The sequence below is a fragment of the Camellia sinensis genome, chromosome 10 (assembly GCF_055761805.1).
Source record: "Camellia sinensis isolate YWXY chromosome 10, ASM5576180v1, whole genome shotgun sequence".
Taxonomy (NCBI): Eukaryota; Viridiplantae; Streptophyta; class Magnoliopsida; order Ericales; family Theaceae; genus Camellia; species Camellia sinensis.
In genome coordinates this window covers 165,871,758-165,943,846 of record NC_138970.1, presented here as the reverse complement: position 1 = coordinate 165,943,846, position 72,089 = coordinate 165,871,758, and the positions used below count along the sequence as shown (strand labels likewise).

Here is a 72,089-nt window from a genome sequence, read left to right as displayed (position 1 = left end):
ATCCGTAACTTTTCAATTGTGACACATTTAACTCTGAATTTTGAATCTTATTCTAAATAAGAGCAATTGAAGATACTATTACTTAATTTCAAGGGTAAAATTATCAATTTGATAAAATACAAACTAATTTGACAAAAATAAATGTCAAAAAAATATTTAAAAATTTTTTAAAATTATTTATACCCACCAAAGATAAAATTATGTAAAATTAATAAATCTTTTAGACAATTTTTTTTTACCAAATTAAATTTTATTATGTGTTTGGATGATGATTAAAGCGACACAATCTTCAAACTATAGGGGGCCATTAGTGTAATTCTCCCCTCTAAAAAAAAATAAAAAAATAAAAACTTGAATTTTTGGGACTTGGAAGATATGTATGTTCCATATTCGTACTTATATTCCACCAAGGATCCTCTAGAGTGTTTTTTTCCTAAAGTTTCCTAAAGTGGTGTATTGTGTGGTTGAGATTTAATGTTGAAAAATTGATGTGACTTGTCATTGAATCTCAACCACACAATGCACCACTCTAGGAAACTTTAGAAAAAAAAAAACTCTAGAGGATCCTTGCTCCTTATATTCATACTCAATAAACATTCTTTGCTTGTTAGATTCTTCCTCCACCAATCAATAAATCAGGATCAGTAAAAAAAAATTAAATCTATCAATAAATTAGGTCGGATACTGAATTATAAAATAAATAAAAAATAAGACCAATAAAAAAAGTCTACAAATACAATAACTAGTCATAGAATCGGACATAGAATGTATAAGAATTCATAAGATTTTACATTCATTTTTTTTAAAAAAAAAACTTATGTGTAGGGCTATGAACAAGCCGTGTATTAGGTTGTACAACTTTATTTGAAAATTTAACAAGTTTGAAAATGTGTTTAAATTTAGTTTATTTTTACCTAACAAGCCAATCTTGAATTATATTTTAATGAGCTGAACACAAATTGAGCTCAAATAACTTGATTTTTTTTTATAATGCATATAAGTTTATTGAGCCGAATAATAAGTTGTTCAAATTTAATTTAAAACTTAACAAATTTTAAAATATGTTTATATTTGATTTATTTACATAATAAACTAATCTTGTACGAATTTTTAAAAAGCCAAATACATGTTGAGTAGTTTGGTTCATTCAACCGTCCTACTTATGTGTTCATATTGATTTTGCATGATTTGTAGCATAATTTTAAAAGAAATAAAAAATTACAAATTAAAAAAAAGTAAGGCCCAATGATGTGGGCCTAACAGTACCGTTTTATTTTATTTTGTTTTTGTTTTATTTTTTTTGAACTGGCCTAACAGTACCTTAAAACACTGATGTATAGTCTATATAGTGACTAGGTTACAGCTTACACGAAAAACATGATACGCAGAGTACTTTATAGCGTGTGGTACCCCAGACACAAACTTATCAGGTTAGGCCAGTTTTAAGAGTTGGCCCACTAGTTTGGCCATATTTAGTGGGCCACACAACTGATGTCTCACCACCATGTGGCTCTTCAATGGACCTCTCTCAGTTTGGGCCTTCATTGTGCCATAACCCTCAAAGCTTTAAGCATGAAGTTTAAAGTCTTTTCTGGTAGTTTTTTTTTTTTTTTTCTTCTTCCTTCCTCCTCCTCCTTCACCTTCTTCTTCTCCTTCTCCTTCTTCTTCTCTCTCTATTGGTCAACATTGGAACAGGGTAAGAATCATGTTTGGATTGTGTTATTTTGGATTCATGTCAAAATTGTTGAAACACTAATAGAATTATCATTTTTTATTTTGGATCTAGAAGACTTGTCAATTCAAATAGAACATAAAACAAATAATACCACTAACACACATTACTCATATTTTATATGGAAGAAAGGCTTTAATCAATGATTTTGATTAAATTAGAAAAAAAATTAAATATATATATATAAATAAAACAAAAATGGACAAATTGTGTGTGCATGTTTGTGTATGTAATGACCGTACATAATATTATTAGATGAAATAAGGTTAGTATATATGTAGGAATTAAATTAAATGGATTAGTCGTGTCAAATTTATATTATAACACTAATTTCATTGATTAATTTTTGTATATTATTGGCTTGTGTCAAGAAATAGCCAACTATAGCTTGCAAACTTCATATATGATTTAACACGTTTCCACCTTCTGTTGAATGTTAATACTCACGCAAATCATGATCATGTAGATGTGATTTGTAAAATTAGTTAAAAGTTGATTTTTTAGAGAAATTCTATTTCTGAACACCATTTACTCTCTATCAATACACTTAATGAATTTTTTTTATTATATTTTTGTCCTAAAATGAAACTACCAAAATACCCTTTTCTCCTTCAATCAAAACCCTAACCCTCAATCAAAAACCCTAGCCACTGCCTACTACCAGTAGCCATCGCCGACCCCCACTCGCCACCAACCATCACCTCTAAACCCTAACCCTAAACATGATAGTATCTTCATCCCATCGCCATCTCACCATCACACCACCCTCACGCAACCTTCTCTACCGTTGCAGGATCGTGGAACCTAGATTTGGGAAGAAGACTCATTTTCTTACCATTCGGACTACCGGTATTGAACGAATCACATCCATTCGAAAATCAACCATCGAACCAATGAATTTGGTTCGACTATCAACATCCGAACAAAACATATTGGTTCGACCTTCAATATCCGAACACATTGGTTCAACAATGTACTTTCGAACCTTATATATTAGTTCGATACTGTACTTTCGAATGAAACAAAAAAATATGTGTTTATTAATTTTTTGTAGGAAACAAAAAAAAACCAGTGACGAATTTCAAAATGGAGGTCTTCTAAGAAGGTCCTTCAATGGAAGTATACTGGAATTTCAAAATATGAAACCCAATTTCAATGGAAGTTCAAATTTGGTGTATACGTTGGGTGAGTTTGTAGGTGGGGATGGCGACTGGAAGTGAAAGGGAGGTAGTAACGGTGGTGTTGCCTCGCTGCCGGTGTGGTGGTTGCTGGTTAGGGTTAGAGTTTGGAAGATGAAGAAGATAAGGGTGTGCATACATTTTTTATTAAATGGGTATATTTGGAATGTGGGGTGTGTGGACTGAGATGAATACCTAAAAATCAAATTACTAAGTGAGTAGAGTGAGAAAGGATATGCACAGAGACAATGTGGTGTGTGGAAATAGAATTTTTTCATTTTTTGGCTTTTTTTTTTATACTTTTTTTGTCCTTTTGTGTGTAAAAAATATGAGAAATGATGTGACCCAAAATGAGTTAAAAATTAAAAACTAACTTTTAACTAGTTTGTCAAATTGCCTTGTAATAAAATAGTAAAGATACTTATTCAAAAAATTTGTTAAGAATTTTACTCAGAATAAAAAAGTGTAATTAAGATTCAATAATTGTATTGTGGTGTCTGTGCATACAATAATGACAGAATTAGAATTTCATCGAAAGGTCAAAATTTGAATAACAAAATTTCATTATATACACACACATATATATAATAGGGTGTTTTGGGAAGTGGGTTAAAAGCGGGTTAAAAGTCACTTCCCAGCTTGTAACCAACTTCCCTCTCTTACAAAAAAATTAAAAAAAATCAAAAAGTAACTTTTAACAATCTTTCCAAAACATCCTAATATCATATGTAAGTTATATATATACATAAAATAATAATAATAATAATAATAATAATAATGTCTTTTCCTAATTCAGTCCTTCCCACATAAAACTAATCACATAAAATAATAATAATTATATATATTAAAAGGTGAGACTTATCATAAAAAAATGTAGTTTCACTTAGATTATTTCATCTAAAATTTATTATGTAGTTGATTCTTGTATCAGACTTATTGTTGAAGTTGGAGGCCCCACGTAATACCAAACAGGTAAATAGACCTGTGAGTGTCTCAGAGCAAAGCAAAGGCCCCAAAAACCCACCGACTTGTTCTTTGTTCACCACCGTCCAACCGTACTTCTGACCCTTTCTTCATATGTTCGAGTCAGTTTTAGGGAGAGAGCAAGTAGGTGCTTTGTAGAGCTGACCAGAAAAATCAAAACTATTGTAAACTAAACCTTCATTTGAGTGTGGGTGAATTTTTTAATTTTTTACATATTTTAGTATAGAATTAAAAAGTCTCGTTTGAGATTAATTTTTTAAATTTTTTTTGACTTTTATAAAAATAAAATTAAATAATTATAGTTCAAATGTGATATTTTGTCTTATTAATTTTTTAATCTATTTTATCTTTTTATGATTATTTTAGCCCAACCCCTTTATGCTAAACGAAGTCTAAACTAATATGATTTAGATTAATTCCCACAGTTTGATTTGATTTACGGAATATACAGTTCGATTTTGATTCTTAAAGAGATAAATCATACTTTATTGTTCGATTCGTAATTTTATAATTACGAACCCAACTTAAAATCGAATTAGATCATTTAAATATATACATATATATAATTTGTCATTTATAGGAGTAACTCATATATTTTATTAATATTAAATATATGTACATAAATTGTAATTTTATTTTAACTTTTGCAAGTTTATTCTTGTAGTGATGGAATTAGTCGTAAATAATTAGTTAAACAATTCTTAGGTTTGTGAACTATATTTTGTAATAAAAAAAAAAGAAAGAAAAGAACAATATTTTGTGGTCATATTATTAAGGGAAAATTAGTGAAACATCTTTCTTTAACTTATATAGTATGAGAGGTCTTTTTATTAGCTAATGTCTCTTAACATTTTCATAAAGAAAATTTGACTAAAAAATTTTTTGTTCGACTCAGAGAAATTTCACCAGACTCAAAGAAATTTTAAAATTTTTCTTTGAGTCAAATTTTCTCTATGAAAATGTTAAGGGACTTTAACTACTATGAAAATATGAATAAATTACACTTAGCCCTCCTAAAGTTTCACCCATTTTTCATTTTGACCCTTTAAGTTTAATTTTTCTCACTTTGGTCCTTCATATTTGCAATCCTTCCCACTTCGGCCCTTTAAGTTTAATTTTTTTTCATTTTGGCCATTCATGTTTGCAATACATCCCACTTTAGCCCTTTAAGTTTAATTTTTCCCACTTTAGCCCTTTAAGTTTAATTTTTCCCACTTTGGCCTTTCATGTTTGCAATCCATCGCACTTTGGCTCTTCATATTTACAATCCTTCTTACTTTATTCCTAGACTAACTTCTATTAAAAAAATTAACATAATCTATCATATCACTAACACATCAATTCCATGTGTGATGTAAAAAATTAACTAAAGATGCAAAAAATAAAAAATAGAAAACAAAAAAATTGGAATTTTTTTTTTTAGTTTTTAGTTAGCCTTTTTTTCAAATTTATTCATAAATATTATTACATTATAAATGCATCTACATTAGATGCAGCTAAAAAAATAAAAACAAATTTAACTAAAAAAAGAATTTTTTTTATTAAAGACGATAAAAAATGAAAATATACTGACTCTAACATCTGTATTGTTAATTTTGAAATGAAAAATTTACTCTCATTTTTTTTCGTCTTTAGTGAACTTTTTTCTTTTTTTAGTTAAGTTTGTTTTTGGTTTTTTAGCGGCATCTAATTTAGATGCATCTATAATGTAATAATGTTTATGAATAAATTTGAAAAAAAAGTTCATTAAAGACTAAAAAAAATTTCAATTTTTTTGTTTTTTATTTATTTTTTATTTTTTGTATCTTTAGTAAATTTTTTACATCACATATGGAATTGATGGGTTAGTGATGTGACAAATTCTGTTACTTTTTTAGATGAAAGTTAGTTTAGGAGTAAAGTGAAAAGGATTACAAACATGAAAGGCTAAAGTAGAAATGATTACAAACATGACGGGCCAAAGTGGGCAAAATCAAAATTAAAGGGCCAAAGTGGGAAGGATTGCAAACATGAAAGACCAAAATGGAAAGGATTGTAAATATAAAAGGCTAAAATGAGAAAAATCAAACTTAAAGAGCCAAAGTGAAAAATAAGTGAAACTTTAGGAGGGCAAAGTGTAATTTACTCAAAAAAATATTGTATGTCATTTATCTTATAAAATCTTAATATCAAGAATCTTAAAAAAAAAATTCTCCTACTATTGATGTTAATAATAATTTTAAAAATCATAATTATAAATCCAACCGAACCCCAATTTATTAATTTGGTATTGTTTTGTTTCAAAATTTTTATTATTTAATTTGATTTCAGATTTCATAACCTGTGAATAATAATTTAATCCTCATTTATTTTTAAATTGAACAATGCTATCCTTTGTTTATTTGGTACATGCTAGAGCTACGAATGGCAACGGGTTGGGACAGGGCCGGGGATCATACTTTCCGTCCTCAATTCTCGATGGTGAAAATTTCTTCGTCTCTGGCCCTGATCCCTGACGGGGAACCTATCACCGTTTCTGTTCTCGTCCCCGTCCCCTAATGAGATTGGGTTTCCCCGACCCCGAATATTCCTTAGCCAAAAAAAAAAATCATCAACACAGATTTGAGATCTTATCATCAACAACATCATCAACAAAATCATTAACATCAAGAGATCTCAGATCATCAAAATCATTAACAACAACAGATCTCAGATCTGTGTACCTGAGTGTGTCACAGAGAGAGAGAGAAAGAGAGAGAGAGAGGACGATGGAGGCGACAGTGACTGTGACGAACGATAGAGGAGATCGGTGGAGATAGATGACGGCGGAGGTGGAAAGAGGTGAATGAGAGGTGTAAGAATGACGAGGTGGATAAAAGTGCAGAGTAAACGGAAGTGAAGCGGCAATACGAGCTGGACAGTGACCCGGCGTCGCGAACAGTGGTTGTGGCGGCAAGGAGGATGAGAGGAGAGAGAGAGAGAGAGAAAGAGATGAGGGGTCATAAAGCCTAGATATATATATATATATATATATATATATGAATGGAGGATAGAGGGGTATAATAGTAATTTTACTTCAGGGGAAACGGGGACAGGGATGTGGTCAAGGTGGGGGCCAGGGCTAGGGACGAGCCGGGATTGGAAAACGTATCACGGTCCCCCGTCCAAAAATCATCGGGGATTCATTTTTGAACGCCATCTCCGATCCGTTGAGGGTATTTTTTGAAAAAAAACTGTTCTAATCGGGGTCGGGGAAACGGGTCCCCGTTGGGCCAATTTCAAATTGCCATCCCTAACTAGAGCCAATAAGTTACACCGAATAGTCTCTCTCTCTCTCTCCACAGTTAATGACTCCAAAGAGTGGTAGATCAAAGAATAGTTCGTGGTTAGCCAAAGAAAAAATAAATAAAAAAATAAAATAAAAATAAATTATCAATATATTCTAACCAGCATATATGAACCCGTGCGATGCACGGCCAAATAAATAATTAAAAATAATTTTAAAATTAAATAATAATATAAGATTTATTTAAAAAGTATAAAAAATTAATTTAGAATTAATTAAATTTTAAACATTTTATTGGAATATATATATATATATATATTGCGGTTGTTATGTCATTAATTATATATTGTAAATTCACAATAAGAAATAGATGTCATAAAATAAAAATAATTGGTAAAGATGAAAAAAATAGAATAAATTACAAAAAAATTATATTTATGACAAAATAAAAATAAATTTCATTTTATAAATTTTTTAGTTTTAGTTTATTGTATATTAAAGTTTGTCATAAAACTTTAACATACTTTTTAGAAATAAAACAATACACACACACATATATTGATAAAATCGTTAAAACTGGTCAAAAGGCTAACCAAATTACATAAAAATTAATTAATTAAACTTTTAAATTTTATTTTATTTTAAAATTTAAATTGTTTTTAACTGAAACATGCACAATACTACAATATTAAATGGAAACATATGTTTACTTTATATAACTGAAACAATTTACTTTTTTTTTTCTTTTCCCGATGTGGGAATGTGTAAAATAAAATTTAACAATTGTTCAAGTAGAAAGTTTATTTTGAATCAAACAATATCAGTTATTTAATCTTTAATTTGGTTAATTTTAGTTTATTTCGAATCACACAAATCGAACCAATATTTTTGATAAAACCGCTAAGATCGCGGTTAAACCAGCGAATTAGTCAAACCAAAATGGTTCAGCCTAATGGCTAGGTCAAAAGACCAATCAACTTATACAAAAATTAATTAATTAATTAAAACTTTCTTGAATTGAAGCATGTACAAAACTATAATATTAAATATGAGTATAAGGTTCATTTTATATAGGTGAAATAACTCATTTTTTTCTTCTTTTCCCAATGTAGGATTGTAAAATAAAAGTTAACAATTGTTTTGACGGAAAATTTATTTCTAATCAAGTAATTAGCCGTTTAATCTTTAATCATGTCAATCTTTAGTTTATTTTAAATCAAACAAATCTAACCAATATATTTTGATAAATCACTAAAATTGCTATTAAACCAGCGAATTAGTCAAACCTTAAGTGATTCAACCTAATCGATTAGGTCAAAAGATCAACCAACTTACACAAAATTAATTAATTAATTAAAACTTTCAAATTTTATTTTAAAATTTAAACTGTCTTGAATTGAAACATGTACAACACTACAATATTAAATGGAAGTATAATATTCACTTTATATAAGTAAAACAATTTACTTTTTCTTTCTTCTTCCAATATGTGATTATAAAATAAATTATATCATAGACTCGTTAGAGTTTTTATTTTAAAATTTAAACTGTCTTGAATTGAACTATGCACAACATTATAATATTAAATGGGAATATAAGATTTAATTTATATAAGTGAAACAACTCACTTTTTTCTTCTTCTCCCGATGTGGAATTATAAAATAAATCATAAACTAATAAGAATTTTATTTTTATATGGTTAAATGAAAGCTAGCCAATGTAAAAAAAATTATTTGTTTAAAATTAAGAAAATCAATATGAGAAATCATTGTTAAACCAGCTAATCAGTCAAATCAAAAACGGTTCAGCCTAATCGATTAGGTCAATGACCAACCAACTTATACAAAAATTAATTAATTAACACTTTTAATTGTTATTTTAATTTTAAAATTTAAACTGACTTGAATTGGAGCATGCACAATACTACAATATTAAGGTTCCTTTATATAAGTAAAATAACTCACTTTTCCCCCCCGATGTGGGATTATAAAATAATAGTTAACAATTATTTAGATAAGAAGTTTATTTCTAATTAAGCAATCTCAGTTGTTCAATTTTTAATCAGATCAATCTTTAGTTTATTTCAAATCAAGCATATCTAATTAATATATTTTGATAAAACTGCTAAAATAAAATTGTTAAAATTGTAGTTAAACTAACGAATTAGTCAAATCAAAATGATTAAGCCTAATCGGCTAAGTCAAAAGAAACCAACTTACACAAAAATTAAAAATTTTATTTTTAAATTTAAAATATATTAAATTAAAATATGCACAATACTATAATATTAAATGGGAGTATAAGATTCACTTTATATGAGTAAAACAATTCATTTTTTTCTTCTTCTCCCGATGTGAGGTTATCAAATAAATCATGGACTAATTAGCTAGCTAATGGAGATTTTCTTAGTTGTTTAAAATTAAGAGAATTAAGAAAATTAGTATGAGATGTTGAAGCTCTCATAATGCTCCTAACTGAAACGGTTAGGTCAAATGACCAACCAACTTATACAAAAATTAATTAATTAAAACTTTTAAATGTTATTTCAAGGGACACTTTTTCATAAATCTCTTTTCACCTACTTATGTTTCATTTAGTCCACATTATTTTCTTATATTCCAATAAGTCCTATGAGTGATATAGTTATCAAAATACCCCTAATAATATTCACATTTACAGTGCGAATGCCCCGTGATGTGAATGTTCACACCGTTAATGTGAATGTGTGAACATTCACACGTCAATGTGAATATTCACATTGTAAAATATGAATGTTCATATCACCAAATTGCTAACCATTCAAAAAATATTTGTGAGAGTAAAAATGTCCATAAAATATTTTAAATATGAGAATCCAAATTTGGTAAATCAAATGTTCAAATAATATACTTATTGGAATACAAAAATATATCTTATGGACTAATTGAGAAACAACCACTTGAAAAAAGATTTCTAATAAATCTCCCATATTTTGATTTTAAAATTTAAATTGGCTTGAATTGAAGTATAAACAACAGTACAACATTAAGGTTCACTCTATATAAGTAAAACAACTCAATTTTTATTTATTTATCTATTTTTTCCGATGTGAGATTATAAAATAAAAGTTAACAATTATATGGACGGGAACTTTATTTCTAATCAAGCAATCTTATTTGTTCAATTTTTCATTAGATCAATCTTTAATTTATTTTAAATCAAACAAATCTAATCAATATATTTTTGATAAAACTATTAAAATCGCGGTTAAACCAACAAATCAGTCAAATAAAAAATGATTCAGCTTAATTGGGTAGGTCAAAAGACCAATCAACTTACACAAAAATTAATTAATTAAAACTTTTAAATTTTATTTTAAAAATTAAATTGAAACATGTACAACACTACAATATTAAATGGGAGTATAAGATTCACTTTATATAAGTAAAACAATTCACTTTTTCCTTCTTCTTCCGATGTGGATTATCAAACACATCATAGACTAATTAGCTAGTTAATGGAGATTTTATTAATTGTTTAAAATTAAGAAAATTAAGAAAATTAGTATAAAATATTAAAACTCTCACAATGCTCCTTACTAAAAAAATCTTTTTTTCCTTATATAATATATAGATAAATGGACTTAATTCCTATCAAATTCTATTAAAACTAAGAAATAATAAAATTATCGTTCAAAATAATTTTTTGTAACGATTTTTTATATATGTCATTAAAAATTGATAATTAGTCAATTTTTTTGTCACGATTTTTATAAATTGTCGCTAAAACTTATAATTAGTAACATTTTTATGTGATGGATTTTTCAAACTGTTACTAGAAGTGACTTTTTTTGTGATAATTTTTGGATAAATTACAAATACACCCCCTGAGATTTACTTAAAGTACAAATTGCTCCTTATAGTTTGAAAAATTGTAAATACCTCTTTGTTAGTATTTTTTATTTAACAGAATTAACTAAAAAAATAAAATTCATAATTGCTCTCTTATACAATAATAAAATTACCTAAATTATTAATTGAAACATATTTCTAATGTCATTAAAAACTATTAATTCATTTGATGATTTATTAATAAAAGAGGCGATTTGTTATGAAATTAGAAACCTCAGGGAGTGGAATATAATTTCCAAAATCACAGGGAGTGATTTGTATTTTAATCAAACCTCAAGGGGTGTATTTGTAATTTATCCATAATTTTTTTAAATTATTGTTAAAACTTATAATTAGTGACATTTTTTATGACAAAATTTTAAAAATATTGCTAAAAATTAACAATTAGTCATTTTTTTAAATAGTATTTAATGAAAAACGCCATTAATTATCATTGAATAATAAATCCACATATTAAAAAAAAATACAATCCATGGCCCCTCCTTTCTGCACTTGACATCACCAGGGATGAGCATGGTCCGAATTGGTCCGGATTGGGATAAAATCAGAACCAATCCGTTATCTACAGTTTCTGAAAAATTGGAACCAATCCAATCTGCTTAAATCGTAGAACCAATCCGCTTAAATACGGATTGGATCGAACTAGAACCACAGATTCCTATAATTAAATAACAAAAGAGATATGTCCTATATAATTTTTTTTTTTTTACTTACAAATAGATTTATTAACAATGATACAAGTATGGTAGATTGATTACTTATGGATAGATTGATAAAAAAAAATTACTTACAAATAGATTGATTAACAATGATATAGGTATTTCTTACTTAAAAATAGATAAAAACAAAAAGAGATGGATGATCTAAGGAGATGGAATCACAAGAAGAACAGTTTAGTCTGAGAGAGAGAGTGGAGAGAGACTACCAAAAGAGAAAGAGAAGAGAGGAAGCTGACCGAGAGAGAGAGAGAGAGAGAACCAGCTACAATTATCGATCTGAGATGGATGATCTGAGGAGATGGAGTCACAAGAACAATTCAGTCTGAGAGAGAGAGAGAGTAGAGAAAGAGTATATCGAGAGAGAGATGAGTATGAGAGTGAGCGGTGTGAGAGGTTCAATTAGGGTTAGGGTATACCTTTTATATGAAACAGGAAATGATATTATGTAGGAGGGTATATAGTATAATTATAGATTTTCTATATGGTTCAAATCGGTTTCAATCCGAAATCATGGGATTCAATTCGGAACCGATCCGTGGCCTTCGGATTTATGATTTTTCAATCCGGAACCGAACCACAGATTAAAAAAACAATTCAAATCTATCGGATTGGACTGGACTGGATTGGATTACGGATTATACGGATTCCCTGCTCAGCCTTAGATATCACACTGTTTATTCCTTACTCCATTGGCTCAACCTTCACGTGTTTCATGTCTTTTTATCCCACGCGTCTACATCACAAGTGTTAAGAGTAAGGTAGTATTTGGGTTTTGCATTCGTATTGTGTTGCCATAATTTTTAGGATTTGGTATTTTTTAATTTAATTTAATTTTTTATTTTAATTTTTCATGTTTCAAGAATTTTTTAATTAATTTTTATTTCAAATTAGAGAGAAAATAATAAATTGACAACCATGTAGTATAAAAAAAAAATATATTAGTATATAATTCACACCTCTTACGCAAACTCAAATTTCAATATAATAATATATTTTTATATTATATGATAGTTATCATGACATTTTCTGCTTAATTTTGAACAGAATTTAAATTTAAGAGTAAATTAGAAAAAATTTGAAATATGAAAGGGTAAAATGAAAAAAAATAAATTTTAAAAGCCAAAGTGAAAAGATAGTCAAATATAAAGATGACAAAGCATAATTTGCTCTATCTTTTATGTACCATTGTTTTTTTTTTTTTTTTTATTTTTTTAACAGTAAGGATTGTATAGAAGAAACACTAAAGATGGGTAGAAATGGCAACGGAGCGAGGCGGGGCCGGGGATCACCCTCCCCGTCCCCGATCCCCGATGGTGGAAACCCCCCCGTCCCCGGTCCCGACCCTGACGGGGAGCTCATCACTGCCCCTGCCCCCACCCTTTAACGGGGATCGGGTTTCCCCGACCCCGAAAGTCCCCAACCAAAAGAAAAAAAGAAAAAAAAATTCAGTTCCATAATTTCTTCAACAACAACAACAATCACATCTAACATCAACAACAATCTAATGAGCTTAAAAAAAAAAAATCAGATCTAACATCAACAACAACAACAATCTGATGAGCTAAAAAAAAAAAAAATCAGATCTAACATATATATATAACAAATCTAATATATATATATAGCAAATCGATCGAGAGAAAGAGAGAGAGGAAAACAATGGTGGAGTTGGCGGACTGCCGCAAACAGTGGTGGAGTTGTGGTGGCTCAATCGGCGGAGGAGGGAGAGGAGGGCGATCGACTGAGGAGAGGGAGGGCGATCGGCGGAGGGGGGAGATGAGGGCGATCGGAGAGGAGGGTTTGAGAGAGAGAGATAAGAGACAGTGCAGTGATGAGTGTGTGAGGAGGTGCACAGTGTTGTAAGGGAAAGGGGGGGTTTATATGTCTATATAAAGAGGGGGTAAAATAGTTATTTTACTTCGGGAAATTTCCGGGCCGGGGACGGGGATGGGGATGGGGATGGGGACGGGCTAGGGCTTGAACACTGATCACCGTCCCCAGCCCGAAACTGGTCGGGGATTTAATTTCGATTACCATCCCCGTCCCCACAGGGGTATTTTTCGGGAAAAAACCATCATAATCGGGGTTGGGGGATCAGGTCCCCGTCGGGTCGGGTTCAAATTGCCATCCCTAAAGATGGGCAGGTACATCATGGGAAAGAACAGAAACTAAATCCAGGGGCACACAGGTTAACCAACTTGCAGGGAGTGTTGATCTAGGTTGAGCAACAGCCACCTAATGAGCAATAAAGTTGTTGGACCTTCGTGTCCATAAGAACTTCCAAGATCTGTCCTTTGCAAAGCTACGAATATCAGCCACAATTGCCATGATCTCCCATGGAAGGACTATTTCAGATATACACAGTCTGATGAGCTCTTGATTATCATTCTCAATTTCAACTATAGAAAGCCCATTCATCTAGGCTAAACGGCATGCTAGATGCACCGCAAACGTTTCAGCTTACAAAACTAATGCCGAGAATAAGGAGGTGACAACCCCATCGATAAAATGGCCCTTTAAATCCCTCATGATAACTGCTACACAAGCTTTTGACGATGACCGGTTAAAAGATACATCACAATTTACTTTAAAAGTCCCCACCCGAGGAGGTATCCATTCAGACTCTTCGCCGGATTCCCTGGAATTATCAACAATAGCCACTATGGTCTCTTCCCCATCCTGACTAATAAATTCATTCCACACATGGTGTATTTTTTGAAGTGTGTCAGATGGATTTACAGGCACAGAGTTAAAAGTGGAATAATTTCGTGCCTTCTATATATACCAGCCAATCAAAGCAATTTTGCTTATGATTTCCTTTCCAGAGTCTTTAAATACCCCTATCATCTCCCCATTGAGCTGTTCATTGTGCCACATTTGTAATAGCTCCAGGTTCCATCCGAAAATTCAACATGCTCCCAACCAGACTGCCTTTGTCCATTCACAGTCAAAAAACATATGCTCCATGGTTTCCACTTCTTTATGGTAAACTGGACATATATTGGAAGCTGCACATCGGCGTTTAGCCAAATTTGCCTTTGTTGCCAATACATTCTTGCAAGATCTCCACCAAAAATGGCAGATTTTGAGGGGGATTTTCAGGTTCCAAATTTGTCTCCAAAAACACCTAGGAAAAAAGAATGAGGATGAAGGTTGAGTTGAGAGGTGATTATCCAAAAGCTTGCGGGCTAAATGGTACCTAGACTTAACAGAGTATGTCCCCGACTAGGTTAGGTACCAAACGAAAGTATCTGTCTTATCTACAAAAGGCAATGGGATGGACCGAATGGCCTGAAACTCCTCAAATGAGACAAGAGTGTGCAGGTCAGGTACTTTTCATTGCTTATTCACAGGGTCTATAGCATCCGAAACATACAAAATACCACTTCTTGGGGGCTGATTGGATGAGACCTTAAAATCCATGAGTGATGGAATCCAGTTATCATCTTAGAAACAAACTGAGTGCCCATTGTGAATCTGCCACAAACACCCTTGTAATAATAAATCCCTGCCCTTCAACAAGCTTGACCATGCCTATGAAGCTTTAGCCCCTCTAGCTGCATGTAAGAAATCCGAATGTGGATAATATATCTCTTTAAACATCCTAGCCTAGTAAGAGTTGGGGGATTTGATTAGTCGCCAGCCTTGTCTAGCAAGTAGAGCTTGATTAAAATGTGAGAAATTTTGAAATCCCATGCCGCCTTCATGTTTTGACATGCAAATGAATGTCCACTTTTCCCAATGGATACCTCTTTTCCCCAGATCTCCCTTCCACTAGTAATTACGAATAAACGCGTCCATCTTTTGGCAAAAATTTTGAGGGAAGAAAAAGCACGTCATTGCATAAGAAGGGATAGCTTGCACAATTGCTTTAATAAGCACCTCCCTCCCGGCATGTGACAGAAGATTATTTTTCCACCCTTGCATTTTAGCAGCCATGTTTTCAAGCAGAAAACCATATGCCGCTACCTTAGATCGCCCCTACACTAAAGGTAAACCCAGATATTTAACATTCAGTCTTGCTTGATTGATACCCATTGTTCTGTATATTCTCTCATTTACTTCTTCATCAGCATTTGTAGAAAAAACCATCTTAGATTTATCAAAATTAAGGAGCTGACCCGAGGCCTTGCTATATACATGAAGAATCTGGAGCATGTTCTGACACTCAAGGTTACTAGCTCAGAAGAATAGAATAGCATCATCGACAAAAAACAAATGGGAAAGAATCGGATAGTACCTACTCATTTGGAGTCTCGAGATGGTCTCTGATTGAATGCCACGAGTAATCAATTTTGACAACACATGCGCTACTATCAGAAAAAAGGTAGGGAGACAAGGGATCCCCTTGCTTGATCCCACAAGTCGGGGTTGAAAGCAGCCCGCTTTTCGCCGTTAACCATAATTGAGAAACTAACGGTTGTAATGCAATCCATGATCCACCGAACCCACTGTGCACTGAACCCTAATTTTCGGAGTACGTTTTCTAGAAAATCCCATTGAATTCGATCATAGGCCTTACTAAAGTCCAGTTTCAAAGCTAAATCTACCTGTCAACCTCTTTTTTTTATGTCTTAAAAAATGGAAAGCTTTATGCGCCACAAGAATGTTGTCCTGGATTAGTCGCCTCGACACAATGGCTGATTAAGTGGGTGTGATTAGCTGGGGAAGCACTTTCTTAAGCCTATTCGCCAAAATTTTTGTGATAATTTTCATCTTGAAATTACATAAGCTGATAGGTCTAAAGTGGTGTATGGTCTTTGGGCTGTCACTTGAACCAATCTCGCAAAATAGTCCCTCCATCAAAAAAGTTGCGAATGGCAGCACACAGAGAAAGGCCAATTACAAACCAGTGCTTTTGATGGAAAATACTTGGGTAGCCATCTAGTCCCAGAGCTTTGAGTGATCCCAACTGAAAAGTTGCCGCTTTGATTTCATCATCAGTGAAAGGTTTAGTCAGATCAGAATTCATTGCTTCAGAGACCTCACACTCCACAACCGCTAAAGCTTCAGACAAATCTCTAGCCTCCATGGCTCGAAACAGATTTTGAAAATGAGATAGGAGCTAATCATTAATAGCTTCTTCCGTCTCACACCATTCTTCTAAATCAATTTTTAACTTGACCAATTGGTTCCGTTGCCTAGGTTGGATAACTATTGCATGAAAGAAAGCTGTGTTTTTGTCGCCATACTGCAGCCAATTGATTCTAGATCTTTGATGTTGAAACATTTCCTCTCGGGCCAACACTTCTTCTAATTCCCTTTAAAGCCTCTGAGTCTGGACTTGAGTATCATCTGAAAATGGTTAGGCTTGAAGTTCTTGAATCGAATTTGTTACAGCAGCAATTCGGAGGCGGTTATCTCCAAATTTGTCCTTGCTCCACCTGGATAAACCTTTGCTACATCTCTTGAGCTTCTGGAAAAAACTAGACATGGTTGAAACTGCCTAATCCTCCCTCGAATTTGAGAGGATAACCTCTGAGCATTCGGGGCTGATAGTCTACATAGATTCAAATTTGAACAGGCGAGGTATCTTCTTTGGTGGGATATGACAATGTAATAGAAAAAGACAGTGATTGGACCCTATCAATGCCTCATGGTGTACTTGTGCATAAGGGAATTTCTGGTACCAACTCACTGTTGAAAATGCTTTATCCAATCTCTCTCTCACATTATGAACACCCTGCTGGTTGTTTGTCCAAGTGTATGGTGCTCCTTTAAACTCTAGATCCATAAGCTCACAACGCAAAAGTAAATCTTGAAAACTTTGCATCTTAACTCGGTTGCATCGCCCTGCACCCTGCTTCTTCCATGACCAACCGACTTCATTTAAGTCCCCTAAACACACCCAAGGGTAGCTATTTCCTACAGTCAAATTTTTTAGAGATTGCCAAAAAAACTCTCCTGTCAGCCCAACGGGAGGGAGCATACACAAAGGTGGCAAGCCAACTAGAAGATGTTGTTCCCACACCAATGAAACATTTAAATATATTAACCGATTTGTAACTAACATGCAAGTCCACATCATCTTTCCACCAAAGTGCTAAGCCACCTGACAGACCAATATGATCAACATAACTTTTATTTGGAAATTTGAGTCTCTTTTTCTCTCGGTCTAGCACCGTTTGCTTGTTTTTGGTTTCGAGGAAAATTATTGAGGGGCGATGGGTCATGTATAGCCCTCGTAAGATCTGGAATGTCAAGGGTCGCCCCATCCCTTGACAATTCCAGCTGAGCATCAACATAGCCCTTGTGGCGTTTTAGGGCTCGCCACTACAACTCATATGTTGTCAGATAACTCCCCAATAGGACCTGCAATCAACACTTTCGAGATATTCTTATAAGAAATAGTACAACTGGTATGAACGCTCACCGGATAGGTTATCGCAGCAGTCGAAACTTTCTCTGCCTCAGCAATGTGCACATCTACTAGGCCTAAGTTTGTCAAAGTACTTTTCCTTACTCAAGGACTTCCTCTTTTCCCCCCTTGCTTTTCCCTTGTCCAAAGGCATCTTCTGGAGCTCAATATTGGGCAGAGGCAGTGTATTCTGGAACACCCGCTGGGTAAGACGATCTTGACCTTCCTTCCTCAAACATTTCACTTGTTGCAAATATGTGCTACCAACATCAACATTCTTCCTCTTTGGAGATAACTGGGTCAGGGCCGTTGATAGTAGCCCATCTAAGAGATATGGTGGTTTGGTAGATAACGAAGAAGGGATTGGGTTTTGCAGGGCCAGTTGTTGTAGCTCCTCTGTATTGACCTCACTGCCCTCAAATTGGGCTTGACCACTAAGTGGGCTATCTGGAGGCTCAGTCACATAATAGCTAGGTTTAACCAAGGGATCTAAAGGCCCCTTACCCCCTGGGGCCTGTGTGGTAACAAGGTCTAGAGTCTGATCCAACCCATGTTATCTTCGGATGCGCATGAATATCTTGTGGTCCTAATTATGGCGTAGGTTCCTACAATACTATATGGACAGGAGGTGGAGTAGAGGGAGCTCCACTTGGCATTAAACTTATGTTTGTGTGCATCAAAATGTCATGGGATTCACAATTTCATGGGAATATGAATTCCTTCCATGGTGTGATTAGTATTTCCATGGAAGGGTTGGGATAGCTAATCCCTCCACACAAATTGATGGCTAAATTATCATTTTACCGTCCACTTTACAAAACTAACAAAATTATATTATGACCATGTTTGGTGGAGCTTTTTTTAAGATAAAAACTGATAATCAAAAAGCAGAAACTAAAACCACCCCACCCCAGTTTCCAAATAATCAGTTTATTTAAGTTATTTCTTCATAATAAGTAAAAGCTACAACAAACTGTCTGGCACAGACTTCTAAATTAAAATAAGTTACAATCACCCCTCAAAAGCTGTAACAAATAGTCCCTATATGTGAGGAGGATTTTTTAGATAATTTTATAGATTTAGTCCTAATTAATTAATACTATCTGTTGGCTTCAATGATTGCTTTGGCTTTATTCTGATCAATCTGTATTCCTTTCTTGTGAACAACATAGCCCAAGAAATTTCCAGATGATACACCAAAAGCACATTTAAGAGGATTGAGCTTTAATTTGAACTTCCTCATCCTTTCAAAAGCTGCTTCTAAGTGAAACAGGTGCTCTTCCATGGATTGGGACTTAACCACAATGTCATCAATATAACATTCCAAATATCCTCCAATAAGATCATGAAAGATAGTGTTCATGGCTCTTTGATATGTAGCTCCAGCATTCTTTAGACCAAATGGCATTTTAACCCATTCAAAGGTGCCAATATTTCCAGGACATCTGAATGCTGTCTTGTGGACATCTTCCTCTGCAATGCAGATTTGGTTATAGCCGGAATGCCCATCCATCATTGACAAGACTTGGTGACCTGCTGAACTGTCCACCAGCAAGTCCACTATAGGCATAGGGTACTCATCTTTGGGAGTTGCCAGATTTAAATTTCTGAAATCGATACATACCCTCATTTTGCCATTCTTCTTGACTACAGGCACAATATTCTTATGCCAGTTTCTTGTACTTGGCCAAATCCACCAACCTGTGTGGCTTCATTATTAAGTACTGAGGCATTTTGGCCTGTTATAGGCCTTGAAATGGGTTCATACCAAGACTAAGGTGATGGTCTTTCAAAGTTTTGGGTACTAGTCTGACCATTAGAATGTTCATTAACTTGCATAGGTTGTTTTTCTCTAGCCAATCTTTGTTGGGGGACATTTACAACTTCCTCCGTGTGTCTTGTGTTTGTTAGTTGGTGGTTATTCATTCGATCCAAAAAGGATGTTGCCCACCTTTCCATTGTGTTCATTAATTGTTGTCCCATGGCATTTACTAAACCATCCCATGGATTTGTTGGTTGAATAAATGGCACAGTGGACGGTCCAATTCCTTGGTTTTGTCCGATAATATGAACATATGGTTCTTGTCCAGAAGTACTGGTCTGTTCGACCATAGGTTCTGACAATATAGGAGTTTCCACAGGATGTGTTACCACATTATCCTCTGGATTTGGTATTTCTACCTCTCCTTCCACGCCTTCTTCCAAGCGTTCATTTTCTCCTTGTCGTTTTTTTCTAGCCATTTTTAATTATGTCCCACTGGGCGTGCCAAAAATATATGTTGGCTTTTTGGCTTTTCGAAGGGTATTTTTGTGAATGTGAGCGTGCCAGCAAGGATCAATCAGTCCTTACAGAAATTGTGATTGCCAACCAATTATCAGACGATTGTGTTTTAGTTCTTTTCAGCCTCAATGAAGAGGACTTTTACTGGTGGCTTGACTTAGGAGAAGTTAATAGAAATAATAGTAATATGAAGAACAATTGAAGTATTTCATAAAAATGAACACTTACAATGGTCCGAACTCAGCCTCAGAGAGGTTTACAACAGCAATCTACTTGGATCTACTTGAAGCTACTCCTATGAATCGAAGTGCAGTGCGGGTATTTAAAGTGCAGGTATTTAAAGAACAGGTATTTAAAGACTGGAAATGTAAAAGACTGGAAAAGAAAATATATGAAGTAAATGACTGGTTTGTATGATCTGAGTCCTCCTTTTTTTTCTGGGGGCTGCCCCGCTATTTATACTCATCAGTGATGACCTTCGAACTGCACTTCGAACCGTCGAACTGCTCCTCCATGATCGCTGATCATGCTTCCTTACAAGTAGCTCCATTACGCCATTACTGGCAGTTGAGTTTCCCTCTTGTACTTGAATTTGAATATGAGTAACCGTTGAAGATATGTCATCTTGCATCCCGTTATTGATCTAGTGTTACTCAGATCATGTGAGGACCAATATTTATTGCCACGTGTACGATCAGGATTAAAGGCTTGAATAACCTCCCTTTATTACCCTTACTCTGCCACGTGTCGAACTGTAACTGGCTTTTACAAAATATGTAGCCAACACTATCACACTAGTATACAAACAAATACGCTTTATCTTGCATATCTAATCTAATATCATCACATTAATAATCTTCTCACTCAATCATATCGTACTCCTAATCTCATCCAATCTAATATGTCAAATAAATGAAATCTTATAATTGAGAGGGAGGGAGATAACTACTTTGTATAATTTGTATCATGTAACCTTTTAAACCTAATAAAAACAATAATAAAAACAATCATAGCAATCATAATAAAAAAAACATAACAATTGTGGATGTAATTGGAGTTTCGATATAAATCACATAAATTATGTATGTTTGATTTTTTATTTTTAGTATTATTATTTATATTTTGAATCTCATCAATTTGATTAAATGTAACGACACACTGGTGTCACACGAGCCCACTGGTCACAAGGAAAAAAAATGTTTTATATAAATTGTGGTTTTTAGAAAAATTTCTACATGTATGAACTGACTGAGATGCAATTTGAACCCACTGTGAATAGTTCACTTCAACGACCTTTTCATTTAAAAAATATATATTTTTTTGGTCGTCATGTGCAATAATTTGCTTGGTTTAAGGAAAATAAGAATTGATTTTTTTTTATAAAATTTAGAAAAAAGAAAAAAAAATCAAATGACACTATTCCTAAAAAATTTTGAAGTCGCCATTGATTAAGTACAGGGGCCGTTTGTTTTCAGCTATTACAGTCCACTCTAGACTGTGATAAATGAACAATAAAGATAGAGCTTGTTTGTTTTGGTTTGGGAGGTCCGGATTCGTAGTCCGAATGGACCATGGATGGGCTTTGGCGAAGGTATTAGCAATCCGGAGTGAGAGATGGTATTAGCAAACTAGTCCGTTCGGATTGAGTGTTATCGGATGTCCGTCCAGAAGTCCGGCCAGTCAACTAACTAGTAAATCGGTCAACGCAATTTTTTATTTTTATATTTTTTTTTAACTTGTTGGGCATTTTTTTAAAAACATTAATGTTTAATGTTTTTATATTTTTTGTTAAGTAAAAATCATAATTTTATTTTTTTTATTATTTGATATTTATTTTATATAAAAATAATTTAACAATCTTCTCACTATCAATCCCCTCACTAACAAAACAAACACAATTTTACTAATCCCCTCGCTATGAAAACAAACACAATTTTACTAATCCCCTCACTAAGATAATTATTTTACAAATTAACAAATTTTAACAAATTTTTGTTGTTATACAAATGCAATAAAGAAAATTTAGAATTTGAATCCCACTTTAATCTTGCCAATGGGTTGTAATTTGTTTGGTTTAAACCAGGGGTGGGTGAAAATTTAGCATTGACCGAATTCTTTGTTTTGGCTAATTCAAATTTGTCTGTAGAGGAAGAATTCATAAAAAGTATTTTTTATAAAACTTAAAAATTTGTACGTGAAGAATAAATGAACTGAGAAGGTGGTGGTATAAATACTTTCATTCCTAATATTTATGATGAACTCTAGTTAGTATCGGTGAAAATTATCTTTTAATGTTAAAAAATCAATAATATAAAATTATTTAAATATAGAGCAAATTATAGGAGAATTTTTTTTTAGATTCCTAATATTAAGAGGTCCTTCAACATTTTTACAAAGAAAATTTGACTATGAGAAATTTTTTCCGAGTCAGAGAAATTTCAATTTTCACAGAGCAATTTCATTGATTTCACAGATAAATTTTGAAATTTCTCTTGTATATATGATCATAGAGAAATTTCATTGAGGAATCTTAACTAATAAAAAAAATATTTTGAACCTCTTCTACTATACAAAGTTGGAGAGGGATGTTTCACTAATTTTTTCCCAAATTATATCACTAGAAGATAATTGTCACGCTTTTAAAGAATTTTTTTTAATTATAAATTTGCAACAAGTTATTTTTAATCAATTTTGTAAATATTTTCCATAAAAAATCCTAAATGAAAGTATCAATTAGATCAAATTAACATAAAATTCAAAATTAAGAGTCTAAATCAAGTTTATTGAAAGTGTAAGAGTCAAAATAACATAATGAAAAAATTGCAAGAATTATCAATATAATTTGTTTTTAAGTATAACATTTTTCTTGTACCTTACCAAAAAGATGAAACTGAAATTTCGATTAATTTATTTACTGATTTTATCTTACAAGCCTAGTCAATAGTGAGTGAGGAAAAATCATACGATTTGTAATTTTATATGACATTACTCATGTAATAAAATACATCAATATAGCTAGGTTCCCTCTCTACTCAAACTCTAGAATTTATCAACAAAAAAAAAAAAAAATGCAGTTCAAATTCAATTAGCTTTATTTATTTTTTTTTTTAATAAGGAAACTCATGTTTAGAATGAATGTAGGCTACAAATTACTGAAAATTTTCAATGCAGACTCTAAAATTTTTGTCCAAATCATGTTCACTACTTTGAGTTACCAATACATATATATATGTGTGTGTGTATATACTTTTAAATAAAATAAAAAATGAACCCACTATAATTTGCCTAGTTAGGAGTATGCTTAAGTGACCCAATTATGCGGCCCTAATTAGATGGACACAACTTACACTTTCATAAAATTACAATTATTTATCACTAAAATATAATTTTCCATCTTTTTAATATGTTCTATATGTCATGAAATCTTTTCATACCCAAAATTTCTGTCTTTTATCAATGCATTTTCAACCACATAATCGTATTTTCAGATATCATATTTCGAACTTTCGACAATATCATGCATTGAAAGTATAGAAACAAAACTGACAAAAATTTTGAAGGTAGAGAATTCTTAACCGACCTATCCAATCTTATACAAACAACATATGATTTGTTCAAGGCATATTTTTAATGTGGGATCACAATACCGTACAAAGTCAAGTCAAGCTCAAAAACATTATTTGATTCAAATTTAAAAAATATTTTAATTAAGCATTACAAAATTGTCATGCAACCTTCATTGGTTGCTTGTGAATATTTAGCAGAAATTTCCAATTAGAATTTGGTATAAAGGATTCCTTAATATTGAAATTGAAACAGATGCGAAATTACTTTAGCAACTTCTTCAAGATGACAACTGTTTTTTTTTTTGTTATATAGGATATCATGGGCCAACTTACGCGTATCAAACTAAGTCCTTACAGTCTGAACAAACCTTCTGAAACAGGACTTACGCCATGCGGTTTGTGGCTCTAAGGTATGAATTTGCTGGCTAGGAGATTCAAACTTGAGACGTAGGAGGAAGGAAATCTCCAGACCCCAGTCGTCACCCACTAGGCCAACCACCCTATGGTTATGACAATTGTTCTTATATCATCACTTTAGCAATATCATTTGTGATTCGAGGTACCTCTTGGACCAACTTGTACATCCTCCTGTTAAGCATATCCTAAGGGGAGGGAACAAATGCGCAGACATCCTGGCTAGTGAAGGAAACAGAATGGAGGAAGGCCTCCAAATTTTTGAACAAGTTCCTTCTTGTATTAACAATCATCTACTTAATGATGCTAATGGGGTTAAATACCCTAGAACTATGTATGCTACCTTTTAATTTTTCAATCAAGTTCCCTGTTAACCAAAAAAAAAAAAAATTCCAAAACCATTATGTCATGTATATATCGTGTATTAATTGTTTTAGTTGCACATAATTAAATCACATATTTGATTTTTTGTTATTAAATTTTCTCCTTCTTTATACTCGTGCATACCTGAAGAACAATTTAATATTGTTTTAGAATACTATCATAAAAAATTATATATCTTTAAAAAATACAACTTTCCAAGCGTTGAAGGCTAAACTTGTAAATTTCAATGGAGCCTATCATCACCAATGAAAGAGTACAATTATTTGTGCAAACAAATATAAGTTGCATTTGAACGATGCAATGGTTCATAATACCACCGGTTATGAGTTCTCTTCATTTCTAATTGTGACATCTTGCTAAATGTCAATGACACATTATTGATATGTATTTTTTTTTACAAATCACTTTAATTTCAAAACTAAATCTAGGGCATGACTCAACTTGGTTGCTGTTTATGTAATCAAAAGTTGTATATCTTACCTTTAAGGTGGTTTTTTTAGTTTTCCCCTTAAATTTTGAAGTTTGTCTAGATTGACTGCTAATTTTTTTTTGAAAAATAAAATATTTCATTTGAAAAAAGTCTACTAAAATAGTCAGTTTTGTTTTTTTGTTTCTTAACAAAACTCTCGAAAATCCATTTGGTTTAGTTTTTTTAAAAGAGTTTTGAGTTGTATTATGAATGATAAGTTATTGAAAAGAGTTTTGAAAATTGAAAATTTATTTGGTTATGATTTTTGAAAATAATTTTGGAATGATTTGTATTTTATTTTATTTTATTTTATTGTGTGTAGTTGAATAGATAGGTATGAGAGAAAATTTGGTTGATTGATATGTAAAATATGAGAGAATGAGAGAAGAGAGTGAAAAAGTAATTGATTGATTTATTAATAAAAAAAGAGATGGAGAGAGGAGAGACAAAAAAATAATTTGACAGTGAGCTTTCAAAATTTGTTAACCAAACATGTATTTTTATTTTTTTGATCTAAATGTTAATTTAAAAGCTAAATCAGACACCACCCTAATTTTGTTGCTGATGGTGTTTTGCCCATTTTTTTTGAAACTTTTTGCTTGGCTTTTAGGATTAGCTAATCTAGACTGTTAGGTTTTATTCTTGGCAATCCCGTTTGAGAAAACTCCTTTCAGTTGTATTCATTTTTGCATTTTTATTTCAGTGAGACTATGAGTTTTTAGATGCAAATCCAATTCGAATTGTGCCTTGCAGAGAAGTTTGTGATGTTAATACTTTCAAGATTGCCACTTCGCTGATTATGACGGGGATCAAGCTGCCCGGTCAGCTCGCGGGGGTCCAGGCGGCAGCGCCATGGCAGGGTCGAGGGGCAGCGCCCCCGAAGCAAAATGCAAAAATGCATTCCAAGTTGCCTGTCCGCTCGAGCGGACATTCCCCCGCTCGAGCGGAGAATGCTGGGTTTCAGAAGTTCGCTCGCATGCAAAAATACTGGACGTTTTTTCCTGCTCGAGCGACCAATCTGACGCTCGAGCGGAGATCGCGGGACAGTTTTCTATAAATACGTATTTCAGTCCAAATCTATGATTACTTCTCCAGATCTTCTTCTTGGGTTTTAGAGTCTATATCTGGGGATATTTTGCTAGCTTTCTTTGATGTTTTGATTGAATATTCAACTCATAATTTAAAGAGTATACATCAAAGGATTATTTGTTTGTTTTACACAAAAGAGAGAGTTGTTTTTCGGTGAATTTTGAAGAATTCGAGCCTGAAGCTTTGGTGGATTCCGGAGTAGCTCATCGTGAAGACAATTCCGAGGTGAAGACGGGGTTAGAAGAGACACAGAGAGGTTGGTTCAATTCGGGCGTGGATTCGCTAGGTAATTGAGAATATACCTGTGTAATTCCTTTATATTTTCTTAGTGGATTGTTTTGTGACTGTTGCCCGTGATTTTTTTATCACAATTGGAGGTATCCAATTGTAGTTTTTTCACGTAAAATCATTGTGTCGATTTGTCTTGATTGTTTGATTGGGATTGTTATATACTACATAAAATTAATACATAATCACAAATCAATACACTACTAGAAAAATGATTATTTGCGTCTAATTTTTTGCGACTGATTATTTAACCGTCGCAAAAAAAAATTATTTTTTATATTAAAATCTCATTTTACTCCCCTCCCCCCCGCAAAAAAAAAAAAAAAAACACAAAAAAACAAAAACGTAAAACGTGACCTATGTCCATTTTTCCCTAATTTTCCAAATCTGAACTCCCTTCTTCTTCTTCTTCTTCTTCTTCTTCTCTCTCTCTCTCTCAAAATCTATCTCGCTCGATTCTTTCTTTGAATCTCCACTCTCTCACTCGAATCTCATTGTCTCTCTCGCTCGACAGTGAAGATTTGAAGATTTGATGTCAAAATTTGAAGATTTGAAGATGATGTTGATGAAGATTTGAAGCCAAATATTTGAAGATTTGAAGATTTGAAGATGCTGTTGAAGAAGATTTCGATTGATCATAATCGAGATTCATAATCGGTAAGCCTAAATACTTCTCTTTGTCTTTCTCTGTCACGTTTGACACATCTTCATCAATTCATCTTCATCGCTCGAATCTTACTCTCTGTAATGACACATCTTCATCGCTTAATTTGTAACATGTAAATTGAACATGAATTACTCTATGTAATGGTTGATTAATCTGTAATCTTCATCTTCATCTTCATCGATTACTTTTTGTAATGGTTGATTAATCTGTAATGTTGGAAAGTTGATTGAATAATAATAAATTCAATCTGAGCATATTGAAGATTAATCTGTAAGCTTCATCTTCACTGTTTCGAAATGCTCAGATTAATCTGTCTCTGAAGGTTAATTGAATAATACATCTATTTCACTGACTTTTGGTTTTAAACATAGACACATACGCATGTAATTACACGCAGTATGTGTCTGAATACTTTTCTAAATATTTTTTCTGAGTATATAGCATTAATAAATATACGTACATATATATATAGAAGTGAAAATTTTTAGAAGCAAAAATTGGAACTGCTGTTTGGAATACTCATTTGAGCAAGAAACATTACCAGCAGTATCACCTTGTTATAAATAGAAAAAATGATTCAGAATTACAAGAATACCATCCTCTGTTTTTTCAATTTGGATTTGTGGAGAGAACAAGTGGAAGAAATTAAATGCAACTTTTTTTTATTTATTTATTGTTTTGTATCTTTGCAATTTTGTTTCTTCTCCCTCTACACATTCATAGAAGTTTTAAAAGGGGAAAGAGACAAGTGGCCTATTATGCATTTAAGCTCTTACTTATGCATTTACTCTTACTTATGTAACTTGGAGTTGTTTTTTTAATGTCATGAGGAAAGAGACAAGTGGCCTATTATGAAATATGTTAGCTGTTTCAGATCCTTCCAATTTAGATTAATTTTTAAATTTTATTTTTTATTTTTTTAATGTTCATTGTTTTGTTAATTAGCTAGAAGGTTTAAGAAATGAATGTGGATGCTATTATTTGAAAGCTAATATCCATGCAGATTATCTATAGAGTGAGTGACCTAATTCTATAGATCACAGAACAAATAGGTAACTTACAGGACCATGAGCATCATAATTACAGATACATATACATGTTCTAAGAATTTGGTTTGCTGAAATAGGTGGACACCCACTTTATATGCATGAAATGGTTACCCTTAAACTTACCATAGTCCAGATACATATAAATGGACACCCACATTTTCGTGTTGGACAATCCAAGCTTTTACCATAGTCCAGGTGATAGACCCTAAATGGGAAAAGTAGATATAAAAGAGAAATGTTTTTTTTTTCCTGTGATAAATAGATATAAAAAGGAAATATAACCAGACTGCAATATAAATCAATCCACATGAATGACGGGACTAAGATTTCTAATACCAAAAATTAGGAAACTATATCTTTAATCCTTGTATTTTGATGTTACATAATGACATCACCTGATATAATAAGAAATATATGGCACCCATCATGATTTGTGCTTTCTTTCAGAATAAAGAGGAAACCAAATAATGGAAGAAACTTTGGTCCAACTTATAGAAGGTTGGCCAAAGTAGTTGCCTAAGGACTTTCACTGTTTAGTTAACAGATGGCCATACTTAACGAATTTAGACGTTCATTTAAAACTAAATCCTCAACCCAAACAGAGGTGCTTCCAGCATGGTGAAAATCAAACTCACCAGCGACATCATGCTTACACAAATAATAAGCTTAATCACAAATTCAAAATTAGAAAAAAGAGGTCATGCCAACTCTTTTTTAGTTTCTCAACCAAGTGTTTTCCATTAAGATTTGATTAAATCTTCAAACTTTAACATATGTTTCATTATAATTCTCCAGTCACTCACTGTTAAAACTTGAATAATTCTAATTCCACATAATCGATCACAGAACCAAACATAACTACTCTCTAAGTGAACTCATTAAATCTGTAGGTTCCCACATATAAAAGAGTTGTGTCTGATGAAATTTACGTGGACGAACTGTTAAAAAACTTTGGACAAGTGTGAGGGTATGTGAGCACATTTTAAGGGTATTAGAAAGAAAAAATTATATGATAAATTATACTTTTCACCTTCTGTTTTTCACACAAATATCATTGAAGTCTTGAGAACTTAATTGCTACAATTAAATAATAACATACCAAAATAAAATTCAAGTAAAATGGAGTGTAAAAAATATAATTTACTTTATATATATATATAGATATATTATGGAACACTTTTCTATATTTTGGTTTCCAGTGGTTGCATAAGGTAATAGCATGTTATATGTTTATGTGTTGTTTTTATTATCAAGTGTAGAGCTTCATAAAGATTTTCTTTCTTTTTATAATGAATGTTTACTTGTTGTGGTGGTTACTTTTTACCTAGGTATGTAATTAAGCATTCAATTTTTAAGCTCTTTTGATTTATTTGTTTTGATTTTCTATTTAATTTAATTTTTCATATTTTTATTTTGTTGTCACTACTAGAAATATGATCTTTTGCGTCTATTTTTTTACGACCGATTGTTTAATTTAATTTTTCATATTAAACAGTTAAAGAAATAGAAAGATGGACAAGAATTGGATTGATTTGCCAAATCGGATGTCAATTGATTACGTGAATGGGATTGATAATTTCTTGAGATTTGCATACAACAATAGAGATGAAAGTTTATCAATTAGTTGTCCATGTCGATTTTGTAGTAATCGATACAATTTTTCACGAGAGGTTATAAGGGAGCATCTTATTTCCAATGGGTTCGTAAAAAAGTACAAAAATTGGATTCATCATGGGGAATCCTATGTCCAATTACATGGTAACCAAGAAAACCAAACATTAATGGCGGATTCAGTGACTAGAGATGATGTGGTTGGGATGGTACAAGAGGCCCTGGGAATTCCACATATGGGTGTTGAGAATGATGAACCAACTGCAAGTGATCCAGACCAAGCAGGGGCAAGTGGTCCAAGCCATGTAGAGGAAGATGACCCGGTTCAGATAAAGGCAAATGACGAAACTTTGAAATATTTTAAACTTTTGGAAGATGCACAAACTGATCTGTACCCGGGGTGTCACAAATTTACTTCATTATCATTCATCGTTCGAATTTTGCATATGAAGGTGCTCAATCAATGGACTGACAAGTCCGTTGACATGTTACTTGAACTTTTGAATGAGGCTTTTCCTACGGGCACAAAACTTCCAAGCTCATATTATCAAGCTCAGAAGGTTACTACAGATTTGGGTTTCACATATGAGACTTTTGATGCTTGCCCCAATAGTTGTATGTTGTTCAGAAAAGAGGATACAAAGCTTGATAAATGTGTTATATGCAGTAGTTCTAGATGGAAACAAAATGGTGGTGTTGGAAATGATGAAAGGGAATCTGGTAAACGGGTAGCAGCAAAACAGATGAGGTATTTCCCTTTGAAGCCAAGGTTGCAGAGATTGTTTATGTCATCGAAAACGGCAAAGCTCATGAGATGGCATGCGGAAGAACGAGTTGATGATGGTGTGTTAAGGCATCCTGCTGACTCCCTCACATGGAAGGACTTTGATCGGCGAAACACTTGTTTTGCTAGTAATAGTCGTAATGTACGTCTTGGGTTAGCTACAGATGGATTCAACCCATTTAGATCAATGAACATAGTTCATAGCACTTGGCCAATTGTGTTGATTCCGTATAATTTACCACCATGGATGTGCATGAAACAACCAAATCTGATTTTGTCTGTGCTGATTGATGGGCCAAAAGGACCTGGCGATAAGATCGATGTGTATTTGCAACCATTGATTGAAGAGTTGAAGGAATTATGGGATGAAGGTGAACAAACATTTGATGCATCAACCAATGAAATGTTTCAATTGCATGCAGCTTTGTTATGGACAATCAGTGACTTTCCTGCCTATGCCAACTTATCAGGATGGAGTACGAAAGGTGAATATGCTTGTCCTTGCTGCAATGTGAAAACTCAATCATATTGGTTGAAGCATGGTAGGAAGTATTCATACATGAGTCATCGTCGTTTCTTACCAGTTAATCATAAATTTCGAAAGGATAAAGTATCATTTGATGGTAGTCGAGAATGGAGACTAAAACCTCAAATTTTATCTGGATCTGAGACGTTGCATCAGTTGGAATCAGAAGGTGTCCTTAGTCAGTACAAGAGGAATGACCTGAAGGAAATGTTCAGGAGACAAGAAGAGAGGGAAAATAACGGAAGAAAAGGCCATAATTGGAAGAAAAAAAGTATATTCTATGAATTGCCGTATTGGGAGCACAACTTAATAAGACACAATCTCGATGTGATGCACATAGAGAAAAATGTCTGCGATAATATATTGTGGACAATACTAGGAGTTGGAGGAAAATCCAAAGATAATGTGAATGCTCGACGTGATTTACAAGAAATGAATATCAGAAAACCATTGCACTTGCAGTCAAGAGGGTTCAATAAAGTTTATGTACCTCCTGCACAATTCACAATGATCAATGATGAGAAAGATATGTTTCTCAAAGTACTCAAGGAAGTAAGAGTACCAGACGGTTATGCATCCAATATCTCGCGACATGTGAGCTTACAAGATAGAAGTATTTGGGGTCTTAAGAGCCATGATAGTCATATTTTGATGCAACAACTTATTCCTTTAGCTATACGGAGGTCCTTGCCTAAGAATGTGATTGAACCACTGATTGAGTTGAGCACTTTTTTTAGACAATTGTGCTCTAAAGTGAATCGTACAAGTGATTTGGAATATATTCAGGATCGTATAGCAATAACTCTTTGTCATCTTGAAAATTTTTTTCCACCATCTTTCTTTGACATAATGGAACACTTGCCTATACATCTTGCTGATGAAGCTTTGATCGCTGGAGCAATACAGTTTCGATGGATGTACCCGATTGAAAGGTTTCTTCTTACATTGAAACAATATGTGCGTAATCGAGCTCATCCGGAGGGCTCAATAGCTAAGGGGTATTTGATGGAAGAATGCATGAACTTTTGTTCTCGCTATCTCCTTGATGTGGAAACCAAATCTAATCGACCGAGGAGAAACAATGAAGGTGATAACAACATGGGTTGAGCTGTAGGCGAAAGTACAACATTTTATCTTAATGATAATGAATTACAACAGTGTCACCGATATGTGTTGTTCAACACAAGTTCAGTTGCACCGTTCATAAGGTAATTTATCACTTTCCTAGTATTGTAAAATTCTTAAGTGAAATCTATATGATATTTACTATTCTCTTCCAATTTACACAGCAAACACCTTGAAGTCATTAAGAGCAAAATTCCACGTGCAAGCGATCATCAAATTCAATCTGAGCATTTCGAAACATTCTACACTTGGTTTAAGGACCATGTATGTATTTAGACATTTCATTTCACATATCTAAATATACATAAATTTTGAGTTGAAGTTGAAGTTGAATTTATATTTGTTTTTTTAATAGGTTCAGACCTTGCGAAGGACAAGTAATATTACATTTACTGAAGAAATCAATAGATTAGCAGATGGTCCTCATACCTTGGCTAGGCGGTTCAATGGTTACATTATCAATGGGTTTCGTTTTCGTGTGAAGGCTGTGGATGTTCGTCGAGTGACTCAAAATAGCGGTGTAGCTTTAAAGGCTGATACAATGAGTTATGCTAGTCGGAAGGACAAGAGTCCTCGCGTCGGTGCTGTGTACTACTATGGACAGTTGACTGATATTGTCGAAATCTGGTACACTAACAATATGAAATATGTGTTGTTTAAGTGTGATTGGATTGATAACACTAGGGGGAAAATGGAAGACGCTTTCAAATTCACATTAGTCAACTTCAATCGTTTGTTGTACCCAACCGATCGTGTTAGCAATGAACCTTTTATATTATCATCCCAAGCCGAGCAAGTTTGGTATGTTCCCGATCCTTTGGAACCAGATTGGCAAGTTGTGGTAAAGATGTCTCAAAGAGGTCTTTTTGATATGAATTCTAATGATGATCCTCAAGTTGAACCCTATATGACTCAACATTTGGAAGACAACACTGTGCTTCGTGATGAAGAAATTGGTTGGGTGAGAGAAGGAATAGAAGGAGCAACAATTGATGTTGATGAAGATGGTTGAACTTCATTTGTGATTGTTGAGGAAGAGGGTTGAACTATACTCCGTGTTTCTTAGGTTTCTATTATTTGCAAATAAGAAAAGTTTAAATATTGTTAAAATGTCTCGTGTTTAATTGCTGAATTGTGATAAATTTATATATGTTTATGTGTTGTTCTATTATCAAGTGTAGAATTTCATAAAAATTTTCTTTCTTTTTATAATAAATGTTTACTTACTGTGGTGGTTGTTTTTTATTCAATTACAATGTCGGTTCTAATAGTTACGAGCGTAGGAGACATCGTTGTGGACTTGCATACGGATCTCTGTTCTTTGAAATGGCCAATGCAATTGAGAGGGAAATCACTACCTTGCAATTGAAAGTATGTTAAAGAGTTTATAGGTTATGTTTATGTTTTCTATTCCATTACAATGTCGGTTATAAATTATTTGTTGATATAGGAAAAGAAACTTGTTACGGAGATAAAGAGAACTGCTAAAACAGGAAATGAGGTACATTTTGGGACGTATTTCTCTTTCTTGTTTTTATATTCAGATTTATCTTCTTATTTTTATTTGTATTTGTATTTGCATTCTGCAGGCAACAACTAAAATTTCAGCATGTCAGCTAATCAATCTTAGGCAACAAATAACAAAATTACAAGCTTGCTTACAACAAATGTCCCCAGCTAAGCAAACTGAAGAGGAAACTGAAGAGCTAACCAACTAGGTTCATTGTTTAATTTTTCTTGTTCTTCTATTGGTTTATGTTTTTTATGAATCAAGATGATTTATGTTTTTTGTTATTGTTAATTGAATAACACATGTTGGGTAGTTTGTTTATTTATTTATTTATTTACTTGACAGGTCCTAGATGAAATTGGAGTTGATGTTGCCTCTCTAGTCAGTATTCGTAGGAGTTTTTTTTTTTTATGACTTTATCTTGTTAGTTGATGCTATTTTTCATGTATTAAATTGGTTTTGAATTTGACTTGCACTCTTGACAGTTATCAGTATCGCCAAAAGGAAGAATTGTTGGGAAGACAACCGAGGATGCTAATAGGTATCTTATGTTATATTATAAGTAAATTGCTATCCATATTTCTTGTGTATTAACCTTTTCATATTTCTTTCATTTTAGGATGAAGCGGAAGGTTAAGACCTTTAAGGCCCCTTGCATTATGGATGAGGCTTTACGTGTGCGGGCAAGTCCCTCGCTACCTTGCACTATTGATGGAGCATCTTCTCCATATGTTTCGAGGTAAACTTTATTGCTAAAGTTTTATTTGTTCTGAAACTAATTTGTATCATTTGTTGATATTTATATCTTGTGTTATATTATTAGTAAATTGATATCCATATTTCTTGTGTATTAACCTTTTTATATTTCTTTCATTTTAGGATGAAGCGGAAGGTTAAGACCTTTAAGGCCCCTTGCATTATGGATGAGGCTTTACGTGTGCGGGCAAGTCCCTCGCTACCTTGCACTATTGATGGAGCATCTTCTCCGTATGTTTCGAGGTAAACTTTATTGCTAAAGTTTTGTTTGTTCTGAAACTAATTTGTATCATTTGTTGATATTTATATCTTGTGTTATCTTATTAGTAAATTGATATCCATATTTCTTGTGTATTAACCTTTTCATATTTCTTTCATTTTAGGATGAAACGGAAGAGGAAGACCTTTAAGGCCCCTTGCATTATGGATGAGGCTTTACGTGTGCGGTCAAGTCCCTCCCTACCTTGCACTATTGATGGAGCATCTTCTCCATATGTTTCGAGGTAAACTTTACTGCTAAAGTTTTATTTGTTCTGAAACTGATTGGTATCATTTGTTTATATTTATATCTTGTGTTATATTATTAGTAAATTGATATCCATATTTCTTGTGTATTAACTTTTTCATATTTCTTTCATTTTAGCATGAAGCGAAAGAGGAAGACCTTTAAGGTCCCTTGCACTATAGATGAGGCTGTACGTGTGCGGGCAAGTCCTTCGCTACCTCGCACTATGGATGGAGCATCTTCTTCATCTATTTTATCTCCATATACAGTATCAACTACCTTAACACGACGAGGTCGAGGATTTGCCCGAGGGATAAAGGAATGGGGTACAGGCACTAAGATCCAAGTAAAATTTGATGATAAGTTTCAGCCAGTGGAGGATGATGGCAAAAAGTTGAAAGGACAATTAGGGTTGATCGTGCGCAGCGGGCATAGAGTCCCACTTACATATCTCAGTTGGAATGTGATGCATGTTGATATAAAGGAGAATATTTGGCAAGAGGTGAAGGTATATAGTTTTCCCTTTTGCTAATTACGGTTAGGGTTTATGCTTAGATTTTTGAATTTTTCCAAGTTATTAGTTATTTGATTTATGATTTCTTGTTAATTGTGTTTAGTTATTAATTATTAGCTTGCTTGTGCATTTGTGTATGCTCTATAATTATGAGGATGAAATTGGCTTTCAATTTGTGCTTTGTAGGACAACTTGGTATACTGTCCAGATGAATTCAAGGAGGTTTGCATGCGACTTTGTAGGACATCGTGGAAAGATCATAAAAGCAAGACAAAGTCCAAGTATTGGGTTCCATTCAAGAATGATCCGGACATTGCTTCTAGAGTACCTAGTAACATATTGCCAACCCAGTGGAGGAAACTTGTACAATATTGGGCGAGTAAAGAAGTGCAGGTATATGTATTCTTTATAAAATTTTAATTAATGTTTTAATGATAAATAACTAATGTTTGATATTCTAACCAATGTTATAGGCGATTGCTAAAAAGAATTCTTCTAATCGGGGATTTCGTGGGCCTCCACATACGACCGGAAGGACATCTTTCTCAGATATTCGTTTCAATGTATTGATCTTGTGGTTGCACCTAAGGCATCATCTGTGACTACAATTGCTGCTGCAGCTGCAGCCGCAGCCGCACCTAGTGCACTTGGTTTGACACTTGTGGCTGCAGTTGTGGCTGCACCTAGTGCTGCATTTTTGACTTATTATGTTGTGAAGACTTGAGCTCCTAACTTGAAAAAAAATGCAGATGACACATAAAGGAGAGCGAATAGATAAGATGAGTCTCTAGAAGAGGGCACACAACCTGAATGATCCTGATGTGGTAGCAATTGTGGTATGTCTATGGTTTACATGTTTTTACACATATTTTGCTTTTTACCAAACATTGTCCTTATGTTTTCAAAATGTAGGAGGAATATAATGCGCATCTTTGGAAAGTTCCTAAGGAGCAACATACGATTGAGTATTGCGATGGGATTTACCATAAAATCCTTGGGAAGGATGGACATGGGTATTGCAAGACCTATGGGAGAGGAGTGCCCTGGAGTGCGGTGTATGCGCGAGGAAGCGGCCCATCCCAATCATTAGCAGCCCCTTCATTTATTGATGAGATCACACAACGTGTGACACAAGACGTTGAGTCTAGGTTCACTACGATGATCAAGAACCTAACGGCACGTGTTTTGTTCTTAGAGTCACGGGGTATGGCTGGGAGTATGAGCTTGAGAGAGGTGCAATACTTACAAATTGACGAATTTTACGTTTGATCAATTTGCATATATACATATGGAAATTATTAACACATTATATTAACATATTGTAGGTGTCAGATACATCTAGTGGGCAGCAAGCTTCAAAAGAAAATGAATAGGTATGCCACTCTACTATATTTCTGCATGTATTTATTTTATATATATATATATATATATATAACTAAAGATAAGACTATGCATATATATATATACACACATCTATACACACATGTTTTATAACATCTAGAAAATCAAGAAAAAATAATAAAAATTCAAGGTTTGGTTAGAGAGGTAATAGAACTTACAGCCCAGTAATGTTCATTGCTAATGTTCCACCCTCCTGTATATTTCTTGAACCCATTAAGAGGGTCTTTCCTTTCTGTCCTCTTTGCAGCCAAAACCAGAGATGATGATGATGATGAATTCAGAGGAGATATAATGAGTCCCTCCTCAAGAAATCTTTTGCTCCCCAAAAAAACCACCTCACCATGCTCTTCCCCTGAAAAATAGAAAAATAAGAAAATGGGTGTGACAAACAAAATTCCAAAAACTATACCATATATATAGCAGCTAAATTTCCAAGTCAGACACTTGATATTTGGGGTTTGGGATATGTGTTCGACATGTGTAGTCGGAAATCACCTAGCAAACATATTTTGTAATTAAAGTTTACCATAAATCTATGCATAAAACCCCCATATTAGGAATGAAATGCTCTATCACATCTAGTGAACACCATTTCACCCTAGGAAGGGGGGGGGGGGGAAGAGTATATTATAAAATATGAATTTGTTGTTGTGTTCCTGTGCCCTTGGAGATGAGATGAATCGGGCATTTAGACACATACCCACAACTGACACCCATACTTGAATCTCTGTATCATAGCTGGTATCCAACACACATCCAACTTGGACCATCAATACTTAACATGTGATCATGAAGAAAGAGCTTACATTTTACAGTTTCTGCCAACATGAAGCGAAAGAGAGAAATCCCTTTTCTCCACATCCCATTTAATTTACTTCTATTTTGGTACAACATACTATATGTATGAAATGTGCCAAGTACGTATCCACACACTGTACTGCCAATTTTCAGAAGCATTTCAAGCCAAGTCCTTTTATTCAAAGATGCAAGGTTAAAAGGTTAATGTGCTGGTATTCTTATGTTATTAAGACAAAAATTAAAAATAAAATAAAAGGAAAGAAGAGTTCCAAAGTCAGTCAACTACAGTGACAATCCACTTGAAGTTGTTCACCAACTTCAGGCACAAAAATATGTCCAAAATTTTAATTTTTCTCTTAATTTAGAAAACAATTTCCAATGAAGTTTTTCCACATTGAGATTTCCAACAAGAAGCAAAATAAGTTCAAGACGGTCTTACAGTTTCTTTTGCTGCAGACATTGCCAAAAAACCTGCACCCATTTCCACCTCTTGTAACCCAACAACGACAATGCCAACATCAGACACTACAGAACCCAGCCATGACATAAGTGCATCATGAGAGGCTCTTCCTTGACCAACATTCCATGTGCCAACTAATATTTTAACATTTTCTTGTCTTTTGTACATTAGTTCGTTTTTAGCCAAATCTGACCGCAGTATGTTATCTATTGGTCCAGGAGATGAGATGTTCCATCCACGTATGCCACCATGAGTAACCAAACTATAAACATAATCTCTCCCAACAACTAATTTTATTATAGGATTATTATGAGCAACCCAACCTGCAATTAGATTTCCCTCCAGATCTAGTATCTGGACCATACCACTCACATAACCAACCCATATTCGTGACCCCAAAGTGCAAAAGCATTGAACAGTACAAGGATGGTGATGGAAATCTTGCAAGTGATTTCCATTTCCATCCCACTGCACAAGTAAGCCATTCGGGTAGAACATATTCAAGCTAATGCCTATAGTGTGTGTTTTCTATTGTATATGATACTTGGTGTCACTGAGATTGGAATTTAATGTTGTTACTATCTTGCTTTTCTGTTTCTTGCTCTGTCTTAGGAAGTTGAAATTCTAGTCATGTTTAGGGTCTTGAAGTTTTGAGACAATTTCAGATGACAAATTCTACAATCTCTCTGTTCTTTACCATTTGACTTGATGACCAGCGCCTTTCCTTCAGCTTTAGTGGCAGAATATGCATCATTGTGCTGGAACAGTTGCAGACACAAATATTTTTACTCCATATCAGACAGAGCAAAGGTTGCAATGCAAGGATACTTGAATCACTTCCTCAGCAAAATCGATATTGTGAACTCTCGCAAGGTATGCCAGGGGTCTTCTATTTCAGAGATGGTTGATGCTTCTTTACTGTAGTTATAGCTTCTAGTAGAAATTCAGATATATGTGAATGATTCTTGGTGTTTTCTTTTTCTATGAAGTTGCAACTGTGTACTTGGTGGTGCTTGTATTAGAGCTGAAGTTTATTTTGCACTGCTGGATGTTGCTTTGTAATGTGTTTTTCAATGTGGGAAGTCTTGTTAACAACTAATGCTATTGTTAGCCAAAGACCATGTTGCTTTAGCTTAATTCAGTCCAGTATGATCCCCCTTGCATTTACTTTATGTTAGTGGGCTGAAGGGTTTTTCCTTGTGAAACTTCCACTTATCAGGTTAAAACACTGACTGCAGATGTTATGCTGCAATTTACACTCATATGCAATAATTAACATGAATGCAGCTGGAAGACAAACTAAACAAGGCAAGATGTATCTTGGTTGATGGCCTTCTTTCCATCCCAGCACATCTGAGGGTGGATTTTTTCTCACTGATTTTACAGTTCCAATTTCACTGCTTTCTCTCCTTTCGAGCACGTTTTAGCCCGAAAGGAGAGACGATGCAGTGATTGTATGTGTTTTATTTTGGAAACCTTTCAATTGGAATGTGTTCTTAATAAACCAAACTTAATTTGCCAGTCTTAGTTTAGTTTGCATTGGTTAGTGTCCTCAGTGTTGTGGTGGTTTATCAATGTTATCATGTACTTCCTGTGGCAGCTATTGGTGGGAGTTTTGTGATGATAAATGAGTGATGAGAGAGTGGTTCTGCAACTAGGGTGGATGGCCGTAGAGCTTTTTGATGAGACAATGGATAGTGATGAGGGTTTCACCCCCCTCCATAGAGAAGTAAGAGTTTAAGTTGTTGGATTTGGTTGCATCATGAGGAATCCGGGGTAGTTTATATTTTGTTGAGGGAAGTGATGGAAAATAATACATGTGTATTAGAATTTTTGCGAATATCACTTTATATTTATTGTATATACTATATATATATATATATATATGAGAATATAGGTTGCTAAAACATTGTAGGTATTTTATTTATTTATATTTTTTTTGCGACGGTAACAAGATGGTCGCTAATACATTGTAGGTATTTTTTTAATTTTTTTGCGACGGCAAAATATTAGTCGCGATAAGTAGATTAGGCGGTCGCAAATAGTTTGCGACTGCTATTTTGCGGTCGCAAAAAGTATTTGCCACCCCCACATTCGCGACCCCCATTTGCCGTCGCATGGGCCGTCGCAAAAAGCCCTTTGCGACTGTTTTTTATTATTTGCGACGGTTTATAGCGGTCGCAAAAAGTGATTTTTTTAGTAGTGAATATGTAGGAGATTTCTAAATTTTTCATAGACAAACTTAAAAATTATAATTTTCTGTAACTCAATTAAGAAAATTTCATTGAAGACCAAAAAAATAAAAATATATATAAAAAAAAAAGGAGCACCAGATATGTGCAAAATAGTACAACTAGCAACTGTATAAGTAGCAACTGTATAATCGAAATAAATAAAAAGGAAAAAAATTTCCCATAACCCACAATGAAATCAACAAGAATTTTTTCATCACCAAGTTTACATATACACTTCTTTAAACTGAAGTTTTTTAACAAAAAGAAAAGAAAAAAAAGAAAAGAAAAAGAGACTATCATGCCTTTCACAAAAGCTAGGCTCTGAGAAGTTTTAGATCTCGAATATACCTAGAATTGGGTTTGGCCGGTGAAAATTGAATTGATGAAATATGCGATTCACATATGAAATAAATCTAAGCCATTAATATGAAATTTTACGTGATTTCTAAATTCATAACATTACTGTAATGTATTTTGGGAGACTTATATATAGGTCTTAATAGATGAACTTATTATTCAATAGGTCTTATGAGAATTAATGTTGTTTTTCATCAAATGCTATTAAAAAATGTCACTAATTATTAATTTTCAGCGATAGATTGAAAATTGTCACTAATTATAAGTTTGAGTGACAGTTAAAAAATCGTTACAAAAAAAGGTTACTAATTTTTAATTTTTAACGACAGTTTAAAAAATTCATCACAAAAAAAATATTACTAATTGTAAGTTTTAACAATAATTTATAAAAATCGTGTAAAAAAAAAGTTAATAATTATCAATTTTTAGCGGCATGTGTAAAAAATCGTCACAAAAAATTATTTTTAACGACGATTTTACTATAACTTTTTTTTCAATAAGACTTGATAAAAATTAAGCCCAATTATTAATACCTATTAATAGTTTACCAATGCATTTTTCCAAGGTATCCTCCAATGGTATCTTACACGAAAGAAGCTAATCATATTAAAGTGGCAATAGACCACCCAAAAAAGCCTGGCCATATATATCCAGAAAAGCCTACCCATAAAATTAAAATTTTATTTTATACAAAAAATAACTAGCAAAGTTTTCTTCACTTTGTACTCAGTCCATCACTATAGGAACCAAAAAAACAATATAAATAAAGAAAACAAAAGGCATAGACAACTACAAGAAAATAAGGTGATATTGAATCTGGGCTGTTTTTGGCTTCACCATTAATGAGTTGTTAATGGAATTGAACTTGTCCCTTCCATTCTTCTGACTCAAATACATCACAACCCTGGGCCCATATAGAATTTTAGGGCTTGGGCAGACCATCATTATTGGACCCAAATAAAAAACATCTGCAAGTGGGAAAAAAAAAATGAAAAATGAAAAAAGATCAAGAAAAGAGAAGATATATAAATATTAATTAATGGAAGATGTTATAATGTGCATCCTCAAAAAGATACATATGATATGCTTTTCATAATTTTTTCATAAAATTTCATAACTTAAGTCCAAAATGTCATAATTTTTTCACTATAAAACTCATAATTTTTTCTTAAAGTGTCATAATAAAAATCACAAAATGTCATAATATTATCATTTTTAGAGTGCACATCATAAATTTGCTATTTATAACTTTACTATAAAATATTATAATATACATCACAAACAATCATAGCGTTCATCATAAAAAATCATAATCTTTTTTATAATGAACACTATTTAAAAAGACGCACATTGTCAATTAATTTCTCGTTAATTAATAGAGTATGGGTCTGGCTAGTATATAGCCCATGGCCTAAATGTTCTAGACTACGTAAATATTGATGGACATTGCTCCGATCTAAATGCATTGAAATAATAGGCCTTGAAAAGTTATTCTCATTTGAATGGCTTTATTTTGGTAATTTAATCCGTTGATTTTGTAGGTTTCTATGTGTAGATGGTCCATAAAAAAAACTATATTCAATAATGGTAGTTATATTTTTCTACTATAAGAATGATTTAAAAAGAAATTATTTATTTTTATAAAGACAAATATAATGAAATATTATAACTACAATTATTAATTTATCTAATTTTTTCTATGAAAGACTCACATATAGGAGACCTACAAAATAATTGGGATTGAAGTAACCATAGTTGAGCCATAGTGAGCCCTATAAGCCCAATGAGACAGTCCAATCTACAATTATGAACTGGAGAAGTTATGATCTTTATTTTTAGGGGAAATTATCAGGAAGTCTTGTTTGAAAAGTGTGTAGTCTATTTAGTCCCATAACTTTTTGCTTATACCCAAAAGTCCTACAACGTTATTATTCTTTTTCTTTGCCTCTCTTCTTCTTTGTCTCTTTTGCTCTATGTGTTTTTCAGCGATCGTTGACGGGTAACCATATCTTGCTTCTTCTCTTTCTCTTTCCAATATATAGTCACCGGTGACCGACGACTACCATCGATTGGGATTCACCGGCAACCACCGACCGCCGACTACTTACTTCACTCTCACCGACAATAAAGAAGATATGTTTCCGATGAAGAAGATGAGTAGATTTACATCAGATCTGATGTAAATCTACATTAGATCCGGCTAGATCTAAACAAAAAATAGTTGCCGGAGTATAATCCTCTCTCTATATTCGCCTCTCTCCTCGATCTCTTATTTTTTTTACATTTTCTCTGTTATACACTTCTCTTTTTTCTGTTCTAATGGAGAAAATTTTTAAGTTTTGAACAAGTTGTTTTCGAGTTTTAGTTACAGGCGGTGAAAACTGTAAAATTTTGCAGTTTCAAATTTTTTTGGTGCTGTGTAGATTTACATCAGATCTGAGTAGATCTACATCAGATCCAGCTAAATCTAAACAAAAAATAGTTGCCGGAGCACAATCCTCTCTCTATATTCACCTCTCTCCTTCGATCTTTTTTTTTTTTTTTTTTTTATACACTTCTCTTTTTCGAGTTTTAGTTACAGGCGGTGAAAATTGTAAAATTTTGCAGTTTCAATTTTTTTGGGTACTGGAATGAATCATGGTATAAAACTGTAAAATTTTACAATTTCATAACAGTCTTTAGAACTGTAAAATTTTACAGTTTCATAACATGTTTTTCAGTATGATTAATAAGAATAAATGCTTGATAGATTTTTGCTTTGAAAGTGTAATATTTTAGAGTTTCAAAACTTACTTTTCAGTTTGATCAATATTGGAGATTATTTGCTTAAACCTTAAAAAAATTGAAAAATAGCATATGTTTTTCCTATTGTTGCTGTTTTTTGTCGTTCCATTTTTTTTTCTTTTAGTTTATCAATATTTAGCACATTTTGTTATATTTTTTTACTCTAATTTCTTCATTTTTTTTCCCGGTGATATTCTGGATATTCCAGTGAATCTCCAATGATGTTCTTAACGTTCTGAACATTCCGGCGACTTCCATTAACGTTCTTAACACTCCGGTGAACTTCCGGCAATGCTCCGGCGACTTCCCGGCGATACTCCGGCGACTTCCCGATGATGTTAAATATTCCGACGAGTCTCCGGTGAACGTTTGACGAAAGTTTGACGGTAGTAGAATGTAACAGTATCTGTAAATTGAAAAAATAAAAAAAAATAGGATTTTTTTGTAACAATTAAAAATATATAGGACTAATTGATGTAAGTGTTTTATTTAGAGATTAGATAGATCTTGAACTTTGTATATGAGACTTATTGGTAAGTTTCCTTTATTTTTATTAAAAAAGGGCGCATTGTGTTGACAGTGATGGTACTCTTTTGTGATATTCGGTGCATAAATATAAAAAAATTTAGGGCAAATTACAAACACTCCCTCGAGATTTGATAAAAATACAGATTCCCCCCTGAGGTTTGAGAAATTACAAATTGCCTCCTGGGGGTCAAATTTTCATAACAAATTAGGGGAAATTAGGGGGGAATCTGTATGAAAATAAAAACTCCAAGGGACAATTTGTTATGGAAATATAAACCTCAGGGGGCGGGATGTAATTTCTCAAACCTCAGGGGAAAATCTATATTTTCACCAAACCTCGAGGGGGGTGTTTGTAATTTGCCCAAAAATTTACTTCAAAAAATGTCTTAAAAAAATCAAATTCATTTTAAGTATAAACTAAGTGACATTAAAAATATTATAATTGAAACATATAATACACAATTTAAAATGAAGTATATATTATATGGGAATGGCTTTCCTCCAATCCGTGATCAGACTGGAGGGTACTATTGGGCTTGTAAATAAATGGTTTACAAAAATATGATTTAATAACAAAAATATGATGTTACAAAATTTTGATAACATTACGTCAATTTGTGACAAGGTGCACATCATAGACTTTCCCAAGGATTGGTTATCCAATTAAATTAATGAGATAATAATTTATTATATATTCCTGTTATTTATTATTCTTTCATGCTTGAAATTATGATTCCAACCTCTCTTAATATTAAAAATTGGCTAATTTTGTCGGATTCAATGTCTGCCATACATGTAATCTGATTTATAAAATTTGTAATCAAATATGCGATTGTAAGTCCTCTATGAATTAACAATCCCAATCCTATACTATAATCCTACTCATTATGAGGCTATTTCATAATGCATTTTACAAAATTCTTAAAAAAAAAAAAAAACTTTATTTATTCTCCACTTCATTAGTATTTCTTCAATTTTATAGAGTCAATTTTATTGTACAAAAAGTATGTGTGACTCTCTTTATAAAAAATTAATCAAAGATGTATGTATACTTTTTATTACTAAATTATGTTAACAAGAAAAAAAGTAAAATAATAAACAATGAAGAAGCATCATAAAACAGTGATCAAATCAATTATACACTAAGATCTGACTAATAGTTCAGAATTTAACAAAAATAATACCAAAAAAAAGAAAAGACTTTATAATTTTTTTTTTTTAATATATCTTAAATTCATTCTGAGTTTTTAATTTGTAATAATAACATGTGTTATGTATACATGTGACATTTCCAAAACCAGATCATTGTTGGGTATATTTCACTTTACACTTTTATATTTACGTCTATTTTTATTTTATTAATTTTTTAATTATCTTAATCAATTATTTATAGTTCAACTCAAATTTTAGTTGGGCCAATTTGTATAATGATGTTTTGCGAACTAACTGAGAACAGTTACCTAATAATAGCAATTATCAAAATCATACTTTAGACTTTGTCAATTTTTGAAATGACACATTATATAACTGAGGGGTTGTTTGGAAACATACTTAAAAAAGACAGAAATTAGTTTTTAATTCATTTTGGATCACATCACCTTTCACATAAAAAAAATCAAAAAAATTTAAAAAATTAAAAAATTAACTTTTAACCATTTTTCTAAAACACCTGAGTCCAATTATAACTTGATTCGAAGTTAATACGATTGATTTTCTTTTATTATTATTTTTTGATAGGAAGAAATTACAAATCAAAGAACAAAAGCCAGAAACAAAACATCAGCCAAAGCATCCACTAAACCATGGGGGACGACGGAGCCAGTCCAAAGGAAGTTGATTTTTGAGGTAGGCTTGCGCAACCCAGTGTGCTGCCTTTTTAGCTGATCTTGGACACCACCAAAAGGAAAATTGCCAATTCACAGCCAAGCATAATGTCACCAATCACAGCCACACAAATAATTAAAACATTATGAAATAAAATGAAACTGAGTGGATAGATTATTTTAGTCTAAAAAAAAAAAATTATTATAAATTATCATACCATTCTCTTTATTTTTATTTATTTTATTTTTATAAAAAATTAAAAAAAACTAATTAAAATGGTTAATTTTCAAACTATTCCTAATTATAAAGTTGGAAAGTGCAAAATATAAGTTGTCCTTCATCGATACATCTTTTGGGTAACTTATTTTGATTTGGAAGTCTGTGTCAGATTGTTTGGTATAATTTCTGTTTATAATTTATTAAGCAGAAATAACTTAAATAAGTTGAAAAAAAATTAATTATTTGAATGTTAGGATAACTTTTTGATTATTAACTTTTAATTAAAAAAAAACTCCACTAAACAGGGTCATTGGGTGCACATGGTGAGAAAGTCTGCTTATAGTTGAAGCCAAAACAGACAAACAGAGACACACACAAAACACAAACAAGAGGAGAGTTGTGGGGAGAGATGAGAATGAGGGGTTTGGAGATAATAGCAATCCTTGGAATAGAGTGGTTGGAGGTTGGGTTGAACACAATAAGCAAAGCAGCCATGAGGAGAGGGATGAACAACTTCATCTTCAATGCCTATTCAACAATCCTTGGTGTTCTCTTCCTTCTTCCTTTAACCTTCTTCTTTCACAGGTGACTCATTCACACCCTCTCCATCAATTCCATCTCTATCTCTCTCTCTCTCTCACATATATATACATATACAGGATGACATCTCCTCCACCCCAGCTCACTTTATCCATATTCTGTAAAATCTGTCTTCTTGGAGCTATCGGGTACGTAGGCATGTATCTATTCAGTTCTGCTGCTGCGGACACACCATTTTATGTGCACTAAAAAATAGTGAAAAATGATAGTATCTCCAATTTTATTCATATTTAATATATTTAGTAATTCTTTACTCTGCCTTTATCAAATTATGTGGATGTAATTTTAGGCCTATTCGAGAAGTGTTTTTTTTTTTTTAATGAAAAAATGTTTAAAAAAATAGAGAAGTAATTTGATCTAATAAGTTAATAAATTAATATATTATTTTTTTTCTTTTTCCTTTCCAAAAAGACCTAATTTTACTATTTTTTCCCCTGTGTTTATTATTTATTTATTTTACTTTTTTGTGTGCAGATACTGTGTACAAATGTTTATGTTTATTGGGATTGGGTATAGCTCCCCAACTATGGCCTCAGCAATGTCCAATCTCACCCCAGCTTATACCTTCATACTTGCTCTGATCTTCAGGTCTGATTTCCATTTAAAATGAAAAAAAATATCACCATCATCATCATCATCATTATCATCATTACTAAGACAAACTATACTCATAGCCTTATTAGTCTTTTGTTATTATGAAAAATATGTGATTCCTCGTAAATAAATCAATTAATAAGAATAAAAATTAATATAGAAAAATTAAATCAAAGGCAACATAAGAATTTTTATGTGGTTCCCTCAATGTGAGGTACGTCCACGGGATCGAAATTTGATTCCACTATCAACCAAAATAAGTTCCAAACGATTACAAACGAGACACTAATGGTCTCACAAAATCACCCTTAAGTGAATTCCAAATAATCATAAATAAATAAGAGGAAAGATCTCACCAAATAGATGAACAAAAATCTTTCGAAACAGAATTGAAGATGACCCAAAATAACAAACCAAATCAACACCGAATTGATTAACCCGAAATCAATTAACCGCGGCAAGCACCATATCAAAACTGTAGCTTCCCCAAAGCAAATTCCACCAAATTGATTGATACACGAAGCACACTCACCGAAAAAGGAATTGCTACTGCTACTTTCTGATTTTTTCCCAAAAAAAACTTAAGCCATATATATATATATGTCTATCTCAATTATTGAGCAATATATATATATATATATATAATTGAGTATTGGGTTTTGTAATCAAACCCTAATTGTATTCAAATTGAATTAGGTTTTCACAAATATAATATATAATAATATATTATACCTAAACCAAGCCTAATTAAAATTCTTTAACAAATCAATTGAGTCCCACACTCCAATAAGGAGGTATACCCAACAATTCTCCCCCTACCGACTTAGGTGGAGAAATCAACCATACCCGCCAAAGTTCGACACTTTAAATGTTTGTCCCTCGACAAAGTCTTTGTCAACATATCTGAAATATTATCATCTGTGTGAACCTTTTCAAGTTGCAACAATTTCGAATCTAACACATCACGAATCCAGTGGTATCTCACATCAATGTGTTTCGATCTCGAATGAAAAGTAAAATTTTTACTCAAGTGAATAGCACTTTGACTATCACAATAAAGCACATATTTTTCTTGCTTCAAACCCAACTCTTGCAAAAATTTCTTCAATCATAACTCTTCTTTACAAGCTTCTGTAATGGCAATAAATTCAGCTTCGGTAGTTGAGAGCGCAACACATTTTTGTAATTTAGATTGCCATGTCACAGCTCCCCTACAAAAGTCATCAAATACCCCGAAGTAGATTTCCTAGAATCAATATCACCGGCCATGTCAGAATCTGTGAACCCATCAAGCATCAGCTTACCATCCCCAAAACACAAACACATCTTCGAAGTCCCTCGAAGATACCTTAGAATCCATTTTACCGCTACCCAATGTTCTTTACCCGGATTAGAGAGAAAACGACTCACCACAGCAACGGCATGAGCAATATCCGGCCTTGTACAAACCATGGCATACATCAAAGAACCAACTTCTGAAGCATAAGAAACTTTCAACATCTCTTCTTTGTCTTTCTCACTTATAGGATATTGATTCGAACTAAGTTTGAAGTGACCTGCAAGTAGACAACCAACCGGCTTTGCTTTATTCATGTTGAACCTCTCAAGAACTTTCTCAATATAGCTTTCTTGAGATAACCAAATCAGCCCCTCTTTGTGATCACAAACAATTTTCATACCAAGAATTTGCTTTGTCGGTCCCAAATCTTTCATAGCAAAAGATTTGCTCAACTCCAATTTCAACCTGTTATTCATGGTAGAATCTTGATCCACAATTAACATGTCATCAACATAAAGCAAAAGAATAATAAATTTGCCATCCGGAAAATTTTTCACAAACACACAATGGTCCGAAGTGGTTTTAGAAAAACCATTATTCATCATGAAAGGGTCAAATTTTTTGTACTATTGTCGCGGGCTTGCTTGAGGCCATACAAACTTTTCTTCAATTTGCAAACAAATTTCTCTTTCCCTTTCTCCACAAAACCTTTCGGTTGCTCCATGTAAATTTATTCTTCAAGATCACCATGAAGAAATGCGGTCTTCACATCAAGTTGCTCAACTTCAAGGTTCATACCTGCAGCCATGCCAAGTACAACCCGAATAGAAGACATCTTTATAACCGGTGAGAAAATCTCGTCAAAGTCAATACATTTCTTTTTCCCAAAGCCTTTCACAACAAGACGTGCCTTGTACCTCAGATTCTTGCCATCATTCTTCAATTTGAAGACCCACTTATTTTTCAAAATTTTTCTCTCCTTAGGCATGGCCTTTTTCCAATCACCTTTCTTTGCATGCTCAATTGCTTCTTGATAGCTCTCAGGCTCCCCTTGATCAGAAATCAACACAAACTCATTGGGAGGATACTTTCTTGAAGGTTGTCGGTCCTTTGTAGATTTCCTCAACTCAAGTTGTGGTAGTGGTTCTTGAGTTGGATGTTCTTCCTCAATTTCGGGCTCAACTTCATTTTGAATAGCATCATCATCTACACCTTCAAGAGGTGGCTGCACATGTCCCCCATTTTCATCATCCACCGAAGATGAAGGAGATGGATCCATGTCAATGAGATCACTATTTTTTGGCTCCGGTTAATCACCTTTGCCAAAGTCTTCAATTGTTTGGTCTTCAAGAAACACAACATCATGGCTTCGAATAATTTTCTTATCGACCGGATCCTACAATCTATACCCAAATTCATCACGCTCATAGCCAAGAAAAATACATTGTCTTGACTTGCTATCAAACTTGGACCTCTCATCTTTTGGAATGTGAACAAAAGCTCGGCAACCAAACACTCTCAAGTGCTCATAAGATACATCTTTACCGGTCCAAACTCTTTCAGGAACATCACCATTCAAAGGATATGAAGGAGACAAATTGATCACGTCAACTGTTGTCTTCATTGCCTCAACCCAAAAGGATCTTGGCAATTTAGTTTGTGAAAGCAAACACCTTGTTCTTTCCACAATAGTGCGGTTCATCCTCTCGGCAACGCCATTTTGTTGAGGAGTCTTCTTAACTGTCTTTTCGTGCCGAATATCTTGGTTGCGACAATACTCATCAAATGGCCCAATGTATTCACCACCATTATCTGATCAGATGCACTTCAATTTCTGTCCTGTTTCTCTTTCAACCATGGCCTGAAAAAGCTTAAATACTTCTAGAACTTGATCTTTATTTTTTAGTAGAAAAGCCCAAACTTTCCTTGAATAATCATCATTGAAAGTAACAAAATAAAGTGCACCACCATGTGATCTAACTTTTAAATGACCACAAACATCCGAATGAATCAACTCCAAAACATTTTCTTTTCTAGAGGCAACATTTTTATGAAAAGAAACTTTATGTTGTTTACCCGCCAAACAATGAACACAAGTTTTGAGATGTGTACCTTTCAAACCGGGTAGAAGCTCTTTCTTGAACAATACTTGCAGCCCCTTTTCACTCATGTGGCCAAGCCGCTTGTGCCACAATTCGGTAGAAGTATCATCTTCAAGTGCATTGACAACATCTTTACAATTTTTCCTTACATCGAATAAAGTGCATGAGTCTTCTTACACTTAGACACTACCAAAGAACCCTTTGTGAGCTTCCATATTCCATCACCAAATTTATTTTTAAAGCCTTCATTATCTAGCTTCCCAGTAGAGATCAAATTGAGGCGAATGTCGGGAACATGCCTCACATCTTTAAGCAACAACTTGCAACCCAAATTTGTTTCCAAGCAAACATCACCCATGCCAATAATCTTGGACAAACCTTCATTACCCATTCGAACAAAACCATAATCTTCTTCGGTGTAGGTAGTGAAGAAATCAACTTGAGAAGTCACATGAAAAGAAGCACTGGAATCAATCACCCAATTGCTCTCTTGGCCCACAAAATTGATACAATCATCTTCACAAATGACCATGAGATCACCATTGGTAGTAACTGTTGTTATGTCTTCTTGCTTCTTATCCACACTTTTGTCACGCCTTTTCTCCTTGTTCTTGAGCTTTCGGCATTCCCACTTCATGTGCCCTTTCTCATGGCAATAATAGCACTCAATGTCTTTCTTTGAAAAAGAACCATCTTTTGATTTATCACGGCTTTGATCACGACCATGAGGAGTTTTACTCCTCCCTCTTGTTTTGCTTCGGCTTCTCACAACAAATGCTTTTGAATGAGAGGAACCTGCTAATTTTCTTCTAGTTTCTTCATTCAACAGGCTACTAGTGACTCGCCCTATTGTGACAACTCCATCGGGCGCCGAATTACTAACCGTCACAACCAAAGTCTCTCAACTTTCGGGCAAAAAACTAAGTAGCATCAAAGCCTGCAACTCATCATCAAAAAAAAATTTCATAGAAGCAAGTTGGTTAACAATACTCTTTATTTCATTCAGATATTCCGGAATAGGGCTGCCCTCTTTATATTTTAAGGCCTCGTTTGGGAACTATCTTTTTTAGCCAAAAAGTCAAAAGTTACTAAATTAGCCAAAAAGTCAACAACTCATACCAAAAAGTCAAATATTCTTTTTTCTCTCTACTTTTTGCACATCTTTTTGTAAAAAGCCAAAAAGTCATCCCAAACATACTAGTTTTTTTTTTGCTCATATTTTAGCCAAATAGCCAAAAAGTTACTAAATTAGCCTGTTCCCAAACGAGGCCTAAATTAACCAACTTACGAAATAGAAAGGTTTTATTTGTAGCTGATTTCCTATCATAAAGACCCTCTAATTTTGTCCATAAATCATGTGCTGAAGTTTCAGTAGCAACATGATGAAGCACACTATCATCAATCTATTGACGGATAACACCAACGGCTTTTCGATTAAGCCTATTCCATTCATCATCTTTCATACCCTCAGGTTTGTCACTATCACCCTCAATGGGTCCATACAAATCTTTACAAAATAATAAGTCCTCCATTTTAATTTTTCAAGTTACCCAATTGCTTCCATTGAAGCTAGACATACGACCCACATTCCCCTCCATTGATTTACACAAATAAATAAACCCAAATAAATCGTAAGCTCTGATACCAGTTGTTAGGGAAAATATGTGATTCCTCACAAGTAAATCAATCAATGAGAATAAAAACTAATGCGGAAAAATTAAATCAAAGGCAACACAAGAATTTTTACGTGGTTCCCTTAATGTGAGTTACGTCCACGGGATCGAAATCCGATTCCACTATCAACCAAATAAGTTCTAAACGATTACAAACGAGGCACTAATGGTCTCACAAAACCACCCTTAGGTGAATTCCAAATAATCACAAATAAATAAGAGGAAAGACCTCACCAAATAGATGAACAAAAATCTTTCGAAACAGAATTGAAGATGATCCAAAATAATGAACCAAATCAACACCAAATTGATTAACCCGAAATCAATTAGCCGCGGCAGCACCAGATCAAAACTGTAGCTTCCCCAAAGCAAATTCCATCAAATTGATTGATACACTAAGCACACTCACCGAAAAAGGAATCGCTACTGCTACTTTCTGATTTTTCCCCAAAAAAAACTTAAGCCATATATATATATATGTCTATCTCAAATATTGAGCAATATATATATATATATAATTGGGTATTAGATTTTGTAATCAAATCCTAATTGTATCTAAATTGAATTGGGTCTCCACAAATATAATATATAATAATATATTATACCTAAACCAAGCCTAATTAAAATTCTTTAACAAACCAATTGGGTCCCACACTCTAATAAGGAGATATACCCAACATCTTTTATTTTTAATTTTTTTTAATTTGGTTCCTAAACTTATAAATTCTAGTTATATTAATTTAGTTTCAAACGCATGAGTCTAAATAATTAACAGAATAATAATAAAATGCTCCTATGCCCTTTAAATTTTATTTAAATTATCTTAAATTTTATTTTTAAGCATTTACCGTTTGGCCAACTCTTGAGGTTGATGTGAAGGATTAAATTGACACAAAACACAAATTTTAAGGGCCATATTTGGACTTTATTACAATTCCATTAATAATTTAGATCACCATTTATACATGGACGATATTGATAAATTTAAAACTTGAAAAGACCATAGTGATAGGGTAGCAAACTTTATAGACCATATATTTATTCTATCCTTACTAATACATACATATATATTTGGTTAGTTTCACATAATATTTTTTACTAGTAATCAAATAAATAAGAAGAAATATCTTTTTTAGAGAAAATATAAAAAAAAAAAATATTATATTGATTTGAAAAAAATAAATAAATTTAAAAGTAGTTCATATGCTTTTTTACTAAATTTACAGGGTTAATTAATTACCTTTTCAGTTCTCAAAATATGAGTTTTGTATCATTTTGTTACTTTTTTTTTTTTATCGGCAATATCATTTTGTTACTTAATGTTTAAATTGTGTCAATATGTTTCATAATATATATATATATATATATAATGTTTCAATTTAGTACTTTAATAATTAATTTTTGTCTATTAGCAATTTTAGATTAAGAATCTCAAACACTTTTATCCTTGTCACCTTTTCTCTTATTTTTGTTTAGAAAATGAATTTGTATATATAAGGATTTGAAAAAAAAAAAAAAAAAAATTCAACTATATTTCATCCATTCATCCATTATTTATTTTATTTTATTTTTTTAATTGTTATTTTTTTAACGTTTTTAAAATTTTATATTCAAATCAATTATCCAAAACTCTCTTACGTGGGACTCTCATATCCTCTTGGCTTCCGTCCAAAATCATCTTACAAAATATCTAGCTAGCTTTTGTCGGTTTGTTAACTCTTCTCTCTTTAGTTGCATTCATTCCAATCAAAGGAAAGCCATTGATGTTTAAATATACTATTTCAAAATTAATAATTTATAATATGGTAACGAAGTCTGATAAATTATAATGACAAGTCATGTGTAAATAAAAAATTTAAATTAGATTTTGCACTAAAATAATGTGAACAATTCTTACATCCCAACATTTGAAACATAAATTTGAATCAAGTAGCAATTCCCTCCATTTGCATAACTGATTTCGAATATTAACAAAGAATAGCAACTTGACAATATTAGTTATATTTAACATTATTATATTTTTATCAAAATTTTACGTTAGTCTTTCAATTCTAGTCTTTAGCACTTCTACACTTTCATTAAATTTTTTTTTTTTTTATCGTCAAAAAATTTTTTATTGATGAAAATTATCAAACACAAAGATAATACATTAAAAAAGAACAAAAAGAGGTAAATACAAAATGTATCAAAGTAGAAAAAATCGATCCACAAAGTTGATACGGAAAAACAAACTCAATTATGGGCAAGGCAAACACCAAAATTGATAAGAAACCAAAAAAAAAAAAAAAAACACGCTCGAGGACTTCTCTAGCTAAAGCAAAAAGCAAAACACTCAACTACTGTTAAGATCAAGGGAAATTTTACAATCCTGTTTGGTAGCTCGAAATTCCCAAGGCTCGACTGGTCCGAATATCAAAACGACGTCGTTTTGATATATATATATATATATATTTCTTTTCTCTTTCTCGTTTTTCTGCAGATCTGAAGATTGAAGAAGAAAAGAAGAAGAAGAGGAGAGAAGAAGAAGATCATCGGCCAATAAAAAATCAAAATTAAAAATCAAGAACATCCTCATCGCAAAAATTAGAAAAAAAAATTCTTTGATTGATAGATCTACCAATTCTTTGATTTCTGATTCTTTGATAGATCTACCAATTCTTTGACATCAAGAAAAAAAAAAAAAAATCAAGAACATCATCAACACATCAGCCAACAATTGCCAACAATTTTTTATTTGTTTTTTCTTTCATCTTCAGAACAACATCAAGGAACAAAAAAAAAAAAAAAAAAAATCAAGAACGCCTTCATCATATAGTTTCAGGAAATCTGTTTGGAACATTTCAACAAACAATATGTGAGCATAAGAAAATATAGGTGGTGTAATTCATAATATAATTGAAGGCAAATCCCAGAATTGAAGGAAAACAGTGAAGTCTAAAACAAATCACAAATTGAAGGCAAATTCCAAAATCTATATAAATCGTCGTCCGTCGTTCGCTGTGCACGTCCTTCGTTTGTCCTCTGTCCTCCGTCATGGTTCGTTCTCTTTCGTCCGTCGTTTTCCTCTATCAGATTCGATTCTCTATTGTTTTCCTCTATCAGCTATCGATCGGAAGGTTTTCACACAAATGAGAGGGATGACAAAGATGAGAGAGATAACGAAAGAGATTCACAGAGATGAGAGAGATGAGAGGCAGAGTGTATTTCGTTTCGTATTGAGCTTATAGACACAGATAGGGAGGAGAGAGAAAATATTACTTTTCGGGCCAAGTTCGAGCTACAAAACAATTTTTGAAATTTTAATACACACCCTTTTTAAAAGGGTGTATTATTTACATTCTTAATTATATTATTTTTTTAATTATTTTTTTTATCGGTTAAAGTTAGTTGTTAGTAATTAAATTAAGACCTATATGGGAGTTAGTCTCTTCATCCTATGACTTCGTTTGGGAAGATGAGTTGGATTAGGTTTGAGACTATTTTAGCTATAAAAAGACAAAATAGGTTTTTTAATCCAATAATACAAAATATTACATCCAACCCATAATCTTTACATTCTTTCTCTCACAAAAAGTCAAAAAAATAAAAAAATCCTTCCCAAATGAGACTTTTTAGCCCCAGGTTAAAATAACCAAAAAACCAGCTTAGGGGTTGTTTGAGATGACCTAAATAAGTGTATTTTTTGTCTTTTTACGAAAAGATGTGCAGAAAAGTAGAGAAATGAAGTGATGAAAAAAAGATAAAAACATAAAAAGTGTGTACTTATTTAGGATAGCCAAACTTAGCCTTACTTTCCAAACGAACCCTATACAAAGTACCAGGTGTTTAACCCCCCCCCAATTGAACTCTTTTTAGGAAGAGTTGAACCCATGACCTTAAAGACTAAACCCTCAGGCAATGACGGAGTCAGGAAATTAAATCAGAGGGGATACATATTAATTATAATATTGATATTTTTTACAAAAATATTTCACATAAACTCTTACGATTGACTTTAAGAAAGATCCAAAAAGATAAAGTTATTTGTAACTAATGCATCATGACAATACAAAAAAAGTTATGGATACAAGTCTTAAAATAAATTATATAATGATAAAGTAATTTTTTTTATTTAAAATTTAAGTAAAAATTCAATATAATGGTAATACCATGTCATCATTGACACATGATATTATCAATCAATAATAAAGAAACATATGGAGAGTGAACCCACATATCAAATGTAACTAAAAATTCAATAAATTATATATCTTCAAAGTAAGATTAATTATATTTGCATGTCAATAATGATAGATATTACCGTTACATTAAAAAAAAATTATAAAATTTTCATAAATAATAATATGACTTGTCGTAATCTTTTCATTATCAATCAAAACAAACATTATTATTCAAATAATTAAAAAAATGTTATTGACATTTTACTTTAAATAATATTTTTATAACTTTTTTAAAAAAATATTTTTGTCATATTTGTTAATTTTTTTTTTAAAAAAAAAATCCAAAACTAGCGGGGGAACGTGACCCCTGCCTCTCTCTATCTCTGCCCCTACTCTTAAGAACGTCATAATTGCCAACCAAATTGGGTCTAATTAGTTAATTTTTTTCTTTAATTATAATTAACTTTCTTCTTTAAATATAATATTATTTTAATTATAAATCATGAAATTTTAAATTAGATGCAGCTTTCAATAGCAAGTGAAATTTTTTTTTTCCCCTCCAATGGGTTTGTTTTTTATTTTTCTCCAATGGCCTTGTGAAAAGTGTTCACCAGAATGTTTGCTATATGTACAGAAGTGAGACATTATTGAGTGACAAAAAAAGAAAAAAAAGAAAAAAAAAAAAGGGGCAGTCATGTTGGCAGAGGAGAGAGAAACATTTAACACTTGACACATTTAAATAGATTTTACTTTCGGTATGGTTTCTGTGCAGTCTTTAATCATATTGAATCGTACTGTTAGGTTTGTGGGAGTCCATCACGAGTCTCGTTTTAATAATCTGAACCGTTCAATGTGTAGAACTTGTCGAGTACTATATGCTTGTAAAAAATCACGTTAATCGGATATCGATAGCTATGTGATCAAATCAGTTTTGTATAAAAAAAATAAACGGTGAATAAATTAACGGTTGAAAAAAATCTGTTTTAATCACATAACTATCGATATCCAATCAACGTGATTCTTTACAGGCATATAGTACTCGACGAGTTCTACATATTGAACGGTTCAGATTATCAAAACAGACCCGTGGTGGGCTCCACAAACCCAACAACACGGTCCAATTCGATTAAAGACTGGACAGAAGCCATTCCCTTTCACTTTTATATTATTGGAACATACATTTATTTTTTAAATTAATAACCACTTAACACGCATAAATAGATGTTACTTTTATTGTTTTTTTGGTCATGTAACACATTTTAACAAATAAATTTAACATTATCACTTTAATGCTTTATGTTATATTTAGTTATATTTTAATTATGACTCAAAAAATATAAAATTAGATCATTTTCTTTTTTAATTATACTAAAAAAATCTTTTTTTTGAGCTCTATGTTCAAAATAGAGGCTCCATCCACTAAACTTCCTTCAATAAGATATTTCCCCAAGCCCCTTCATCCAAATAGAGAGGAGACCATCTCAAAGAAGCTTCATAACTACAATAGAAGATTCATCACCTTTGCTTGAGAGACTAACCATATCTTCTCTGATTCAAGTGCTTCCCAGCAACAGACCCCTTTTACACTTCAGTTTTTCCATCAATTTTTGAAATGACGTTATTCGGCTGGACCCAATTATAACTTTACTCAAAATGTAAAAAATAAAATGAAACAATTAAAATATTAAAAAAATAAAGTGAAATTTGATGTAAAGTACAAGAGTGCAAATTGCAATTTGCCCTTCATTATTTAACCTTACTAGCTAGTGTTTATGAACACTAATTGAATAATGATCTGGATGATATGTGAATAATTAGGATGGAAAAACTAGACATGAAATCCAAGAGCAGTGTGGCTAAGTGTATTGGCACCATAATATCAATCTTGGGGGCATTCACGGTGACTTACTACAAAGGCCCACCAATCATTTTCAATTCAACAAGTTCTGCAAGCTCATCGCACGAGGTTCTTCAATCAGACTGGGGGATCGGAGGTTTTCTCCTTGCTGCTAGTACTTTCTTGGTTTCAGTATTGTTCATTGTCCAGGTAGATACATATCTCTCTCAAAAAAACCAAAAATAAAAAATAAAAAAAAAGGTGACAATTTGGTCCCTTGGAAGTGTACACGTTTAAAAGTTGACAGTAATTTGAATAGAAGGACTAACTAAAACTGAATTTAAAGTGTAGGGGTTATATTGTTCAAATTAAAATAATAGGGATCACAGTAAAATTTGAGTTAAAGGTTAAAAGTGAAATTTCCTAAAAATTATACATTTATCAAAATATTTTAGTGGATGTTCTTTTTCATACAGTTTATAAGTGGATTCTGCCATGTTACATGATGATGGGTTTTAATATTTTTAAATGGAAGATGCTAAATTAATATAAAAAAATTCGCAAAAAAAAAAAAAAAAAAAAAAAAAGTCGTATAGAATTACGTGTCAAATGAGATTTTGTAATTATAAATTATAGTGATGGACTTTTTGATTTTTATTTTTATTTTTATTTTTTTTTTTTTGATCGGCAAAGAAAATCTTTATTGATGAAAGTAACCAAGAAAGATACAGAACATCAATAAAGAGGAGCTTGAAGCTAACAGAAGCTCCAAGCGCCAGATGGTGAGAAACCAACAAACAAGACAAGAGAAACAGAAAAAAGAAAGGCAACCGAAGCTAACAACCAAACTACAGAGGAAAAAAACGGAACAAAGCAGATCTAACACCAAAACTAGGCAGCAGACTACACAACATTTGGACAACCACAGCTGACTGATCAGCATATAATTTGGGGCACTTCACTTCTGAATCTACTGCAGATATGCTTCAAATTTGCACCAACATTATCACCAAAACTCAGCACAGATGCAAAGCTGGATGAAGTCTCCAGGAGCCCAGACACAACTCCCTTGGATCCAACTGACTACACCTCTGCCCTCAGATCAGAGACTACCACCATACCCCACAGATATGCAAACAGCCCAGAGAAGACAGAGGTAATCAGTCCAAAAACAGTCCAAACCAGAACCAAACAGCAACCTGCAACCTGCAGATTAATTCTGACTGAGCCAACAGAGCTGCAGCACCTAAGCTGAAGAGCTACCACCTGCAGCCTAAAGTCATGGCAGACCTGTGGGACTGAAGTAAATCGCACAAACAAACAAACCATACACCTATCCTTGCAACAGAACTGCAGAAGTCACCACTGCTGGAGCATACAGATGGAGCAGATTTGCCTTAAGCTACATTGCCTAGCAACAGCCCAAACAAACAAACCAGACACCTTTCCTTAAGTAAGAGCAGAGATGCAGATGGACACTCCACTGGCTTGACAACTGAATCGCACAGCATTAAGCCTACTGAACCAAATTATGACAAACTCAACACAGACTTCAGAGCAGACCAACTAACCAACCACAAAACCAGAAGCAATTCAGCACTTAATTACACACAGTGACACACTTGACTCAGGTTGAAGATAACATCTTGCACCGAATAGTTAAACCCCTTTAATGATGTAGAAACCCACAACGCGACTCTAGCCTTTATCAGTTCTACCAATGCCTTCCAATTCGGTTGTGCCTTATTAAATAAACAATCGTTTCTGCTTTTCCACACAGACCACATGACTGTTAGAGGTATAATCTTCCAAACAGCTTGATTTTTAGAAATATAGAAAACTAGTTATACAATAGATTAGTCTCATTACTTTCATTTTCTCTTTGCACCCATTTTAAGATTTTATACAATATCTTTTTACACCCTCAACTTTACCCCTTCTTTAACCTCGTATTTTGTCCTAATATCCACACCATTCTCCTTCTCTCTACTGCCTTATTTTTCTCTCCCTTTCTTTGATGTATGGATTCAAGGTAGTAGATGGTGGAATTAGTGGTCGAATTGTAGGGAGAAAAGGTGGTGGTAAGGGCTGGACAATGGTAGAAGAAGAATGTGAGGGGGGCAATAGAGAGAGAAAGGGGGGAGATTGGGATAGGAGGCAAAATCGGGGTAGGGAGGAGAGGACATGAGGGAATCGGAGTGGGGGTAGGCAAGGTGCTAGGAGCTAGGGGTGCTGTGGCAGCTGACAATTGCGGAGGTGGGTGGTAGAAAGGCGACAATGGTGATGGGTGGTTGAAAAATTAGGTTTTAAAATTTTAGGGTTTGATAATTTTACATAAGGATAAAATTATAATAAAGTAAATAAAAAATATGGGGTGTAATCTTTTTTTTTGGAGTGTAGTTACAATCATTGTTTTGAAAATAAATAGTGAAACATATGTGCAACAAAAATCATTGTTTTGAAAAAGAAAAAAAAAAGAGAAATGTAGAGCTCTAATTGAAAACATCATTGCAGTCATTTTGTATCTAAAATACAATTAATAAAGATTACACACAAGAAGTTCTAAATATTATTGTGTGTCAAAGAAAACAAAAACATAACCAACAGATTTAAATTAATATATTTTTTTTTCTCATCTCTTCAGGCTTGGATTATCAGAGATTACCCTGCAGAGTTGATGGTAACACTAATTAGTAGTGCATTTTTGAGTATCTTATCGACCACAATTGCTCTAAATATAGTGAAAGATCCAAATGTTTGGAAAGTGAAGCCAGATATTGAGTTGGTAACCATTGTGTACTCGGTAAGCACATAGAATGTCATAAATTGTGATTTTCGGATTAATTATACTTGGTACACTTGTTTTTTAACTAAAATTTTAGTTGGACCCTTTCACTTTTAGTTATGATAATCAATTCCTTACACTATATGTTAAATTTGTTAAAACCAAGCACAACTACTCTCTGAGAGAACTCCTTTATTAAATTAAAGAACCAACATGGCTATTAAATAGCCTTACATCAAAGCAGAAAGGGAAATAACAACCCACGACTTTACAGCCCTAGAATCGTGGTGCATGACTAAATCTAAACAGAAAATAACTTGCTCCTTAAAACTAGGGATTATTATGCAGGACTTCAAAGCACTACAATCCTAAAAACAAGGAAACCCGAACCCTATCACGTAAAAGATCCTAACAACTTTAACATCCTCCCTTAAACTGAATGCTATCAATATTCAGTTTATCCTTGGATATTCGCAGACACCTATAAGACCACGCATCTTCACGAACACCTCGAGCTTTAGTGGCATTGTCAAAATATCTGCAATTTGCTCATGAGTAGAGCACCGCACCAATTCAATAACTTCATCTTTGATGAGATTTCGAAGAAAATGAAAGCGCACATCAATGTGTTTGCTACGACCATGCATGACTGGATTCTTTGACAGTTTAATAGCTGAGATGTTATCGTAGTGAACCATTGTTGGTTTGTATTGACCATGATTAAGCTGCTCCAAAATCCTTCTTAGCCATACAGCTTGGAAAGCACTAGATGCAGCAACGATGAACTCTGCTTCGGTAGTTGAAAGAGTGACTACTGGTTGTTTCTTAGAAAACCAAGACACTGCACTTGAACTTAGAATAAAAACATAGCCAGAGGTGCTCTTCCTATCGTTCTGATCACCAGCGTAATCACTATCTATGTAGCCAACAAGTTCCTTAGTTCCTCCCTTCTTGTAGAATAATCCAAAACTGACTGCACCTTTCACATACCTTAACACTCTTTTCGTTGCTTGCAAATGAGTCTCAATGGGTTGTTCCATGTATCTGCTAATTAAACTTACTGTAAACATCAAATCGGGACGAGTGGCTGTCAAGTACATAAGGCTTCCCACGATCTGTTTGTAATATGTCCCATCAATCCTTACTCCATTTTTATCCCTAGTGAGTTTAAAGCTAGGAACCATTGGATTGTGCACTGGATTGCACTAGGCCATATTGAATCTCTCCAAAACTCCTGAGCGTACTTCCGTTGACTGATGAAAATACCATCCATCCTTTGCAAAACTTCAATTCCAAGAAAATACCTCATTTTACCAAGATCAGTCATGTCAAATTCCATAATCATGGATTTCTTAAAGTGTTCAAACATAATCTCATCATTACCAGTGAATATAAGATCATCAACATAAAGGCACATAATCAAACCTTTTCCTCCATCAGCCATTTTTAAGAACAAAGTGTGCTCATAAGGGCACTTCTCAAAGCCTTCTTGAACAAAATAGGTCTCTATTCGACTGTACCAAGCTCGAGGAGCTTGTTTGAGTCCATACAAAGCCTTCTTTAGTCAACATACCTTACGTTCCTGTCCCTTTTGTTCATAACCTGGTGGTTGATTCACAAACACTTCTTCATCTATCTCTCCATGCAGAAATGCAGATTTGACGTCTAGTTGGTAAATCATCCAGCTTTTCTGGGCAACAAGTGAGAGGACTACTCAAATAGTATCCAAACGAGCTACTATTGCAAACACCTCAGCATAATCCACTCTATACTGTTGACTGTACCCTTTCGCAATGAACCGAGCCTTGTATTTGTCCACTTCTTCATGTTCATTGAGTTTCATTTTAAAAACCCATTTTACTCCAATTGTCTTTACTCCAAATGGCAGCTCGGTGAGTTCTCATGTATCATTCTTCACAATAGCTTCGATTTCAGCATCCATGGCCTGTCTCCATTTGCTACTCTTCACTGCATCCTCGTATGTCAAGAGATCATGTTCAAAGAATAAGGCTAGATGAGCTACATCGACATTTTCTTCATCGGAGAAGCCTTGCCCACTTACATAATCTTTCATCCACCCTGATGGTATTCGAACTCGTTTTCCATGAAAAGGACTGCCATCACTTGAAGACTCTTCCCTTTCAAGTGAGTCACTTGGAACGGATCCTATGTTTTCAAGTTCATGTTCAGGAGTGCTGTTTGCTTCAGTTTCCTCTCCAAGGCTTTCATTTGTCCCTGCATCTTCATCGCCTTCCCATTCCAAATTAGCCAAAATAGTTTCCTTGTGACTATCATCCCAGTTCCACCTTTGGTCTTCTTTAAAAACCACATCTTGACTCACGATTATTTTTTGAGAAATTGGATCAAATAACCTGTAAGCCTTAGATGCTTCACTTACCCCAAGTAATAGGCATTTCAGACTTTTGGCATCGAGCTTTACTCTTTTGCTATCAGGTGCATGAACATGGGAAATGCATCCAAACACCCTAAAGTGACTTACTGAAGGCTTGAACCCACTCCAGGCTTTTTCTGGTGTCTTGTTTCTCACAACAAGTGTCGTGCTTCTGTTCAAGACATGCACTGTCCAATTCACTACTTCAGGCCAGAAATTTTTTGGGATTTGCTTCTCTGACAGCATGTTGTGCACCATATTCATGATAGTGCGATTTTTTCTCTCTGCGACCTCGTTCTGTTAAGGTGTGTAAGCTGATGTTAATTGCCTTTGAATGCCATTCGCATCACGGAATTGAGTGAACTCTTGTGATGTAAACTCACCCCCACGATCAGTTCAAAGACTCTTTATGAATGCACCGGTTTTTTTCTCAACTCTAGCTTTGTAGGATTTAAAGGTATCAAATGCTTCTGATTTTTTAACTAAGAAATAAACCCAAGTTTTTCTGCTAAAGTCATCAACAAAAGTAATGAGATACCTTTTTTTGATGTTCGAGATTGGTTTTATTGGCCCACATATGTCTGCATGCACTAACTGAAGAATTCCAGATGCCCTCCATGTGCTTTTCTTTGGAAAAGGATCGCGATGTTGTTTTCCTATCAAGCAGTCTTCACAGATGTTCAAAGGAGCCTTCAATTGAGGTAAACCATCCACCATATTCTTTTGTTGGATCACCTTGAGACAATTCCATCTAAGATGACGATGACGATGACGATAACGGCAATGCCAGAGTTGAGTTTGATCTGTGGTTATAGAGGAGAAGCATTTTTCCTCTTTTGGTGGACAGTGACCAAGCACAGCAAACATTCTGTTGTATGCCATCTCGGTGTCCATGATTAAACCTTTTTCAGGATGATAAATCTCGTACTTTCTATGTTGCATGAGCACTGCAAGACCTTTCTCTTGAAATTGACCAATGCTTAGTAAATTGTTTTTCAACTCCGGTACAAAGAAAACTTCAGTAATCACCTGCACAATCCCATTTATCTCCAGTCGAATGTTGCCTTTCCCTTGCACAGTGAGACTCATATCATTGCCCAGCTTCACTTTTTCTTTGAAATTGTTATCAAATTATGAGAATAACTCTCTTTTCCCACACATGTGATTACTACACCCAGAGTCAAGAAACCACAAGTGATCTCTTCCAGCCTCATTGCCATTCATATACGCCATTAAAAGCACCTCTTCACTGCTCTCGACAAAGTTGACCTTTGTATCTCTTGCTTTTTGGGAGCATTCCCACTGAAAATGACCCAACTCATGACAGTGATAACACTCTAGGGTAGATTTATCAAACCTACCCCTACCTCTTCCTCTTCCTCTTCCTCAGTAAGAACCTCTATCACCACCTCTTCTTCCTAGTTGAAGTCTGTGAGTGATCTGAAGGGCTTGTTCATCCACATTGTAACGGCTGATCCGTTGTTCATGCACCAAAAGACTGTTTTGAAGCTCATCTATGGATAAAGTATCCAAATCATTTGATTCCTCGATTGAGCATACAACATAGTCGTACTTTGGAGTCATGGATCTCAAGATCTTCTCGATGATCACCACATCCTTCATCCTTTCACCATGAATTCTCATCTTATTGGCTGTGATGAGGGTTCTTCCAAAATAGTCATTCACCAATTCCCCAGCTTTCATGTGCAACACTTCAAACTCTTTGTGAAGAGCTTGGAGTTGAGCACGTTTAACTCGTGTTGCCCCTTTGGTATTTCTGCTTCAAAGAGTCCCAGATATCCTTTGATGTGCCTTTTTTCAATATTGTCTCCAAAATGGATCGATCAATGGCTTGGAACATATAGTTTTTAGCCTTCAGGTCCTTCAGTTTTTGATACTCAATCACCTTCTTCTGTCCCTCAGTGGGATCTGTCCCTTCCACTGCTGCAGAGATCCCAGTTTCCACCAAACTCCAATACTCCTTTGAACGTAGAAAATTCCCCATTAGCATACTCTAGTGATCGTAGTGTCTATCGAATCATGGGATAGCAGGCTGCACAAAGTTGCTTTCACTTGTTATGTTGTTCTTTCACGCTAATGGCTGTGATACAAGTTGTTGGTCAGGCCCCGTGATAGAGCTCTGATACCATATGTTAAAACCAAGCACAACTACTCTCTCATGCAGAAAGAACTCCTTATTAAATTAAAGAACCAACATGGCTATTAAATAGCCTTACATCAAAGCAGAAAGGGAAATAACAACTCACGACTTTACAGCTCTAGAATCGTGGTGCATGACTAAATCTAAACAGAAAATAACTTGCCCCTTAAGACTAGGGATTATTATGCAGGACTTCAAAGCATTATAATCCTAAAAACAAGGAAACCCGAACCCTATCACGTAGAAGATCCTAACAACTTTAACAAAATTACAATGGCCCCGTTTGGGATGAGTGTTTGGACTAAAATAGTCATATAAGACAAAATATGCTACTTTAGCTAAATAGGACAAAATGTCACATCTAACCAATAACTATTTCATTTTTTCTCTCACAAAAGTCAAAAAAGTCAAAAATCATATTTCAAACGAGGTTTTTTAGCTCCAGGCTAAAAAACAAAAAGTCAACCCACATCCCAAACGAACCCAACGTCACTATTTCATCCATCTAAGGTTAATAAAGCTAATAGAACTTGCTATGTAAGACAAACGTGACATTTTTCCTTCTCATTAGCGCCTTATACTTTGATCAAAATCTCACTTAATTTTTACATTTTTACCAAAATGTCATTTTGATCTCCTTTCACTTTTAATTATTGTCAAACTCATAACGGTGATCTGCCAGAAATGTGACATTGGGACTGTTTGTTGTATCTTACTGATGGTGTAATTTGGTATAATTTCTAGGGTAAATTATGCAAATGGTTATAGTTTACACAATGTGTCAATTTGGTCTCTATTGTTTTATTTTGCTCCTAAATTAATGGATTGTGTCATATTGATCTAATAAATAACGGCTGTTAGATTTGGTGGATGAAAATGTGTCAATTTGGTCCTTGTGGTTTGCATGATATATCAATTTGGTCCCTGTCAAAATCAAGCAAATTAAAATAATAAGGACCAAATTGACATATTGTGTAAACTACAAAGACTAAATTGATACATCATTTGAGTTTTTGTCCACCAAACCTAACAACTGTTATTTATTGGATCAATATGACACAATCCATTAAATTAAGGGGCAAAATCGAGTAAATTAAAATAACATGGACCAAATTGACACATCGTGTAAACTACAGAGACCATTTTCAATTTCTACTTACTGCTTATTAAGTAGAAATACTTTAAATAAGTCAAAAAAAATTAATTATTTAAAAGTTAGGGTAAGGATATTTTTAATTTTCACTTTATGATTATCAATTTATAACTTGTAATAAGGTGCACCAATAGGCATATTCTAGGTGTGAGTTCCAAGTGTAATTAACTTATACAAAATTTTTTGGGTATGTATTTTTGTCTTACAATGTCATTAAAATTGACATGAAACTAAATCTTTAGGGAATTTTTATGGTGTCATTTCGTAACACTGTTCAAACATGGGTTGTGAGGAAGAAGGGGCCTGTATTTGTGACCATGTTTAAGCCACTTGGGATGCTCATTGCTCTTGCCATGGGGATTTCTTTTCTTGGAGATACTCTCTATTTTGGAAGGTACATTTTTTATTTATTTATTTATTTTATTTTATTTTTTATATTTCAGTTTTTTCATTTATATCTCTAAGGTACTATTTGGTTTAATGCAATCGAATAAAAAGTAATAGAAAGGAATGATGAAAAAAATAATATAAAGTACATTATAAATGAAATTATTATTCACCATTATAAATTAATGATCATTTTATAAAAGAGACTAAGTAATAGACCAATGAACCAAATAGAGCAATAAAATGATTAAGTTGAATTTTGGACATTTGCTTTGTGATTCTATTCAGTTGTGTTTTCGAACTCTATTGTTTATTTATTTACTTTTTTTCAAAAGCTAAATTGAGGAAAATAACACAGAAAAAATTATTTTCAAAAATTATTTTTGTCCCAGATTATGAAGCATAGGTATGGGTACGGGTATTGATATTGAGATATTGGTACGAAATGGATATGTGGATACGTTAAATTTTTTTTTAAAACAAAAAAAATAGGATACGGGTGCAGGTATGGCTGGATATATTTGTAAAATATTTATTTTTAATTTGCAGTAATGCAAAAAATAATTAGATGATTTAATCTATTAAGATTCAACTTACAATTCACATTTAATGCCTAAAGTAAATGTACAAATTAAAATTAAATATCATTATATTAAATAATTTACAAATCATAACTTAATTTTAAAATCATACTAAGTATAAAATAAAAATAAAAATAAAAATGAAGTTCAATGAATAATTTTATCTCTATATTAGAAGCAAAATATTATTTTGGCTGAGGGACATTATGTCTTGGATAAATATATTAGGTACGTTTTGATACGTCAAAAATTAAGAAGAAAAAATTTTGGTACACATTTCATATACTTGGTACGTATGCAGAAGTATCATATAAAATATCACTACTTGGTAATTATCAGATATGAATACGACATATTTGTTAAAATACCCATACTTCATACATCCCAGAAAAGAGAAAATCATACAACAAATGATGAGTGATTTTATTTTATTTTATTTTATTTTATTCCTTAACTAGATTTTAAGAAAATATGAAAAAACAAACTCTGAAAAATTATCCAATAGTGTGATGGTTTTTTTTTCTTTTTTCTTTTCAGTGATCCTTAGTTTTTATTTTGAATTACATTTTGATTATTTTAATTTTATACATAATCATTTTTCTATTTAAAATTTAACGACTTCAAATTATTTAAACAATCTCATAAGGAGTAACCTTTGTGGTTTATTTTGTAATGCAGTGTGAGTGGAGGGGTCATAATAGCTCTTGGTGTCTATTCAGTACTGTGGGGAAAGGTTGAAGAAGAGAAGGCTGTGGAGAACACAAATGGAGAACACACTAGCTTTACTTCAACCTCTGATAATAAATTGCCTCTTTTACAAAAGAAAAGTATGGAAATATAGCAACTTTGTGCAAGAAGATGGATTATAGAAAGCCATATCAAACTCATTTTAATGAGTTGCTTCCGTGTGGACCAACTACCATATATATAAATCCATGTTTAATATTGCACTAATCAAACTCAATTTTTTTAACGTTAAGTCAAACTGCACTCACCTCTCTTGAGATTTGAAAAAAATATAATTAGTTTCATATTTTTGACATAATTATAGTAACCTTTCTTTAGACCATTAACCTATTTTCATTAAATAAAATCAATAAAAAAAATACTATTTTAATCATTAAAGTCAATATACGTAAAAGGTTTAAAATACCATCTTTCGTTGAGTTTAATGATTAAAGAAAGAGGCAGAAAGGCAGAGACTAACCTTTGCACCGATATATTTGGTGAGACATGGTCAACCTAGAAAAAATATTGAGCATGTGTAAAGAGAGAATTATGTGAATTTTAAAATTGATTAGCATTTTTAAAGTTTAAAGTTTTATATTATTTTTATTATTTTGATCGGCATTATTTTTGGAAACGACTAGAGCAACTTATCATATTATTTTGAATTTTAGATTTAAAAACATAAATCATTAGTACTCTTTTTATTTTTATTTTTATTTTTATGTAGTTAAATTGTTTTGATCAACAATATTTTTAGAAAAGATGAGGGGGTTGTTCTCAATTTTGGCATTCAAAATCATAGTTAATTAAAACTATTTTTTAGTTTAATGCACTAAACAATAGATTTTTTTTTTAATTTCTATAAAAATTAATAAATTAATTGAGAGTTTGAAACTCGCAATAAAGATAATGTCCTACTCTTCAAAAACATGTTCAATATACAATATCTAACTTTAATCAGGACTCATAACTTCCAATTGAAGCTCAATTTTCATGTAAGACATAAACTCTTGAATTTAACATGAATGTTCCTAAAGCATGCAAGTTTGGGCTCTAATCCTCAAAATTCATGGAGATTTCCTTTTCAATTGAAGAACCATGCAATATGTCAAGTGCAATGTTGTGAAACCCGGACCGGACCGGCCGGTCGAACCGGTTGGACCGGGAACCGGGCCTTCTTCCGGTCCGGTCAACCCCCCAGAACCGGACTAGGAGCAAAACCGGCCTGGAAATGAAAAACCGTCGGACCCGGCGGTCAAACCGGGATAACCGGTGACCCAGACTGGGTTTTGGCGGGTTAGACCGGTGATTTTTTTCTTTCTTTCTTTCTTATATATTTATATATATATATATATATATATTATAAATATATTTTAAAATTTTGACTAAAAATTCTTATTTCAAGAGTCTCCTCTCATAAGGAAGAGTCTCATTGGAAGTTAGAGAAGATTATAAAAGTCTATTCCTATTTATAGGAAAAGATTTTTCAAAAAGAACCTACAAAATTTTATGTGGGATTCAATCAAATTATTTGAAACATATTGATTGGCGGGAGAGTTGAAAATTTCATCTCTCCAAAATTAAACCTAACATTCAATCAATTTGTTTGGAAGGAATGTTTAAAAAATTTAATTTCTTTAAAATAAGTGACTTTTTTTTTATCAATTATGACTTTATTAAATATTATTAATAAATATTATACAACAATTTTTATTTTTATTTGAGTATTTATATATTTTTTTATTTATTTATAATTTATAATTATATAATATTAATTATGACGTCACGGTTCGACCGCTTTGACCCGACGGTTGAACCGGTGACCCGTCCACTCGGTCCCTTTTCCGGTTCGCTCACCGGTCCGGTTTTCAAAACATTTGTCAAGTGTATTCAAACAATTTTCCATGAAATTATGCATGCATGTTGAGTGTGAGAATTAAATCATCCTATTCTTCCATAATAAGACACATATTCTAAACTCCTATTTTCATGAACAAAACTTCTAATTTTTGCATGATTTCTCCTAGATCAACTTACATTCCACAATTTCATGAGTATCATAGCTTGATTTTATAATGTTAGGAGGGAATTTCTACCTTCACTACAACAAAATGCACATTTGGCAACCAAAAAAAATTTAGTCGCCAAAAGTTGTGGAATTAGCGACCAAAAATTTTTTTAGTTGGAAAAAGTACAATATTTAGCTACTAATTTTTTTTAGTCGAGGTATATTGATTATTGGCAACTAAAAAAAAAATTAGTCGCTAAAAATACCAGAATTGGTGACAAAAAAATTATTTTAGTCGCTGTATATTGAGTTTTGACTACTAAAACCATTTAGTCGCCGAATGTAAAATAAAAAATTATTTTTCATCTTTGGCAACCAAAAGTTTGGTCGCCAAAAACATATTTTCAGCGACAAAAAATATTTTAGTTGCCGTTGTAAACACCTCATTGTTTACCGCCCTTAAGACTTGGGTGCCTCAAGTTGATCACTCGATGAAAGATACGTTGTACAAATATTCGATTTCTTCAGCAAGAAGAGCTTCTAAATCTCAACCTTACACCCATTTTGGACCAAAACTATTTTGACCAAAACTATTTTAAATCTTAAAACCCTCTTTTTCAAAAATATTTTTGCAAATGTTTCTACGATGTTCTGAGGCTCGCATTTTATTAAAAATTACACTTTTCAGTAAATGAAATAAGGACAAAGGGAAAATAAATGGAAGGGAGGTGAACTCTCTTAAAAATCTTTAAAACATCTTATTTATAGGTTTGGAGTTGACGAAAATAGGAGGAGAAGGAAGGAAACTAGTTGGGGAAATGGTTGAGCTTGAAACCATTAAGATAGAATTGAACAACCTTCACTAAATCAAGCCTATCTTTTTTAACACTTAGACTTTAGTTGTGAGACTACCACCATTGGAATGTGGACTTCCCAAGCTTCAATTTAGACTCAAGAATCTCCTAAAGTCGAGTCCGGATGAGGGAGATATGGCCGTTTGAAGTTAGGCATGTATCTGATTAAGATAGAAATGAGTAACCTTCACTAAAATAGGTATATCTCTTTTCACACTTAGAATTTAAATGTGAGGCTACCTCCATTGAAAAGTAAACTTCTGGGGCTTCAATTTAGACTCAAGAATGATCAAAAATCAAGTTTGAATAAAGGAGATATGCCCGTTTGAAATTGAGCGTGAAAATGGATTTTTGTGGCCGACAACCCACCATTTGTGGCCGGCCACCCACTAGCCTGCTAGCCACTTGTGTAAAACGCAGATATTTTTGGCCAGCTGTCCCTCAGAAGCTCCAACTGTTCCTATATAGATATTTTCAACCTGAAAGGCTATTTTTCTATATATACTTGACCTTCCCTCATGTTTTTAG

The 72,089-nt window shown here is 33.1% G+C and overlaps 3 protein-coding genes and 1 long non-coding RNA gene across 7 annotated transcripts; all 4 read left to right on the top strand.

Annotated features, from left to right (window-relative positions):
• Positions 1 to 29,841: 29,841 nt before the first annotated feature.
• LOC145800838 (uncharacterized) lies at positions 29,842 to 32,358 on the top strand. Its single transcript, XM_082890585.1, has one exon. The coding sequence runs from the start codon at positions 29,842 to 29,844 to the stop codon at positions 32,356 to 32,358; it is 2,517 nt and encodes an 838-aa protein (XP_082746711.1).
• Positions 32,359 to 34,209: 1,851 nt separating this feature from the next.
• LOC114313274 (uncharacterized) lies at positions 34,210 to 36,081 on the top strand. The gene is made up of 5 exons (XM_082890584.1): positions 34,210 to 34,267; positions 34,372 to 34,427; positions 34,506 to 34,625; positions 35,286 to 35,655; positions 35,848 to 36,081. The coding sequence occupies exons 3-5, from the start codon at positions 34,507 to 34,509 to the stop codon at positions 36,079 to 36,081; spliced, it is 723 nt and encodes a 240-aa protein (XP_082746710.1). The 5' UTR covers positions 34,210 to 34,267; positions 34,372 to 34,427; position 34,506.
• A 42-nt stretch (positions 36,082 to 36,123) lies between these two features.
• Positions 36,124 to 36,870, top strand: LOC145801783 (uncharacterized). Its single transcript, XR_014343436.1, has 3 exons — positions 36,124 to 36,224; positions 36,411 to 36,497; positions 36,574 to 36,870. It is a non-coding gene; the product is annotated as an uncharacterized LOC145801783 (long non-coding RNA).
• Positions 36,871 to 46,595: 9,725 nt separating this feature from the next.
• Positions 46,596 to 68,929, top strand: LOC114256181 (WAT1-related protein At3g28050). Of its 4 annotated transcripts, XM_028195785.2 has the most exons (7): positions 46,596 to 46,851; positions 46,926 to 46,994; positions 47,341 to 47,454; positions 58,493 to 58,721; positions 61,156 to 61,314; positions 67,245 to 67,396; positions 68,649 to 68,929. In XM_028195785.2, exons 1-7 carry the CDS (start codon positions 46,676 to 46,678, stop codon positions 68,809 to 68,811), a joined length of 1,062 nt encoding a protein of 353 aa, XP_028051586.2. In that variant the 5' UTR covers positions 46,596 to 46,675; the 3' UTR covers positions 68,812 to 68,929. The 4 variants fall into 4 exon arrangements, with proteins under 4 accessions (XP_028051586.2, XP_082748898.1, XP_028051588.2 ...); XM_082892772.1 differs by lacking the exon at positions 61,156 to 61,314; XM_028195787.2 differs by lacking the exon at positions 46,926 to 46,994 and having other exon boundaries at positions 46,602 to 46,851.
• Positions 68,930 to 72,089: the final 3,160 nt, after the last annotated feature.

Coding starts and splice junctions, on each gene's coding strand:
- LOC145800838 (XM_082890585.1), top strand. CDS start 29,842: ATGGACAAGAATTGGATTGATTTGCCAAATCGGATGTCAATTGATTAC.
- LOC114313274 (XM_082890584.1), top strand. CDS start 34,507: ATGAAGCGGAAGGTTAAGACCTTTAAGGCCCCTTGCATTATGGATGAG. Junction 34,626..35,285: donor TCTTCTCCATATGTTTCGAG/GTAAACTTTATT, acceptor CTTTCATTTTAG/CATGAAGCGAAAGAGGAAGA. Junction 35,656..35,847: donor ATATTTGGCAAGAGGTGAAG/GTATATAGTTTT, acceptor TGTGCTTTGTAG/GACAACTTGGTATACTGTCC.
- LOC114256181 (XM_028195785.2), top strand. CDS start 46,676: ATGAGAATGAGGGGTTTGGAGATAATAGCAATCCTTGGAATAGAGTGG. Junction 46,852..46,925: donor TTAACCTTCTTCTTTCACAG/GTGACTCATTCA, acceptor ATACATATACAG/GATGACATCTCCTCCACCCC. Junction 46,995..47,340: donor TGTCTTCTTGGAGCTATCGG/GTACGTAGGCAT, acceptor TTTTGTGTGCAG/ATACTGTGTACAAATGTTTA.